Here is a 72089-nt window from a genome sequence, read left to right as displayed (position 1 = left end):
GCTGAGAGGTGGCGTTTCCATGACATTTTGTTCCTGTAAAGCCAAGAACTGTTCTATAACCTTTGAATGTCCCTTGAAATTGTTAATCTGGCACAAGAAGCAAATAAAGAGATTTAGAAAGGATGATATTACTTAGTCCATGTTATCACACATAAAACACTTATTAGTGAATGTCATTAATAAATTATTCCTCATGATGATTATGAGAAATGACTGATCATAACAAAAGAATTTACAGGTTAAGAGCAGGGTGACATAGAGACTCTGTGCAAGCTGGTTTGACTTGCATAGAAAGCAAGCAGGAACAAGAAATGTAAAATAAGTCATGTGCAAGAAGGTAACCATAGAAAGACTCAAAATATGATGAAATGTTCAACACAGGAGATTAAAATATTATTATAATAGCTCCAGCAGCTGATTTTTCTGGCAGAAGTCCAGTTTATCTCTTTTAAAAATGCACTAACAGATGCCTTCTGAAGCAGCTGCTTTCACCTTCTTTTTTGTTTCTTTGCACCCCTATTGGGATGCAGTAGACATATACATGTACATTCTTTAACAAGTATCACGAAATACCTCAATTCTATCTAGGTCTTCTCTCTGGGAAAAGTGCAAGACTGTTCCTATCCTACATTTATTTATATTTTGCCCAGTATAGTTTGGGAATGTGCCAAGTGGTTTCAAACAATAACAAGAGCTGTCATGGAGAATTCAGTGCATTGGGCAAATGGGTTAAACCCATAACAGCATGCTTCTGCTAAGGGAGAAGATCTGATATGGAGCAGGGAATAAAGGCCAAAAAACCCCTAACCACACCAAGCCCCCTCTTACCCCCAAAATCTTCCAAAAAAATAAGAACCCCACAAGACCAGAAAGAAAAAACAAACACAAACACCACACAACCGAAAGCAAAAACAAAACAACCAACCAAAGCCACCCAAACAAACAAAACCAACAAAAAATCTAACTCTGTTCACCATTGAGCCTAAGATGTTGTACCTGCAGCCTGTGGGAACTACAGGTTGGTTTAAAGTATGAATAGTTTTGTGATAGATGCAGATTTCATTTATCCTTTTATACATTATTTGTACACAACCCGTATTTCATTATAACAGGTATCTCATAATAATGAAAACACAGAATAGAAAGTCAGGATTGTTGGGGTGAATTTATACAGCTGTTTCTACTCTATACCCCTGTGCTTCCGTGCCTCTGCAGAGATGTGTAATTTATCACAGGTGGCAAACTACTTTTAATATTGCTATTAATGAAATACGAGACCTACATTGTGATTTCCCTGAATCTAAGTCCCCATAAAATGGGGAATTACATAAAATTGCCTTCATTCTGCAGAATGGGAGAAAGCAACAAGACAAATACAAGATTTTTAGATCACAACTTAATTGCAGATGCTGCCTGCTTCACACTGCAGCCCGGCCCACCTGCAGCTAGTGAACATCATGGTGTTTTAGAAGAGCTTGGAGGAGCCCATCAAATTCCAGTAAAAGTAAAAACAAAACAAAATAACAATCCCACAAAAAAAAAAAAAGCGCACATTCAAGTATTTTTCTTGAACATTTTCCAAACAAGACTGTACATTCATCCAAACTCGAGCATATAATTTTTAGCTGTTCTTACTAACATCTGACTTAACATCTATCATTTTGCTGCTATTATGTTTAAAAACTCTTCCCTCTGGGAATTCGCTGTGGTCAAAAGTCTTCATCACAATTCACTGTCCTACACAGGCTGTAAAAATAAGAAGTCAGAGCCTTCTTCACTTCCTTTTCAAGAACCATGGTTTATGATGTTTTAATTAATCTCATCTTAACCATTTAAGAAGTAATTTGAACATGCTTTCACAGTGCTTTATTACTACAACTCCAAAGCTGCTGGTCATTGGTAGAGTAGCGTGGGTGCTCAGTACATATCCCTAGGTGGGCTCATTTCTGGGTATATCACACAACTGCCTCCTCTTTTGCTTTCTTAACATATAGATATTTAAAATTTAATAAGCATGAAAAGACCAGAGATTGCACTATCCTTGTCACAGATCCTGGGAGCTACAATTAAAACAAAGGCAACTTGAGCTGTACCATGAAATAACAGCCAATTGCTTCAAAACCAAAGCTGAGAGAGCTTTGATATTTTCCAGGGATGACTTATAGCAAAACTTACAGGGGTAACAAGGATATAAGAACATCCAGCATAAGCAAAACTCAAGAACAGATGAAGAAGAGAATCCAGTATTTCAGATAAGAATGAGGAAAAAAACCCAATTAATCCAACTATACAATCTGGTAGCAGAATTACTGAAAGGTTAGATGAAGCCTATCACTTTTTAAGTCCCCTAAGAATCAGAAGTACTTGGCAGGCATTTGTGACATGAAACAAATAAGTTTTATTTGCAGCCTCAAACATTTGTAAAAATGTTAACTCAGTAATCTTCAGTTAAAACCTCATACTATCACAGCTGTAAAATATATATTTTAAGCCATGACTTTAGAGCATCATAGTTGCCTGAACCATCTATATCTCTGTCCCTTATATATATATGTATGTATATATATATATATATTTGTGTGTGTAGGCATACATGTATCTATAAAGTAATTCATTGGTCTTTAAAATATATTTCTCATAAGTCAAAACACCCTCCTGATTGCACTAAATTGTTTGGTTTAAACATTGATCTCTAGGGCACTGATAAACAGTATTTTTGTGGGTTTGGGAAAGCTGCAAATATTTGCACTTTAAAAAAAAAACGTATTGCAGAAAAGCAATGTTTCAGCAATCAAGAACATGGCCCGTTCTCTGAGCATGATTCACTGTAGCTAAGCCCAAAAAGAAACAGAGCTAGTGGACGATAGCCAGTAGTAGTGCGTTCTAGAAAGCTTAAAAACAAGGCCTGAAAACATAAATAGGTGCTGTTTAAAACAAATTATGCACAAGTATCATTCACAGATCAGCAGCCAGCATTACACTATAGTCCATTCACAGATTAATCTTCCTCTTCGTGAACGAGAGCACTCCTCTTAGATGTTCTCAACCAAAGCAACAAAAAAAGTTGAGGCTCATTACAAAAAGTGGTCTGCCCTTGGCTAAGTTCTGTCTCTTCTGGGACCACACCTGGGAGAGCCCTGCTGTGTTTGCTCCCACAAACTGCAGAGGGGACACTCATCTTGCTGCAGGACAAGGCTTCCCCATTAACATTTGCCACCTTTGTCAGTCACTGACAAGGAAGGGATTCTTGTCAGCAGTTTTGCAGACCATATGAGGGCTGGCTAGTCGAATGCTTCAGCATTTGAATGACTCCCAGCTACCTCCTTTGGCACAGATTCAGCACAACCTCAGCAATAGCATTTGATGTACAGCAGTGCAAGAACACGGCACCTGAAGCTTCTTACCGTAAGCCATATACCAAGAAACACACTACAGACATTTAGAAGCCATATAAGGAACAACCCTGGCACTGATCTGCTGTTCTCATTTAAGTCTCCCTCACCTCACACGGCTGCAGCACAGCTTCTGCCTCTACAGGATCCCCAAGGCTTTTGGATTGCACAACACTGTGTCTGTAAGCAGGAGTAGATGAACCCAGTAACTCAATGACCAATTCTACAAGAGCAAAACAAATCAAAATAACAAAACAGAACAAGCCCCCAAATCTGTGCTCAGTTCTCAGCCCTGGTGCCTTTTTGCCAGACACCCCTAAAGTCAAAGGGTTCATAGAAAGAGATATGTTCTCTGAAGCCCTCAAATGGAATAACTCCATTGCTTCCCAATCCTCAGCTAGAAGCACCTGTGGTATGATTACTCCTGCACCCCCAGGTCCCCCCATGATAGCAGAACTGCTCCTAATCTAGACCAGCTTGGGCTGAAGCTGCCTTTGTGCAACTCCTCCTGTTCCAACCTGCCCAGACAAACAGGTCCTGAATTGCTTGTTCCTCTGCTCAGTTTTTATACAAGAGAAGAGCTAGTTTTGCAAAACAGACTCGGGCAGAATGAATTCTACCTAGCCTGCACAGCGCCTGTAGGAAAGCATGGGTTATAGATATGACTGGTACTTCGAAGGTAATATTGATATTTTTAATTCCTTGAGGTCCAAACTACCATGGCAAAGGATAGCAGAAGTTCCTGCCATGTTTGTAGGGACTTTCACATCTGGCTTTTCTGAAAGGAGAGCACAAGCATTTTCCTGCACTCTAGAATAGCTGGAGACCAGAGAGGGCTGGGGCAAGAGGCAAATAGCCTTTTTCAGCACAGCCTTATTGGTCTTGGGAAGCTTTCTGGTCCTCAGTGGAATACAAATAAGATGTAACTGAAACTCACTTGCTGTCCCTTAATCTCTCTTTGACAAACCATCATTGCTTTTACAGGTCACTACCTAATAGAATATTAAAAAATAACAACAACAACAACAGAACAGCTAAAACAGACCTGACTCTGTGCATCTGGTACTAAAAATTTGGTCTGATTGAGGAAGAAATGGATACTTTACCTGTAACTAAAAGCAAGTAAGCAAGTGCACAATCAGCAGTAATCAATGTATACAGCACAACTGAGCCCATGAAGCCTTCTAGTTTTCCGTATCAGATAACCAGCATTAGGCCAGGCAGTAAAAATCTCTGTGAGCTCTGACATCTCGTGTTCAAACCCTCCTGGAAACAACCAAATCAGCAATGACAACATGTCTGTGAAGGGCAGTCCAGGAGTGTTGCTCAGTAGAGAAGAATAGCAGTAATTGTATCCGCTGGAAATAGAGGCTATTCAGGTTATTGGCATTGATGTTGTGTAACACCCAAGGAAAATGAAGCCCTGCTCAGGAACACTTCACAATGAGATGAACCTCTGTGCTATTCTCTGGGTGAATATTGCTTAGAAGGACAGAAGTGAATGAATATGGGCTACAAACAAAAGAACTTAAAGAAATGCTTCTGTCTATAGCAGAGGAAAGTCATATTTGCAAATTTATTTACATTTTCAAACAAGCAGCCAAAGGGTCTTTGCCTCCCATATGAGAGGCAGACAAGGAAGAACTTGTTTATTTAAACTACAAAATTTTATAGATAATCTGAAGTTGGGGGAAGCATTTTAACCAGATGAAGCCTGAGCTACTTCAGGGCTGGGAAAATACTTTCTCTTCCCTGTTTGATCTGGGCGGCTGTATAAAAGGACAAGAAGGTCTGATTTTTGCAATACATCCAGGCAACCTGTTTGTGAGTGTCCCAGCACCATTAAACAATTTTAAACCCTCAAGTTATCCTTCCCATTGACCAGTCTCCATATTAATCTATTTATAAATCTAGTTGCCCATTTTGTCTCCACAGTCAGATTTTGTCAGACTATAGTAAAACAGCCTTACAGTTTGCAGTGTGTAATATCATTAATAAAGTAAATCATCAAGTGAAAGAAAACCTCACCTGTATCATCCAATTGCAGCAGAAAACAAATCAGCATGTGGCTTTCTTTAACTACAATCAATGCCTGATAGTGCTAGATATCTTCAACAGCTCTAGGAAAAAGTACCTGGTCTTTCTTTGGATTTATCAGTAAACACTGGAGGGGTGGGGGGGGAAAAAAAAAAATTGAGCTAATTGTACACAGGTGAAGTGATTTCTTTAATCTCCATTCAGGTTTTCTTCATTGGCTCCTCTTATTTTCTCGGTCCTACAATCCAGAAAAAATACAAGGCTTCTCTGCCTCTGCCAGAACTTCAGACATATTTGATTAAGGCACATATTTAGAATAATTCAGATATCACTATCAGTTCCTTTAATTTTATCTGCTGGAATTAAATGTGACTGCCAGCTAGAAGTCTCCTCTGTGTGTTAGCTGTGGCAGATTTGATAAACCATATGCACTTGAGATGATGTAGCTTTACCAGGTGAAAAGAAAACCTGAGAGGTAAAAGCTCTTTACAGCCTTTAATTGCAGGTTCTTTTGTGCATTTGTGTTCCTTCAAAAAGTGCAAAATCATGGCAGTGAAGAAGGGAGAGGAGGCTTTTGGCAAAGCCTTCACTGTTCCACCTTTATGTCTCATCACTTTCAAAACAGCTAATCCTGAGATTATGTGGAGGGTTTTTCCCTGTGTTGCAGTCACTGGGATGTATTAAGTAGTTAAACTTCTGAGAAGGGCCTCCTGTTGAAGGAAACACATAGGTGGCTGGGTATGGGTTTGATGGAACTTAAAGAAGATGCCACAAAAGTTTGGGCCAGAAGATGATGCTCTGAATTCACACAGAGGAACACACAGACAACAAAAATATTTAGGATGCTGGTATACCTACTGATGAACTTTTTTTGATCCATTATTCTTTTCATTAGCTTTACTTCTGGCAGCACCTCTGGTCCCCACCCTCTGATACAAAACCTGTGTGTGGTGGGGGTGTTTAAAATCTCTCCATGAGTGATGCTTACGGCTTTCGGACTGGCCACTTCCTCTACCCAGCCCACACAACTTACAAAACAGACTGCGCCTTACCCTAAAACCTTCCCCAAAATCCCACACCCACTCATCCAGGAAAAAAACGAAAGCTACTGTTTTTTTTTTCAATTAGTGCTCCTCTGTTCATACCACGAAGATGGAATCTATGATCCAAGCTGTATTTCAGCACAAATATATTCTTTAATCCTCTTCAAAACAACTTTTAAGAAAATGTAGAGTGGATCTAAATGTTCCTGCTCCGGCAGGGGGATTGGACTAGATGATCTCTTGAGGTCCCTTCCAATCCCAAACATTCTGTGATTCTGTGATCAGAAATGTTGGATAGATTTATCTTGGACACAGCCTCTGCAGAATCAGAGGCACCACAGGGCTATCTACTACTGTGAAGCTTCCTCAGGAGGTAAAAGCAGGGAGCACTGAAACATGTTCTTGGAAGTTTTATAGGCTCAATAGTACAGAAAGGAATGTACAAGCTTTTCCCCAACTTTTCACAGTGCCCCAGTATACAAAAGAAACAGTCCACAGGGACTGAAGTAGAGGCTTTCTCTTTGCCCCTTCCTCCTCTTACTTCTTCCATACCCACATATTTACAAAAAGCATAGTTTTGACGTTTTAAAAATTATTGTTTACTGTCCCATGGTTCGATAGTGCCATTTCCAAAGCTGTAAGCTGACCTGGCTTATTACCAACATTCCTAATACTGCTGCTGCATTGGGAAAAAAGATTCCCCATAAACCACCTACACGCTCAGAAATTCCCTTTGGAAAAGAGGCAAAGCACCAAGTTGAGAAAGGATAAAGGTCAAATTCATAGCCCATAATTGCTCAGCAAAACAATTTGAGGTTTTGCGGTGTAAAAGTGACATGAATTTGTTATCGTACAATGATGCACTGATGCTGTCATAGCTTTAGAGATTATTCCACTTCTTGACTCAGCACTGACAAATAATCCAAAAACTGGCTTCTGAAGGAATAAGCAAGTTCAGTGATAACTTAGTCAGTAGTGGATGAAAACTATTTGAGCAATCTGAGACACACAGTGTCCCAACCACAAGACTGCCACCAAATGTCATTTCTTGTCACCCTGTGACTCACTTAAGAGGTAGCTATGAAAACCATTAAGCTCTCTTATTCCTCTTCTTCCTCTTGAGTCTCAGATCCATTTACTGGGAACTTGGATGACAGAGGAGCTAGTGTCAAGTAGTTTATAGCATGGAACTACTTAGGAAATATAAACTAATGCTAACTTCCTCTGTTCAAAGTCTTTATGGTAAAAGCTTTAACTTGAACCTCATTAAAGCTAGAGTTGGTCCATGAGTATAAGAGACTGCACACAGTAGCAGTTGCAAGCTTGCTGCATGTGGGACTTGCAATGTTAGTATCCAGTTTTCAAAATGTGCTGTATTTCATACCTTGTTCTTCTGCAAAGCAAAGAAGAACAGGTTTTGGTGTGGTTTTGTTTGTTTGTTTGTTTGTTTTCTGAAATGAAGCTGTCAGTATTTCAACAGAGGGAAGAGCCCCTGGAGTAATGTGGGGATGTATACAATATCAGGAAATAATACTCAGGCAATTGAATTGTCAGGGGTGGACCTGCTGCTAGATGCTAAGCCATCTCATCCTGAGGGACACTGCTCTTACCAAAAGTGTACATATGAAGAAATAACTTGCATTACTGTGACAGAACTTGTTCTGGGAGGTAAAAAAATCAGATAAAACTCTCTGCAAATATGAACAGCTGCAAACTCTGTCTATGGTGAGATGAGAAGGAAACTCGCCGGACTGGGGGCTTTACGTGCTCTTTTTCAGGTCCTGCAAATTGCACTGAAAGATGTATGAAAAGGGCAGGTAAACACCAAATGGAATAAATGTTCTTTGTGTCTGGTCCAGTCAAGAGCTGAGGCCAAAGTCAACACAAGGAGATGGGTTTAGTCATAAAACTCCTCAGTCTGTCTCAATGGCTTGTTTTTTTTCCCCTTCTTCCTTGGTAATGTTCTTATGTGCAACAAAGAAAGATTTCATGCAGTTTGCTTAAATATTAACCACTTATGATTTGAGGAGAAAACACTAACCACAGGCTTCACATAAATATTCTACTGTTAGATGCCAGTGAATGACACATATCCCTTCTTCTGATAGGACAGACATCATGGTTACTCCTTCTCAGGATGCAGAAAGTTGCAACTACTTGGTTGGTAGGAAGAATTGCTTTATATTCCTATTAAAGGGGAATCAGAAAATTATGGTAACATGATATGCTATAATAGAAGGGACAAAATGAATGAAAAAGAAAACACAGTACCTGGACCAAGAACACTAAAAGTTCTGTGGAGAAAAAAATGGTTGCAGACTGCACGTAGTGTACATTGAAAACAATGAAGCCTTCATAGAAAGGGAATGGATCTTATCTAAATCTCCTTGGGAAATAAAAATTAATACATTTCAAATCTTTTCCGAAAGTCAGGAGGAGACATTTGAAACAATGAGAAACATTTGTGCTACACTATTAACCTTTACTGTTTTGAAACTGCAGTGAGGACATTTTTGGGGAGTTTATCCATTCCTGCGCTTGCCAAACATGAAAGTGCATAATTAAAATGTCCTCTTTTTTATATTACTTGATTTGGAATTGCTTAAGTGGTTAAAGTACCAATTCAGAATCCTTTTCGCTTTGCCCAAATCCAGCTCTGGTGACGCAAAGGCTCCAATAAACACAGGGAACTTTCTCAGCCCAGGACCAGAGCAGCTGCTGCCCACCCCCCTCAGCCATTGCTCTCTCATCCCGGGTATGGGGGCAGGACCAAACCATGTGCAGCATTTGTGTTACCAACATTTAATGTTGATGGGCCATATGGAAATTAAAACAATCCACCCAGAGCTCCTGTAATTTACCCAAGAGTGTGTGGGTGAGCAGGTCCACAGGGATCCAAGGGTATAGGTAGCACAAAACAATTTTGTTGCTCTTTTCTTAGACTGCATCTTTTGCGGAGCATATAGCTGCTTGAACCTGAAGTAAAACAGCTTAAAGACTACCATATTATGGTGGCTAATCATAGCTATTTAAATGCAATTAATGAATGTTATTTAACAGCTGCGTTCATCATGAACATATTGTATAACCACATTATTGCATGCTTGGGTTTTCACTTACGTCCCTGTTGTTTCAATACTGTGACTCAGTGGAGAATAATTCTTTGCTTATTTTCCAACTTCTCTGTGGTCTGTCTCATTGATGCATGTAGTGTAAGACAGCAAAAAGACAGAAGTGAAACAGCTCAGACACTGCCACTGTACGTAGACCTGAAAGACAAATCTTAGGTCATTTTTGCATGCAGCATCATTCACTGATGGGAACCATTGCGCTATTTGGCCCTGCTCTCATTCCTTGCAGCTGTGCTACAATGTGCTACAATAGCTCTGTGAGCTATTGGGCCTGAAGTGACCTAAATCTTTCTCAGGCTTTGTAGAGATGCCAACAGTAGCATTTGTAAAAGTAAGAGCAATATGGGTGCGGGTATATGATGCACCCTTCCTTGCACAGGATTTGACTCAGACTCCCTTACCCAAGCAATCTCCTGAGCAAGTACTGCTTCTCCTGAGTCAAGTCCCTAATAATAGTTAACCCCCTTCCTGGACCATGATGCTCACCAGCTGATGTTGCCCTCCCCGCCATTCCCACCAGCTTTATGGCCAGTGTTCTCAATGTTCATAGGGCTGGAATGATGAGTGCATGCAGCTCAGCATGGACATGGGCATTACCATCTATAGAACATGGTCGCTTGGATGCCCCAGAAGCTGAGAGCAGCAGACGTGAATAATTCCTCCATCTCTGATTTTTATTTAAAGATTTAATCATGCCATTCGACATTTTCTATTTCAAGATTTCCCCAGCAGTGAGCTTCTTGAATCAGGTTAAGGCACCATATAATCCCATGTCTTCAGAAGTATCAGCTGGATTGCTGAGGTTCCTCCACAAACATGTGTTTACATGAAGATGTGTGTGTGAGGTGACTATGAAGATGTACAGTTCTGGAAGTTTATTGATGAGCGGAAACCGACATCAGCTCCCCAGATGTTTTGAGAAGAGATATCTGGGTTTTTTTTGTGTGATTTGAGCTAATTTAACAAAAAAGGTGATTAAAGACAAAATGGGCATGGTTACCTTCTGTTAGATTTCTTCAGCCTTTTCATAGTGCTAGACAGGTTCCTTGTCTTCAGTAAATTCAACACCCTTATCACACCCCCCCCCAATCCTTCAGGTTTTCAAGTCACTTAGAGACTCTCCCTCAGTTTCGGTGACTAAGAAAGAACTTCTTGCAGCAATGTTCTTGCTGGGTTTTAAAACCTACTTGGTTTTATGTCATTTACTTGGAGCATATTTCTGATATGTTGTTTCTTCTGACTGTGACAGCTAGACTAAACATTAGTTGTATACTAACCAAGAGCTACAAGTGGAGTCCAGGAAGAAGAGCAGCTGCAGTGTTGAGCCCCTGGTGTTGAGCAGCCATCCAGCTGCACTTGCTGGAGGCCTCTGTAGCCCTCAGCCTGGGGGCAGCAACCAGAAGCAACCTAAACTGATTGTGGGAAAACCTCACAGTAATAGTTTTGATGCTTCTCTTCTGCCAAGACAGTAAGAGACCACTGTAAATAGCCTTATTTAATTTTTTTTTAATGTCTGAAAATGGCAAATGTTCAAAACTGAAGCTTCAGGCGAGTGTCTTAGAATCATAGAAGTCTAACTCTATATCAAGATACCACCTACAGCTTGTCCAATCCATGAAAGAATAACTGGAACTAGATGTTCCCTGGTATACATCTCACTTGTTTTAAAAATCTCCAATATCAGAGTCTCTAAAATGTGCTATGTAGCTTATTCCTGAACTTAGAAAGCTTTTTCAATTTCTGCAGATGCGTGCTGATCTCTTCACTTTTATGTTCTGCCTGTAGTGGACATGGAGAGCGATTGATCACTGTCATCTTTGAAACAGTTTTACATACGTTTGAAATCTATTTTAAGACAACCTGACGTCTTTTATCTGGACTAAATACATTCCTTCAAACTTCCTTCACCTTCTGCATAGGTCTTATCATCCTTCTTGATCACTGAAATCTGTGATATCTGTCGTGAACCATGGTGCCTTTGTCAAAAGAATTTTGAAGGGATGCATTTTTACATTGTCTTCATTTTGTACAAATTTGAGACTTCAAAATTTTGAGAGGTTCTGTTTATAGACTGGGAAAACTATTTCCTCTCTAAGTGCTGGTTTGAGCTTCTTTATAATAATATACTTACTTGCATTACTTCAGGTTTAAATGATTTTTCTTCCTAACAAGATAGATATCTATTTGTGATGACAGCCTCATAAAGTATTTCTGTCCAGTAACATGTTAATTCATTGAACTTCCCTTCAATTCCATTTGCTCAACATGCCAAAAGTCAATGGAAATACATCACAGATTAATATTTCTATCATTAAGTTGTACATCAGTGGACTGAGTGTTTATGTGATGTCCATTTGTGGCTGTGTTATTAAATTGCTCTCCACAGCAGGGACAATTCCTTGATTTTGCATACCTCTATCTAACATGCAGTAAAATTGGATTAATAATACAGGTACGTTGCAAAGATTTACTAATGATTTTGAGTATTTTTTTAATCTTTGATCTTACACAGCATTTGGACATCTGTCAGTCGGGAATGTTGTGCAAGTGTTTGGCAACACTATGTTAATCGTCCTCTCATGCAGTTAGAGCTATTGGCATTCTCCGTTGTAGACTTTGTTTGTTTAACGTGCTGATCAAAAGGCACATTGTATTGCCACCAAACCCTGAGTCACCCTCCCCAAGGAACAATTACCCTTTCTTTCCATTTGGGTGGAGATAGTGTATTTCTTACTAAGGGAGTGGTGATCTCAGTCCGAAATTTCTTGATAATATTTAGTAAGCTGAAGCAGGCTATTTTATGTTGAGCAGACAGAGAAAAGGAGGCTTATTGCATATGTGCCAGTAAGCTTTTATCATTGCACTATTAAGATCACAGCAGCAGTTTAGTGCCTCTTTTTTTTCCTAGCGCAGAATTACAGAGGGGCAGGAGAGGAGCATCAGTGTAGGTGGTGCTGTGAACTGCGCAAAAACATCTGGCAGATCCTGGCTGTAGCGAAGCAACAGGAACATCTCTCAGTCTTTTCCAGCCACGCTGCCTGCTCACTGTCTCACTTTCTAATGGAGATACCCTTCTGCAGAACTTCTGGGTTTGACTTTTTCACAGTTAGGAAGACACAGCAACATCAGGATACAGCAACAGTCACCCTGATGGTGACTGTTCGCCTACTGTGGGCAGCAGCACATGGTAGCAGAGGGAAACAGCGGGAGGTGGAGGGCAATGAAGTTGCCTATCATGTGCTAGAGGATGGGATTTGAGCATGAGGAGGATTGGTTTGTTCTGCCCTAGAGGAGGTCAAGCAGAAGACTTGGCGATTGGATGCCCCTTCATTACACCCCAAGATGAGAAGCAGGAGGGAGGAAGGAGGGGGAGGAAGGGCAGGGTTCAGAGCAAGTCCCCCGCCTCCGTGAGCTCCTCATTTCTCTCCTGTTAGCTACTGGAACCCTCCCAGCAGTCTGGGCAGAGGGAGGAGAGAAGAGCAAGTAAAGGATAGGACAGGGGACATAGGGTGGCATATTAGAAATTTGCTGGAATTGGTCAGTTGGGCTGGAACGTGACAGAGCTCTAGAGAGTTACTCGTAATACAAAGTTTCAAAATATGTCCAACTCACGCTCAAAAAATGGGTTGTGTCTGAGGGTGGGGAATGTTTTGCACAGTCCCTTCTTGCAAGACAAATAGGAAAACAGGGCCCCCAGTTACTGTCACTACAGTAAACTTCTCAGTTAACTAAAGACAATTGTGGTGAAGTTTGCTGAGGTAACACTTATTCTTGCTGCCTGCTTCCTAGAGAGTGTCCAGGACAGGGACCTGATAGCACAGCTGGGTCCTAGTGGGGCACAGATGTGGAAAAGGAGCATGCCTGCACTTGGTAAGGCCTTGGGAGATTTTAAGTAGGCTTTGCTATGAATCAGGAGAAGTCATACTGAGTGCCTAGGTTTTTTTTAAAGACTGGCTGCAATCAGAAAGATTATTAATTTATTTTAGCTGCATGAAGACTCTAGCTGGTAGACGAGAGTTGCTTTTAGTATATTATTTTTTCTTATGTGAATTTTTGCTTGTTTCCCAAATGTATAAAAGTGTTACTCTCCCTATACACAGCCACACTTTCGTATTGTCTATGTCAAAAATGATTACTTAGATAAATGGCAGTAAATTCTTCTGATGTGTGGTATCAAATTTCTTTTAAAAAATTATTGGACCTCTTGGCTGGTCCAAATTTTTGCCTGTGCTAAACTGGTACCGGTGCCAGTGCTTTTCCATTGCTGACCAGGAGTGATCCTCTTAAAGGCATTTCTGAATAGATACCTCTTGAGTGCTGCAAATAATTAAACTGTGACAATCCTTGCATGATTGTGATGTGAGTGAAGGTAACTTTTAACTTGGATTTCTCATAGTCGCAGGAGATAAAGTGACAGAAACATGTTTGAACCTGATGGGAGAAAAGCTTCTTCCCAGCTTTTCTGACTTTAAAATCTTTGCTTGCCTTAGCCATGTATCAAGTCACTCTGACCTGCCACAGTTAGGTTTCCATAAATGCAATCTACAAAAGGAAATACTTGCTCTAGTTAATGCTGCGGGAAATTACAGGTCAATTCATTTATCATACTCCTCAGTATAATGTAACACTGGGTGCACACTCTATTCCTTTGATTATTCAGAGCATTGTTCTAAATCACTTAGTGCTCAGGACACGTTCCTGCAGATGGCAAGAACCAGCAAGTTCAGTCTAAACAGGGGACTCATAATTTACTGTCTGTATCAGTGAGACTGACAACCATGGGGCAGCCTCAGCTCTGGCACAACGGGCTGTGGTGCTCTCACCAATGCAAAATAAACCTCTGGGTAATGTGCAGATTAGATGTACACCAGCACCCAGTGAAGACTAATCTCATCTGAAGTGAGGATGCAAACTGATGGGATGGTTTTCCTCTGTTTGTCTGTGACTCTCCACCTTCTATTTCTTTCTGTCTTCATCTGAAACCACTGATAAGATATGTAGTACCTGCTTTGTCTTTTCTGGAGCTGCCACTCTGAGGGAATGGGGACAAGAAGCAACTAGCAATTAGCAATATGTACCACGAGTTTGCCAATATAGTAGAATGATAATATTGCTCTTTGCTTTGAAGCTGTTTTCATCCTGCAGATTTCAAAGCACCTCCAGCCAGGATGAAATTGGTGTGCTTTCCTCCTTTTTCAGCTGGGACACTGAGGCACAGAGATGTACCAGGATGTGTTCAAAATTACCTGGTGAGACACAAAGGACTTCTGAGGCAGGACTCCAAAGAGCACTTGCTTTTCCTGTTAATTAAAATAACATAGATTGTGTAACTCAGGCTTGGACATATGTTCAGGGAAGCAAACGTACACAGTCTTTGCAAGGGTCACATACACGGTAGGAAGGACTCTGTATGATTTGGCATGTCCTTTCAAGCTCCATTAGAGTCTCTCCCAATACTTCTGGCTGTTGCTTTCTCTTTCTCTAAATGTTTTGAAACCTATATTAAAAAATGACTGATGAGTGTCTTCATGATGAATGCTCAGCAGTTAGCTGAAGAAACTCAAAGCCGAATCCTTGCTCTGAAAGTCTGTTTCAGTTCTGAAGTTTTATGTAGGAATAAGGACTTGTCGCAATCAAAGATATTTGTCCCTGGGAGAAAAGATAGATATGCCAAGCAGATCCAGTGTGGGCTGATGTCATCATTCAGATGGCCTGTGTTGCAGGTAGTTCAATGAATCTACTCTTCCAGAAGCAGAAGAAGCCTCAAAGTGTCTCTTGAAAGCATTGGGAGTCATTGGAAGAACAGCAGGGTGCCTTAAGCAGCTCACTCTGTGATGCTGCTGTTCCTTCTCCCCAAAGCACTTCCAAGTATTTTCACTCATCTTACTTTTTAAGGGTAAAGAAACTCTGGAATGCTAAGGTAGCCAGATACACCTTTAAATGCCTTTTTTTTTTTGGTGTGTTTATGGAGATTAGATGGAGTGAACATTTTGGTGGGGAGCAGGAGTTTCTGGTGCTTTTTAAATTTTGCACTTCAGAGCCCTACATGTTTCCTTCAAGCCTCTCTTCAAGGTGTACACAACTCACCCATGCAGCACTTTATGACAGGAAAACGATGTTTTGTAACCAAATTCCTTCATTCACCACAAAGATCTTGGCAGTGCAAACACATTGGATATTTACTTAGATCAAGTATTCTTTAGCAAATTAGACCCACTTTTGACAGCACAGTGTTTAGATTTGGGAGAATATCAAATTGAAAGAGAGAAAATTCAGCTGCTGATCACTTAAATGTGTATTTATTTTCTGAACTGAGCATAGATTGGAGAAAGCTGGCAAAACAATAATTCTATGCATAAATGCAATTTGGTTTATAAGTCCTTCACACTTGCAAAATTCCAATGTGCTGCAAAACTAGCTTGAAAACATGACAGTATTGGAGAGTTATCAAAAGGAGATAGAGCTGGAATGAGGACAGCTGCTTATTTCAGCAGCTGTGAAGGAATGAGAGGCAGTGTGGGATGGTGATACTAAACAAATTAGTTGTTTTTTTCCTAAAAATCCACCAATATTTCATTTTCCTCACAAGCTCTAACACTCACATCATGCAAAGGTGAGAATAGTAGCCAGAGTACTACTTTTCAGGCAGTAAATACTGATGCATCAGCTTGTGTTCAGGTTTCCCGACAATGACAGCGGTTGGAAACTAACTTTTTAATAAATGAAGGCTAATTTCTGAGCAGATTTTAAATGAAGGGGGAATACTATTTTTCAGGGTCACAGAAGTCATGTAGCATGCATAAGTCTGACCTGTGAAGCCTGGATGATTCCTCTCCAGGCTTTTTGGGGATTACAGCCTTCACTCTCAGGAAAGGTGAGCTCAGTGTCTGGGAGGAGGGACTGGTGACCAGCAGATTTCTGCAGCAGTCCAGCCATCGGTGGCACGAAGCACTACAGGGAACGCAGTTTCTCCCTCTACTCCAGGGGCAGCATCCCTGTTCATAGGGTGCCTTTGGAACCTCTTAGGAGCAACATTTCAGATGTTCAGAGCCTTTCTGGATCTGCCTTCCGTGCTCAGTCTGTGTCCCCAGCTCCTGGTGTTGTCCCAAATACTGCTACTCTGGTTTAGGGCTTTTCTCTAGACTTGGAATGTTGTCAGCAACCTGCACGCACTAGAGAAGGCACAACACTGCAGTTCTGTGCTAATATAGTTCCAGTCAATCCCCCATGCAGTGTAAACTATGCTAGAGAAGGAGATGTTTCATTGCTATTACTCTGCATCAAGAGTTTTGCAGCTGTACTTACTGTAGTTTTCCCTCCCAGATTCCTAATTGAGACATGAAACAATTTTTTGGTAGAGGGAATCAAGTCTTGATTTCAATATTTCCTCTGCATCTTGTAAGGGTCATTCTCTGGAATACATGGGGTTTGGTTTTGTTTCACTAGAGAAGCTCAGGAAAGCTTAGGTAGATTCTGAGTTAATGCTGACCTAAAATCTGATGTCATCTATCATACATTGAAGTGTGCTAAAAATACAGTGTTAATCATTAAAAAGCAAGTGACTCTGGTTCCAGAATTATGGTTCCAGCTGGAGAAAAACAGCAGCCAATAAACTAATGTCTCAGAATGATACTACAGCCTTGTTGCATTTTCAGGGTACACTGAAAGGGGAGAAGAAGGAACTAAATGCATTAATTGATTATAGTATGAAGAGGAGATACAGTGTAATTTATTGCTATTGATAGAATAGCAATAGTATCAATAGCAATAGTACCAAGAGTTTATTGCTACAGTATAGTTTTCCTTATTGACTTCCATGGAGTGAAAAAAGAGCCTTTATTTGATGAACTTTAATCTGTAAAAATACCTGGCTACTCCTGCACATATAGGAACAGGACAGAGAAAGGTAAATATACTAGTTAAGGGAAGATAAAGGACATCAGCTTGTTTAGTCTAGCAAAATAAGGACAAATACGTAGAAAGGGGATACAATTACTGTAAGTAAATACACTAGGACATAACATGAGGAAAGGAAGAGAATACTTAAGCTAAAGGACAATGTTAGCTTACTAAAAATAGTTAAGAACCGGTCAAGCAGAAATCTGTGCTGGAAACCAGGTTTCCAAATGCCAGAGGAATGAGATTTTGGAACAGCCTTCTTCTGGGGTCAAATTCCCTCACTAGTTCTATAAGGAAGCTGGAGGTATTCATGAAAATGATACCTGTGATACCCATGGAATATGCCTGATCACACAGAAGACAATCTCTGCTGTGACATTTGTATTTTCAGCTCTTTGTTTTGGATGCAGCATGAAAAAAATCTCAGAAAGTACACAGGCCAGATACACACCTTGGGATGTCTTTGCCCTACAATTACAGGGCAGCATATGTGCACTTCTTGCACGTCTGTCAGTAGTAGTTTAAACACGGTCTTAATGAAGCTCAGAGTTGTTATCAGTCAAACTAAGCAAACCCAAATATTGAGCAAGAGAAAAAAGTTACTTCTTGTTCCCCATGCTGTATTTTAGTTACTTCTTTTTTTCTCCGCTCTCTATTTTGTCCCCAAAGAAAAGAAGCCAGGAATGTACTCCTATAGTGTGAAGAATAAAAGGGAGAAACTTTATCTCTTTGGAAATGGCCTTGCTGAGTTCCTCCAAGACAGTATTAGTTTAGATCTATCAGTTGCAAAGATTGTTATCAATACGTGTTTATAGGAGCGTAAGCAATCCTCCCTAGTGTGCCTAGGCAGCAACAAGAAAGAGGAAACAAAAGATCTCATTTAATGGGAGCTGGCGAATCTGAAGGGCAGCACAGTCAGTGGGGTACCAGGCTTGCCAAACCTTTGCTACATCAGGCTGTTGAGGTAAACCTCTCGTGCTTTTCTGCTGCCAACACCATTCCTCAGGCATCAGCTCCAGTGAGATCATTAGGCAGAACAAGGTAACCCTCTCAGCCGAATTAAGTCACAATCTCCAAACACACAGACATCATCATGACTCAGGTCTTCTAGAGGCACAAGATTTATCTTTAAAAGGCCTTAGATTTGTTAAGTATGTGTGTGTTTAATCTGATAAAATTTTAAATGCTGTCTTACCAGCCTTTTACATAAAAGATCAGGACAGATTAGGATATACCTAATCCTTAATGTGAAATTCTGACAATGCTGCAGGCAGTGGGAGTTCTGTTAGTGACTTCAATAAACCAGATGCCTCCTTCGCTTTCATCCTTGGAACTCTTGCTACTGGTGAATTAAAAGCCTTGTTTGTGAATTACGGAGGAAAAATAGTTCTCTTCATTTCCAGGTGAAGAAGTTGGTGACCGAAAAGTCAATCTGAAATAAATTGTTACCCTATACAAAATGAGGTGGAGGGGTGGGAATTTCAGTTTCTCAGCTGTTATTCAAATTAAATTAAATTCTATTACCTAAGACGTCATTTCTTAGATCCCATGGAAGCAGGGTACATTTGGATCTTATTACGCACAAGCGAAGAAGCAATCCAGGAGATGCTGCTTTGATAAATAAGATGATATTGTGACTCATTTTTTGTATGTCTATTGGATTACTGGCTGTCTAATTTGTCGGCCAGTGGACTGCCCTTCCCATGAAATGTCTGGCAATTAATGCAAGCTCACCAAAAAAGCCTTAGATCTTTTCTGCGGTGAAGCTCAATGTTAATGTGAATATTCACATCCCAAAGCAGAGAGATGCTCTGCTGCTTCTTTGATGCTGCAGAGAAGCCAGTAGGAAAGAAACATCTCAATGCAGCAGGATCTAAAGTTCTCTAGATTGAAAAGAGTGCTAGACCAGAAGATGCAGATAAGGATCAGGATGATATAAAAAGTTGAGCATCTTCATCTGTTCACTAGTGGTAACATGGGGCATTTCTGAAGGTCTGCATAAGTAAGAAGACGACGTGGCCTTTTGGGTAACTGAACGAAGAATCTCAGATGCTTATACTTGTATTTTCATTTCAGAGTAGCAATTGCTTCTACAGGGCACAAGGGTTGATTTTGTTATTAAATCAGTGCTACAAATAACAGAAAAGAAGCAGGTTTTAAAGGTTACGCCAAAATCAAAGCTTTTGAGACATACGGTCTCTCTGGGGCCCACCAGAGCATTAGAGATTCCAAGGGCAAAGCCACACGGGAACAATGTCTGGGATGCAAAGTTAAACATCCTGGCTCTGCCAAAACATGTTCCAAAGACCAGTATCTGTTGTTGTAAAGACAGGTGCAGTTTCAAAGGAAGGTGGAGAATGCAGAATATTTGCACTAGGTGCTGGTAGGACCTGGTGAAGTTCTGTTTACATCTGTCTCAGCTACAAATCTGGGTGGCAAGATGATGCAAAGGGTTGGAGAATCCAGTGCTACTGCAAGGGCAGGTGTTGATAGATCAGGTAGTTTCAACGTAAATGCTTGTACAGCAAAGTCACTGTGGACATAAGCAGGACAAACACATCTTCCCTGGCCAAGATGGGAATAAAACAACTTGATTTAGTGCTGGGTCAGGATTCAATGGCAGGTTTGAGCCTCTCTGGCTCAGAGTGGTGTACTACCACAATGGCAGCTTCTGCTGGGAAAAGCCAAAGCAGAAAGCTCTTCAGGAAGATCTTGCTACTTTTGAGGTGTTGAGAGATGTTCAGAGTCAGTTTTGAGCTTTTGAAATCAACTTGAGGTTGCAAAAAAGCAGAAGCAGAGGAAAAAGGTGGAGGTGAAGTCCATTTTAAGTGTGGAGGCTGAAGACAGATCAAAATGGGTTGCAGAAAAGCTCGCTAGGAACTGCCTGAGAGAATCTGAGGAATGGAGAGTTTGCACTGCCCTTCCTGTCATCAGCGCTAAGGAAGGCAGCACCAATGGCATTGCTATATTATGTTTTGGCAAGGCAAAGTGTCTGATCTTGGCACATGGTGTGCACATATATCTGCAGTAATGTGCACATTGACAATGTCTCAAAGAATAATCCAGGTTTTCTAATTGCTGTTTTAAGCCCTGATTAAAATAAGCTGTTTTGATAATGTTGTTTTAAACATACACAGCTAAAGAGTACAAATGGTATTACAAGTTCTGAGTTAGTTGCCATTTGAACATTTCTTCTCCAAGAAAAAAACTGCTGTTCTCTGTTTAAGCTCTTTGTGCCACTGCCCTGGCTAATTCTTATTGAGGGAAGAGAACAATTATACTTATTTTCTGAAAATTGTTACTGTTACGTAGTTTCATATTTTTATCTGATACATGGAATTTTACAAATAAGAAAGAATGATAGTGACTAACAGTGGCCTATTTAGCATTAGCTACCTAACTATTGCAAGCTGGTTTATATCATCCGGCTGTCATGTGAGTCTTTTTGTAGTGTATTTTATCAGGCACCTGAATCTATTGGTTTTCGCAGCTAGGGCTGATATGAAAGATCCCTCCACAACTTGCAAGACAGGAATTGGTCAGCCTGAATCCTGAAGCTGTGGTCTAGATTCCCAGAAGTGTTGGTGTGTTGACTCCATTTATCCAGTAATCTGCTGCCAAGCCTACATGTCCTCATATTTTCAAGTGAATAAAATGCTCTTTCCACTTTGGCCCAAATGTTTACACGCTGTTGAGCAGCCGCTGCCTCCCACCCCAAAGCTGGCTTTCTAGCAAGTTTCAGTGCAATGTTTCAAGTCTACACTATGTTCAGGTACTGTGTGATCCTGCAGCATTAAAAGTGCCATCTAAGATTATCAGCCTGCTCTCACATTCATGGCAGCCATTCAAGTCAACTTCTCAGACCACTCTTGCTCCTATTCCCTGAGCCTGCAAACCAGCTGGAGTGCATTATACCTAGAAATGAAGGAAAGAAACACTATGAACAGCAACTAGCAGAGCCACATCTCATCTTCTAGACTGGCTTGCTCATAAATAACCTGAAATCAGACACCACCTTAAAAAGGGACAGATTTTTCCCTTGCAAGCATCCAGACAGAATAAGGGGAAGGGGCTGCTGTGCCCCGGGATGTTACTGCTAGAGGAGCTGTAGGAAGCTGCTCACTGAGCCTTCACACAGGTTTGCTCCCCACTCCAGGAGCACGGTAGTTTTTGTGTACCCTCTTCTCCTGTCCGGTGATTTTAAATAGCTGAAGTGTTGGAGCTGTTACCTGATGTGCTCCTGTATTTCTACAGGATGCCAGTAGAGGGCAAAGATGACTTTAGGCTTGATGTGAGAAATCACGCAGGTTGCCCTGCAAAGCAGAAAAATTGCATGCGTTAGGGGCAAATACAAAAATGAGTGGGTATTTGGGAAGGTGTCCCAGGATTGCTTTCCTAGCTCTTTCTTCTGTCTGGTGAGCACAAGTTCCCTGTGACACAGCAAAGTGCCGTGAATCCTGTTGGTGAGCCCCGCGCTGCCATGCGAGTACTACAGGAGCCACAGGGCTGTCAGCCTTAGACCCGGAGGAGTCTGTCTATCCTCAGAGGACAGATGTGTCCCTTTCCAGCTGAGGTGCTGTTGGTCCTCACCATCCTAGGGAAGGGACAGGCCTAGCTGCTTCATCTAGTATAAACAGAGGCTGTGCTGGTCCAACCCTCACTTCTCCACCAGTTGTCTGTCTGTCTTGAACCAGCTGTTTAACCCATGCTACAGGGAAGGGTCTTCCATCAGCATCATGTGGGACCCTGTGGCAGATGAATATTTCCCATTTCTTTACCAATAAATCTTAAATACAAGAGTAAATAAGTTTTTTTGGCTCTAGTCTGGGGCAATGTAGTTAGCTGTAATATAAACAATCTTTAAATGGTTTGTAATCCAAATAACCCAAGATATTAAGTCTCAGAAATGCAGATGTTATTTAGATCCTTTCCCTGAGCTGAATAAAATATGATTTACATAAATATTTTAGATGGTCTTTCACATAACTTAGTAGAGCAAATTTTTCTCCTTACTGCAATTTTTAGCCACATGACCAGGTCATTTATCAGTTCATTATAATATGCTTCTGTTACATACAAGCAAATCCTAGGTATCTGAAAAGATTCTTCATTCCTCTGCTCTAGGAACAGAAATAGCTTAACATTTTATAATATTGTAGGAGTCTGCTTCAAGAGCTGATGTAAAAACTTTCATAAAAAGAAAAAAAAAACAAAACAAAACCCACAGGGATAAAATTGGAAGTGAATTGTGAATAAGCTTCTTGTTCTTTTTCCTGATAGAGCTGTTTTTATAGAACTTCCCAACAGTCAGAGGTTTTGCCAGTTCTCTCACCCACAAAGGGAATGACATTCTTCTGAGATACTGGTTGCTGCTTTTTAGCTGTGGCTGTGCAAAGCATCTGTGCTACTCAGGAAGGTAGAGACTTTTGCAGAATTTCTTACCTCTTTTTTCCATCCCTTCTATTCAATAGTGGGGTAAATGAGCAGGGACATGCTACACAGTAGTGAAACACAACCCAATTCATAATCCAGGGGACTGTAATCAAGAAGTGACTTCATATGCACGATAACTAATGTACACCAAAACCCTTTCGTTCAAGTCACAAAAAACTACATGGGGCTGAAAAGATGAACAAGGAATGGGAGCAAAATCTAGGCAAGGAGGACACACTGTTCAAGGATAAACTGCTTGAAAATAAAAAAAATGCTTGTTTCTTTTCAAGAAAACCTAATTGTACAATACAGGGATAATGTTAGGGAGCAAGAAAAGTATATTAGACCTCTTAGAAAGAGACACAAACCATAGAAATTTAAAGCTGAAAGGGACCTCAAGAGCTCACCAAATCCACCCTTCTGTACTGGGGTCCAGTCAAAATGCAGCAAGGCCACCCCTGACAGCTGTTTGCCCAAACTGCTCTCAAATCTTCCAATGGTTTGAAGTCTACATCCATCTAGGAGACCTTATCACTTGTACAGTTGGAAAGCATTTTGCAGCATCAGGCTCTGCCTTGTTTATTGCAATGTGGATAGATTTCTTTTTTTTTTTAATTTTCTCCAAGGTCAGCAAGAAACCATTTAGACCCCACTTAGCACTCTTAGCAGTCTTTTACCCGTCAGAAAATGTACATGTACCAGCTGTTTTGTTTTCTTTTCTAGCCTGAATAAACCCATTTTTTCAGCCTTTTCTAATGGTTTTCTCAAACATCATGCTTGCTTAAAGCATTGTCTTGTTGCTGTGATACAGACTACTCTCAGCTTATCTACAGCTTCTTTAAAATCTGGTGATCCGAGCCCATACGAAAGCCCATACTACACCCACTGTCCTAGAGAGTGGAACAATACCTCCCATCTCTCACACATGCTACTTTTGCTCATACATCCCAGGATAACCCTCATCCTTTTGGAAGCCGTCACGTGGGTTTGGTGGGAGAACTCTTATACCTCCCAGATCCTTTTATGCAGTAGAAATTCTGATGTTATTCTAGACCTTTGATTGGATTTTAATTATCTTTAAAGTGTTCCAGATTACTTTCTTAAGGTGGGGGGTGGTATTTTAAGAATTTCTTAATCTGTGTTCTATACTGTCCAATGCTGCTTTTTTTCCTAATAAATTTTATTCTTGATTTCTTCCTATTTTGCTGCCCAGAGGCTTTTGCACCTAGGGCAGCCAAAAATTAAAATTAAGATGAGAACAGGAACTAATTATTTCCACTTGTTAATAGGAACAGAAAATGATAATGAGATTAAATTTGAGACAGCTGCATATTACACATAAGAAAAATTACGCTACCTGAAAAAAAAATTGCTAAGGGATGTAGTGGAAACACCACCAGCAGATCTTGCCAGGGCTACAACCAGCTGGTTACTCATTGTCAGCACACAGTTGTACAGGTTTGCTTACTTTAAAGACTCACACTCTTTGGCCTAGCAAGGTTATAAAGGGTGTTAAACAGCCAAGGGAAAACTTGCATTAGGGACACTGTGAAGGTGACTAACTCAGATTCTGGTCTGATCCTGAGTGAAGCAGTGCCACTGCCCCCTCTGTGAGAAGAGGGGTGGATGAAGAAGCAGCAACAAGACATGAGATTCCTCATAGTTCAGAGCAACAGTGAATAAAGTTATCACCTCAGTGTCAGTCACTCTCCTGAAAAGAGAGTTCTCCACAAGAGGATGCACACTTCTCATGAAGCACAGGCACATCAGCTTTTGAGTAAATGTCACCTAGTGAAGATGAAGGTTTAGCTCCTTTTAACCCTTGAGGATCACTGTGCCTTTTCAGTGGAAGAGAGGAAACACTTATCTCTCCCGTTTGCTCCTTGTGAGTAGATGCTAATTTTCGCTTCCCCAAACTCTTTTCCCAGCACATGCTCTGCCCTCGTCTCTTGTGGACTTGCGCTTCAGGAACACGCCACATCCCAGAGCCACAGTGCACATGGATACTTGAAGAGGGGGCCTTCATCTCCAACAAGAAAAATAAGAGAAAGTGCCCTAAAGCTGTTGCATTCACCTAAACTTGTGTTCTTACCTTTCCCACTTCAAATATCAGCCAAGCCTAAACATAAGCCAAAGCAAAGGTCTATTTAGCAGGACATGGGTCCATAGTTAACAAGGCTTTTTATTTCTCCTTGTGCAGAGTACCTATGTGCAAATACTCTTCAGTGAGGGTCCCCCCCCTGTCCTCCTTCCCAAAATTCTAGATTATGACTGTCCCCAACCAGCCCTGTTCCTCCTTCCCAGGGTTACATTTTTGTGTACAAATACAAATGACTTTGATGGTGCTTGCTACTCCTCCTGCTTCAAGAAGACTCCCATACTTCAGTTCAGTGACTAGCCAGCCATGAAATATGCAAACTATGTGAATGTCACCGATAATTCTGCCCAGGGCCAGTGGCACCTGCTATTCATGATCTGTTCCTCTGTGCCTGTAATCAGTTGATTGCCCCTGTCTAAAACATTTCGTTTACACTCCCTGGCACCATGAGAGCTTGTGCTCTCACGCATTACCAGCGTTCTGTAGACTCCTGGCTAACATGGACGGCAGCTTTCTTGATGGGGGCTTCTACACAGATGTGGTGTGAGACCCCATTCCCACTCCTGTCCTCTCACTGGTGTTCTGGGGCCACCTGCATTCCAGTTTTATGATATACACAAATGGTTCCTGACATCGATATAAAATATTTTTAAAGTCACAGTTTTGGCATTTATTTGGAATGACTGTAATTGGAAAAGTAGCACATATGGATTTCTCTAGTGCTTAAAAAAATTATACTGTGGGAGTTTTCTGTACCCTAAAGACTCGATACATAGGCTGTCTAGGTTATATTGGTTGCCATCTGGCTCTCAGTCCCACTCTTTGTTTTCAGTCTCCAAGCTATTATGTCTTTAGTAAATAATCAAACATATTTTGTTCTATTCAATTTCTTTTCTTCTGTTGAACTGTTGATTAGGAGCCAAGGGTTTATTTAAACAGGTGATAACTTTGCTGCTTACTTGGTGCAACTGGAACATAGTTCTAGGTCACATCTACATGACAAATGTAGTCATGTCAAGCTGTCTGAACACACAGCAACAAGCTCATGTTTTTCTAAGGCTTTGGAAGCCTCTGGAGAATGCCAGAGAAAGGAGAGCTAAGCTTTATCCTCCCAGTTCAGGGGCTGGGGCGGTAGGAACAACTGTGGTCATAAAGAGTGACCGGGGAATTTAGGAGTGGTGGTAGAAGAGAACTGGGGTGAGAAGAAAGGGAGGAGGAATATGGATCTGGACAGGGTGCACCTGCAGCTACTCACATTAGGCACAGCCTCTTTCAAAAACTATTTTGAACCCAAACCTCATTCGCAAAACTCTGTGAGCATTTAGATAGCCTTGCCCCATAGTGAAGTTCTACCCCTGCTCTTACCACAGCTTTACTACTTGTGTCTTACTACCTCCCTGTAAGACTAAATCTACAGCAGATATAAATAGCATGGCTGAAAATGTGCAGAAGGAAGAACTTTCTCACTGGAGGAAGCCATGACCACTCAGCTGGGTGCCTTGGTTGTCCAACCTCTGCCTCCTTCAGCTGCAGCAGTTCAGGCTGGCGCTCTCCGAGCCAGGGAAGCCAAATCTCTCTTCTGGCTGCCAGCCTGAAATGCCAAGCTGCTGCTGTGTCCTGTCTGCAGGCAGCCCTGGTGCTCCTAGGGGGGCAGCAGCATGGATGCAACACAGCAGAGGAAAGGGAAAATTAAGACACATAAGCAAGGAGAAAAGCGGTGGGAGGCAGAAGAGACAGACAAAAGGAGTGGAAACGATATCCTTCCGTGAAAAATGAGTTGGGTCATTACTGTGTAGGTCTGAGCAGAATAGTGTTTTAAACCAGTCACCGCTCTCCTCATCCTGAATCTTGTTGTTGTTTTAAAGAATGATCATTTTACAGTAAACAAACTGTGATAACCCCAAAGCCTTTTCCTTTCTCTCTGTGCCAGAGGAAGTTAAGTTTATCCCAAGCATTTCCAAAACTACATGGCATTTGAAGGCACAATAATATATGAGGTCAGAAACTTTTAAATAAAAGCCAGTTAGAGCTTCAATCCATTTCCACCTTATTTTTTGTCTTAATAGTGTTCTCTGAAAGAAAAAAATCTGTCTCAATCCTACACATTTTAACAGGCTGCCAATTCTTTCCTGCAGATTTTGCAGCTTTCAGCTGTTCATTCCCCATAAGCTTATACTTTTTAGTTACTCATAAACGTTATAGAATTAGACACCCTCAAAAAAGTCAACATTACTTGGCCAGACAACATCGTCAGAAAACTGCTTCAAAGTATTTGCAGAAAACTTATTTCCAAGTGTTTTACAGAAAATCTCCCCACAAAGAACAGATTTGTCAGCTACTATATCTTTGGGTCTCTCATTCTTCCTGTACTTGATACAAATTGTGTCTCTTCCGTTAAAAAACTTGTTCTCAATTCAACACCCATCCCTTTAACTTGGCTTGAGTGGCATGCTGTGGTTATCAGAGTGGGGGCTATATGTCAGGCTCCCTCCTCAATCTAAGCAGCTGTAAAGGATGGAGGGCTTGCACCGCAGAACTACAGAGAACTTGGAGGTTCAAGTTTAAAACCAGGTATTTGCTATGCCTTCTTGCCTTCGTCTCATCCCTGTTGTCCATCTCAGAGTCTAGTCTGATAGGTTAATTTTAAAAGCTTTGCTTTCTGAAGAAACACAGGACAGATGAAAAATTTTAAAACCTGGGCTGTTATCCTTACATGAAAGTCCCCCCTTGCAAGCCTTCCTCATGGAGTTAAGCCACCATTTTTCTATCGTTTACTAAAAACTGACAGCCACAAAACGAGCCAAAGATGGCAGCAACCCCCTCACATGTCCAAGGCATACTGTTTACTCCTGCTTTTGTATTCATTTCCTAGTCTAATCAGCAATTAAAAAGCAGATCAATTAGCTTACTATTTTTCCTTCCTTTCCAGCCGTGCCAGAGATGGAGTTGGCGAAAGTCCCAGGCTGAGAGGAATAGAAAATATTCAGAGGGTGTCTGTGTCTCAAGTCTTGATTTGTTCCTTTACTTTTCAGTAACTGCCAACACACAGCAGATAAGCAGCAAATATGAAGGTTGCCAGAAAAGGACAACACAGCTTCATGAATAAACACTTATCTTCTAGCTTCAGAAGCCTGCAACTTCTATTTCAACATGAACATAGATTTATTTCAAATTCACAGGCACATATTTTGCAGCTCTGCCCAGCAACCAGGAGTATGTAGGAATGAGTGTTCCTCTGCACCACTTTGTTTGGATCAGTACCAGGGCTCAACCGACAAATAAGCACACAAGAGGATCTTTGTCTCTGATCTTAACGGCATTAGGAACTATGATACTTCCTTATACACCCAGAAACTTAACTAGATAAACAAAAATGTAATCAACAAGTGCCCAAAGCCATAAGGCCACAGAACAGTGCAAAGCTGTTGATGGGCCTTGAACAGGACTTTTGCCCTTGGTGTGGGACTATGGTCATTCATACAGAGTGTATTAAAAAGTGTATAATTGTGCCACACACTAGTTTTATACTCAAAGAAGATTAAGAGTATGTCAAAGCATTTGTGGTTGTTGCTGGTTTTTTCTTGAATAAATAATGCATAGGTCTAATTTGAGGAAAATTTAGGTTGAGAGAGGTTCTCTTACCCCTCTACTCTGCCCTGGTGAGATCGCACCTGGAATATTGTGTCCAGTTCTGGGCCCTCAGTTCAAGAAGGACAGCGAACTGCTGGAGAGAGTCCAGCACAGGGCAACGAAGATGATGAAGGGAGTGGAGCATCTCCCTTATGAGGAAAGGCTGAGGGAGCTGGGTCTCTTTAGCTTGGAGAAGAGGAGACTGAGGGGTGACCTTATTAATGTTTACAAATATATAAAAGGTGAGTGTCACAAGGATGGAGCCAGGCTCTTCTCGGTGACAACCAATGGTAGGACAAGGGGTATTGGGTGCAAACTGGAACACAAGAGGGTCCACTCAAATTTGAGAAGAAACTTCTTCTCAGTGAGGGTAACAGAGCACTGGAACAGGCTGCCCAGGGAGGTTGTGGAGTCTCCTTCTCTGGAGACATTCAAAACCCGCCTGGACACATTCCTATGTAACCTCATCTGGGTGTTCCTGCTCTGGCACGGGAATTGGACTAGATGATCTTTTGAGGTCCTTTCCAGTCTCTAACATTCTGTGATTCTGTGAAAATATATGTACTTTTGTTTGGCATATTTAAGAAAGTATCCAAAGGAGTTGTATTAAAGTTGGCAGAGGAAATTAAAAAAATGTCTATGGGAAAATGTTAACTTGTACTTCAGATATTTTTTGTTTTAACCTCCTCACCCCAATTTCAGAATTCATATTTTCAGGATTTTATTCTGCTTCCCCAGTAAGAAAAGAAGTGGGGCAGGATGTATTTTCCACAACTTCATCCATGTAGAAAACAACAACCATCAAAATATCAATAGTAAGTTGTCACCATCTGTCTTCTACACTTTCATATGAGCAGCAAGAAGCGATAATTAGGGAGATAACTTCTGGCACCCCATAAAAAATAGAAAACTAAACCCCTTTTATTCACAGTTGTTTCAGTTCAACTTAATAATCACTTTGGATTTCACAAAATATTTCTATCAGAATATTTCTCATATATATATAGTTTTGTTTTTCTTTAATCAAAAGTAGTTCTGGCTAAACAATGTCCTGGAAACTGAGCCATTAGAGGAAGCCCTCCCAGCTACAGCATGTTACTGGACTTTCAGAGCACCTCTGCTGCTTCCAGCATCCCAGTCCACCTGAGCTCTCCCCTTCCAGATAAGCCCTTCAGATGAGAAATAGCAAATCTCCTTGGTCAGCAAGCTGAGTCTTTGTGGGGATTTCGTTTTGGACCTCTGTGCTCCTATCAGTCACAGTACCACTCCCTGTGCTAGGGTAGCTGTGTAGTCCAAGATAACCACTGCCTGAATTTGTTTGCATCTCAAGACAAAAACTTCATCTGCTTGGACACCTGTCTGTGTTTCCACAAAGCATCACTAACCCCCAAATATCCCTTACGAATCTGGTTTTCTTCAAAGCCGAAATGGAAATCAAGGCAGTAAAGGTCACTAGTGCACCCCTTTTCCCTGAGCATTTGCCTGCGTGCTGTGAGTTAGCAAGAGTTGCATTTGCTGCATCATAGGAGAAGGCATCTACCAACAGGAAAGGGAAAAGCCCTTCCCGTATCCCAGGCTGCACAAGATGTGCAGGTGACAAACCTATTAGAGCAGAGAGCTAAGGAAGGGCCTGCCAGGGAAAAGCAACACCATGGATTCGCTCTCAGCGAGATGCCTGGCCCTGGCAGGGCTGGGTTTGCTCCCACCCACCCATTGCTCCCCCTCGCTCCTCAGACGTGGGGACACAATAAAGCCACAGCCTGCAATCATGCTGTGAAACCAGGTAGGGTACATGGGGGAATCCCAGTCTATGTGCAGGTCAGGGGAGTTCTGAAGGCTTTCTGGAACTAAAAGAAGCCAAAATATAATGGGCGCTGTGCTCAGCCCAACCTTTTATTCCTCGATATTACAGTATTAGTTATCGTACCACAGGGAAGTTGAGGCTAAAAAAAGTTGTGTTTTTGGTGGGTTTTTTTGTGTGTGTGTTTTTTTTAAAAAAAAACAAAACAAAACAAATCCCAAAAAACCCCAACAACAACAGTAAAACAAACAAAAACAACCCAGCTCTTGCTGAAAGGCACAAGGTACAAGTCATGAAATCAAAAAGAAAAGCCCTTCCTGCTCAAACTATAGGACAGACCTCCCTCACCTCCCAGCAGGTCCTTGCATAAAAGTTGAAAGAGAGATTTTATGGGTTCTTCAAGACGTAACCCCAGCTACAGGAAATTGCCCTGAATGGAATGAAGTAGCATTTTCCTGCATAAAACAGCCCTGAACAGCAGCTCTCTACCTCCTGCTATGTCACCGTCTTCATCTCCCAGGATTAAAGGATTGTATTCTCCATCTCCATGAACTGTAGGTTGCTGGTATCATGTTGCACCACACATTGTAAATACCTACGATAAGCATTCAGTTAAAAGATTTCAGGTTTTTTTAAGTGTCAGCTGGTCTGCGATTTGATCTGTTAAGCTATTGTGTTCAGAGGAACCCACAGCCAAGCACAGACCATAAGAACAGGAGCTTAACAGATACAGGTTTATCCTGTTTTCCTACTCCTTGCTACCCTACACCCTGTAAATTACTAACACTCTGCTAAATACCGAGGGCAGAAGGTGAACAATAGTCTGTGTGTTCCAACCTTCTGGGAGCTGATAGAAATGTTATCAGGTGCTCACCAGACTTGATGTTCTGCGCTGCCCTCAGCTTCACAAGGGGACCCCACCTCCCGCTTTGGCAGTTTTTGGCATCAGGCACCTCTTCCTCCTTCCACTATTTCTCTGTTGTGGGACTGAAAGAAAAAGTAGAGATCATCTGCCCTTACTCAAATCACGATAACATCCACCCTTCCCTCCTGTGCCTCTGCATTTCCCAGCTCACACCTCAGCAATTTCACTCAGTTGCCCAAAAGCTCAGGTTCAGTCTCTTCACTCCCAGGCTGAGCTTGTCCCCTTTCCTGCAGATGTCTCCACCTCTATCATGGATATCACCAAGTCACATTTTGCTACCCATTCAATGGGAGGTAGTTACCTATTTTCCAAGGTGTTCCAAGGAAACTGCTGAGCTGAAGGACTGCAAATACTTCTAGCCTGCAAAATGGTGAGCACTGCTGCTAGAAATATTGTCAAAATTCATAAACAGCTACTCAGTATTTTAATGTCTCTGACAAAGATTCAGATAGTAGTCCTAACCCATTTTATTGTAGTACTGGTAAATTCTAACACTTTCTGTCTCAGTGTGTCTTTAAAAACAGCCCCCTGAAAAAAACACATCCCCTCGAATAAACTGTGTTTATCTTTCAACAGCTGTCCAAAATCCTCACTGAATCCTACTTTTCTATGCTGTATCTAACTGATGAACAAATGCTGCTGAACTGAAGTCATCAATAGCCCCCACAAGTGCAGGCACCTGCTTGCATAAAACAACTTGCTTTATCAGCTCCTTACCTTCGAGCTCTTAGGACCAGGACCAGCCTCAGCTGAGAGGTGCACTACAAGTGTAGGGAGTTGTTAAAAGAAATCTATTTTCTTGATTGCCATTCTCCTCATGATAGAGAAGATAAATTGTAAAATTTTTATTGCAAAATATTAAAATAAATTACATTTTACAAAGACTTGGCAAATATTTACATACAGTGTGATTCCAGTGACAATTAGCAACAAAGAACAGACAGACAGGCATATTATGGAGTGGTAGGAGTCAGAACTGTACAAACTTCAAAAGCCATATGAAAGACAAGCTCATTTTTTAAAGGTAAATCCATCACAAATGGAATAAATCCCACGAGGCACAAAAGTTACAAGTCTACAACAGAGTTCTTGTGTTTTTTCTGTTTAAGTCAACAGACTTGTATATTGCTCTTTGCTCTCCTCATCAGCGACGCTTGTCTGGCTCTGTACATAATCTCCCAGATCAACTGGAGAGGAAAAAAAAATCTCAACATATACAACTGTTTTGCCATGGATCTGTTATCAGTCTATGGTTTTATTTCTGCACGTTTTGTGACATCCATTGCCAGCAACAGACTCACAAACCATTAATTCAGAAAAATTTAACACAACACTTTTTGTATTTCCTCAGTGATTTCGTACCAGTGTATCAGATGTGTTAGACTGCCTGCTGTAAGATATGTATCTGAAAATTATGCCCTTCTGGTAAAAATAGGCTTCAATAGCATATAAGACAAAACCAAGAAGTGTCACAATGATGGCGTGAAGGATGGGGGTCACATTGTTTATAGCACTTAAAAGGGTTTTTGTAGGAACAGACTTTTGTTGTCACATTTCAGGATTTTTTCATTAAAAAAAAATTAAAGTACTGGCTCTTCTTGGCAAAATTAGCAAATCTATATTGTGAAAATGGACCCATGCTTCACATGTGACTGGAAATACAATCTACTTGAAGGCAATAGCTATAAAGAAGAGTTTCTACCATTCCATCCCTTCCTTATATGTGCTTTTAAGCTCTTTTTTTTCTTCTTCTTATTTAAAAAAATCCCCTTTCCTCTCTTTCCAGGAAGAGATCTGTCTCACCTATAAAACCAATTCCATAGCATTAAGAGAGCTGTTAACATTATTGGTTAGCCAAGAAAATGTTTCCAGATTAACCAAATAATAGAAATAACTACAAACCCTACCAAGTAGCACTGGGGAATTCACTCAGAGGCACTTTGGGGGCTGATTAGCTTAAAATCCAGCCTGGACACCCCTCTAACTCACTACAGGTAAATCTGAAGACAGAAGAAAACACTGATTTAAATCCCTCAAGGCAGCTGCTTTTCTCAAGACATGGAAGACAGGCAAGCAAAAAGCTGTCTTGCTTAGCACTTCGGCAGTTCTGAGATGGCACCATAATTTTTCAAACCCTGGGAAATGGTACAGCTTTTTGGAGAGAGCCAGTATGAAAGCTCTGCGCCAACTAAACCCCTCCAAAACACTGAGAACAAGTAGGGCTTAGCGAGACAAATTGTGTCGGCCCCTGTGTAAGGAGGAATTTTTTCCCAGTGTTAGGATTACATTAAGGCACATGGTGGGATGTCTTAAGAAGAGTTTTGTGAGGTGTGATCATGCTTCCCTCAAAAAAAGTGGTAATATTGTACTTTGTTTTAATAAACTTAAACTATTACTTTAAATCCCATGATACTTATTATGCATACATAGAGTCCATGCTGACTACACTGGAAAAGGCCAGAGAGACACATCTAACTTGATAATATGAACCAGATCCCATCCATTCTCAGCTCTGGCGTACAAGTACACTTTGCTACAGAGAATGGAGAGTCTGGGTTCCAGTGTGCAACACCCCCTTCCAATCAAAGCAGCCCAGCCAAGTGTCTGGGTTGTATTATTTCTGTACTAAAGAGATTTTTTTTTTTTTAAATGAAGTTCGGACTATGCTTTTCTATTTCATGCACTTTCAGCAAACCTCTTCTCTCCTCACTGTCCTGTAGCTTTCTATCTGTCACTAAAACTGTGATCTTTGCATCAATAATGGAAGACAAGTTGAAGGACAACAAAAGCTATATGGAGTGCTTTCTCATTTTCTTTTAAGTTAATGTGCACTTTTCTAAAAAAAAGAGAAGGCTAGACTTGCTACACAAACATTCTGTGAATCATGCATGTAGTCTTACCTACCATTTCCTACAGTTAAAATGTATAGTTGTGAACCACAATGCCTCAGATATATTAAATACTTGAAGGGCTTGGAGTCATTTTAAAATGATGGGGGAGGGGGGGGGAGTATTTACTAGAAGTAAATTAGAATCTTATCAATAAGGCCTCTGCCTCTTTCCTGTCAGATATAAGTAAAATTTATCCAGACACCCCTGTTCCAAATAGCAGTAATAAAATTCTATTTCAAATTAGAATGTCTCTTCAGTGATATTATCATAAAATATGGGTTAAGTACCAAATCCAATTACGTAGATTACACGTTTTTGCCAGTATAAGAGTTGGCCCTAGACTTGTGTTCAGTTTGTTTGAAAAGATGTCATACATGTGGAAAATTCTGAAAAAAAGACTAGTAAAGACAGTTCCTTGTTTCATAGTAGATGACTTCAAAACTTCCCATCAACAGGCTACCCAGCCAGCGTGCCAGTTTCCTGTATGCTCTTCTTCTGTGGAAGAGGCCAGCAACCGAACCTGCAGCCGGTATTTGCAGTTATTAGAAACAGCTAGTAATTAACAATTAGCTTCGCAAGATTCCATAAGGTCTTCTTAAAGAGCTAGTGAGTCTGCCAGCACTATACTGAAAACAAGACTGAGACAACTTTTAACTGTTCACTGAACTTTGGAAACTTTTGGACATACTGGAATGACTTAAATTACTGTAAAACTAAACAGAACAGAGTTTGACATGTTAAGGTTCAAAAATCTTGGCTACTTTCTGTTCCAACTATACTGAATACAACCAAAGTCAGTACCTTTTGCCAACATGTAATCAAGAGCCTCGTTTGAAAGAGTTGTCAGGGTTAAAGCATAGATATGGAAAAGGAAAGAAAAAAAACACATGGTATAATTTTCTTTGTAGCCAAAACAATTTGGGCATGAATGTAACGAAGAGACATACTTCCTTTTCAATGACAAGCCCATCTCCAAGGCAAAAGATAATACTTGCAGGAGCTTAGAGCCAAAGTTCCTTTTTAACAGTGCCTTATGGCCTTGAGTGACCTAATCACATCTCATTTTGCCCAAGATTTGACATTGCCCAGGCTTCCTGAAAGTGGGATAGAATAACCATTATATATGCACATAGGTCAAACTTTAAAAAGCAAAGTGTAATCAACTGCTTCAAAAATCATCTCTCATTCAAGTCTAGTCTGAAGTACCAAAGCAGGGAGGAACATCACACAACAATACTGACTAACGCACCGCACAGATCAGCAGTGCGACAGGTCCCTTCTGACAGGCATCAGGGCATTTGGAGCATATCTGTGCCTCCCAAGGTGATTTTTTTTCCTCAAAAGAACTATGTCAATAAAACTTCACCTGTACATAGATACTATATAAGGTTCATTCAAGTATTTCCTCTAGGAAATGGGACAGTGGCAGGACACTTTCAACATTTAAAAAGTTCATTCCATCCTCACACATGCTTTGATCAATAGGTCTTCAGTCACTTTACTCTTTAACAGTTCTGGGGCTGGTGTGCAGTTTAGCAGCCCAATTGGCAAGCTTCATCCCAGATGATTCTTCCTTATTAGAAGGCTCCTTCTTGATCCATTCCTTTGGAATTTTTAATTTGAATATTTTATTTATGAAATTATAATTCACTATAATTTGACAAGCACTGACATATTCTAGACAGATGTTTCAGAAGCTTCCTCCTCAGTCTGCCAGCGCACCTCAGCTCAGATCTGCGTGTCCTGGTATTCCACCTAAAGTTTCTCATTAAGTACAACAAGTGGTTGCACCACTTTGGTTTTTTTTTGTGGTAAAAACTTAACAAGGGGCAACGCAAAAACAAAAAAAAAAGAAAACCCCTTGCTTTCATTTGTGATCAAAGCAGGATTCAAATCCAGGTTTTCAGAGGTGAAAGGCTACTGGAATAAAAGAACACATTTGATACCCGAAACAGTCTCTTTGCAACAGTATAGTTACACTCCCAAACTAATTCCTCAATGAAATGCATAAATGTAGAGCAGGTCCAGTGTATTAACTAGTCTTTTCCACTTTGTTCAAGAACCATAAATCCCAAGAAGGAGGACTCCAAATTCAACTGTTATTTTACAAGTTTTTCAGATAAGCAGAGCTAATGGGCTCAGAAACCCACTTAGGACGGGAAAAGGACACTGGAGTTTACTAGTTTGGGACTTGCTTTTGTTTTCAAAGAGACAGGAGAAGCTGCAAAGACATGCTTTTCTCCTTGCTCTGTTAATTTGTTCAATATGCAGTGAACACTTTCAGAAAACCATTGTCAAATGTGCTTCACGTTGCAACCTTCACATTGTTTACTGTATTATATTCATTCATCAGTTGTTCATAAGGCACAGAAAGTTCTAGCTCGTTATTGGTAAAGGTAGATTCATCAGAGGATGGGAATTTTACCAGTTTTTTTGCAGTTTCAGATTCCTCTGCAAGGTTATCATCCATGGAGGATTTTGACGTTTCCTCATCATCTGAAATGTCTTCCTCTTCATCATCATCTTCATTTACAAATGTTATATTGGCATTCTCAAATATTAAGGGTCGATAGTCTCTGGAATCCCACACTTCACCTTCTTCTTCACTAATCCTGTCTAGTTGGTTTACAAACAAGGTTCCCTCTAGAGGGCTGTCTCCAATACGTTTATCATGCAGAGGTCTCAGTACGTGACCATTTTGTATGTCCAGGGAAGCCTCATCATACTCAAATGACTCTGTCTTTGTGAAAGTCACCTGGACATCTATACTGGCATTCTGTATATTTTGTTTGCCATTTTCTACTTTAATAATTTTGTCATTGCTTGTCTTTAGGGCCTTCTTCCCAATTTGCTTAATAAGATCATTGTAGGTCTCTTCCTTCTTCGAAAGGAAGCTGAAAATGTTGACATCCTTTGAGGTACCCATTTGAAGGGGCTTTTTAGACCGAGGATGGTTGTCAAATGACTCTTTTCTTTTTTTCCTCCGTTTCTTGATTGCTTTGTGGACTTCCACGAACATACTGACTTTCCAGTTAACAAAGAGTGAAAGCCAAGCTAGTCCCAGATAGATCCATAACTCCACAAAATATCTGTAAAGGGCATGATAGTTTGCATCTGGATTCACACCTACAAAGAATTAAAAAGAAGAATATTACTCAAAGAGTTCTTACAGCTGATAAACCTTTGAAGTTATGACACTGAGAACTACTCCCTTCCACACTAACAGAGCCCAGTTGTTTGAACAGTGCTCTGAGAGGTGGTAAATGGGGACCTGAAACTCTTCTAAAAGAAAAAGTTGATCCCAGGTCTTCTACTTCTTGGCTGAGTGTATTCTGACCACTGGACTACAACATAAAATGACAGGATATTTACCTTCTCCTTATAAGCTATAAAAGTGAACATTTTCCTGTTTGAAAATTACAAGCCTTCTCCCTGCCACTGAGACATGAATATAGGCACCTTTCTTGAGAAACGGATTCATAATTCCACTTAAAAGGACCATCTCTAAAGCCCTGAACAAGGCACTGGATATTACAGAATAAGGCAGAGAACAAGAAGATTCAGGAGGGAGACACCAGCATGTTCAGCATTTCCTGTCGACTAGTTCTAGACAGCTGCACAGAGAGCCCTGCCCAGTATTTATGTGGCCTTCTAAGCATACTAGGTCCCACCCAAGGTGCTTAACTATCCTGGTGGATAGGATAGCACCTTGCCTAAAATAGGGACCTGATCTTGGCTCCAGACTTAGCCAAATAAAGGCTTTAGGTATCTAAACCAAGACTGAAGAGCCAGATCTAGTCCACTGGATCAGTACCAGCTTTAACTGAATCTTCTGTTTAGCAAAATGTTTTATAAAAGCTTAGAAAGCACCTTTTCAAATGAGAGTTTGAAAACAGAATCACCACACTATGCATGCAGAGAAATAATACACAAAACACAATTACTGACCAGCAACAAAATCTCCAAATCCTATGGTGGTGATAGTGATGAATGAGAAATAGAGGCCTTCAATGTAATCCCATCCTTCAGTCACCATAAAGACAAAGGGAGGAATAACCAGATGAACCAAGACACCCCAAACAATGAAAATAGCTGTGCATGTAATTTGTGCTTTCCTCTGTAAAGAAAGAAGAAGAAAAAAGAATCAGGAAAGAACTCCAAATTTTCTTTTTTCCATCCATGGCATCAAGCATTATCTGACAACAGCAGACATTTCAGAGTTTAGTGCTAAAAGTTTATCTACCATGACTAAAAGTCACTGACTAAAGTAAACACACAACCATTTTTTTTCCTTTGTGCAGAACTCACTATTCTTACAACTACTTGCTCAAATGGGTTTATTTCCCCATATTTTTCTTTCACACTCTTGAAAAGTTTAAGGAGCTCCTGATATTTTATAAACAGGCATGGGATACAGACATAGCACTCTAGTCTAAAAAGCAGTCAGTTCCTCTGATTTCCTTTTATTCATTTGAGTATAGAGGATCAGAAGTGTTTAAGATGCTTCTCCCCTATTTATGCCTCCTACCCTTTGCCACTCATGCAACCTCTGCACAAAGTTGCACACACATTTCACAATCATTTTCTGTACTTTCTTCTCAGGCGCTGAACTGAGAAAGTTCTTGCTCTGTTTCTGAAACCAAGACCTAAACCAGTCCCACTGTCCTGCAGGCAGCATGGCCCTGCATTGCCTCCCATCTCTGTAGAGAGTCAGAACTAAGATACAACTCATTCAGGTTGGGGGGAGAAGGGAACACCAAAAAAAGAACACAAATGACCATTTAAAAATAACAAAAAAAACCCACAAACAAACAAAAAAACCCACACACAAGCCAGTAACTCAGAACAAAACATTTTCCAGTTGGTTCACTGCACAGCAGGAACTACTTGTGCTAGCACAGAAGGTGGGAACAAAGCAGGACAGCTTACTTCTGTGCCAGAGGAGCCTGCACGGAATGTCTGTGAAATGGAGCCTCACCTACATTTGTCCTACAGGTTTCTCATGTAAGGAGATACATGTCTCTATAGAAGCTGCAAGATCTACATTTAATAGCAAAGGTTTCTACAAGATCTCATTTTGCTAAAACTTCTTGCAGAACTTGGTATCAGACTCAGTCCCTCTTTTCAGTTATTTCTATGCAACACCATTTCGGAAAATTCGTATTTGTGCAAGTATTCATTTACTACCACGATTAGCAGGTAAGTTAAGAATTGTAAGCTTAATTCATGCATCAAAAATACACAGCATGAGGATAAACAAGAGAGGGCCTTACCAGGCTTACTCCTCTTTTCGTCAGAAACTGGCCCAGCCTCTTGGCACGTCCTCCAAAGAACTTCCCCAGAGCACTGATCCATGTCAAGCAGAGAGGAACTCCAAAGAGCCCATAAAATATGCAGAAGAGACGCCCAGAGGGTGTCTTTGGAGAAACATTTCCATAACCTAAAAGAAGAGATAAGTACAGTGCACAGCCTGTTCTTGTTGCAGAGAATTCAAGGCAATACTACCTATGCACAAAACAACATTGCGTGGGCTTCTGCTGTATCAGATGCTGTTTACTTCATCAGTTATAAGGGCTTTACTCCAGCTGCTTATCTTCTGAATCTGGATGCCTTCCAATTCTGCTCTAGCAAATGTATGTTCCATTATTAGAGGCTGAGTGGATTACTGCATTTTAAGTGTTTCCTAGATTTACTGCATCTTGACAGGATGAGAGAAATATGAAATAAAGCTCATCTCAAAACTTCTAGTATGATTCCCCAACCTTAAGCAGCACTGCTAAAAACTTGATGGAACCACTTCTATAGAATAAAAGCTCAAAATTCACCCTGAAGCTAGCTTCCATGTAAAAGATCCACTATACACATTTAACTTGTGACACAGCAAGGTATTTCAACTCAGTTTAGTTTTTTGCTGGTCACAGAGCCCAACAGGGCATTACGAACTCAGGCTCTAAAATCAGTAGCCTATTTTCTGAACCTCTGCCAGAGCCTTCTTATTTAGGTGTGTTCCTGACTTCCTCCTTCAACTTTTTGTCATAATTTAAAAGCTGTGTATTGTGAGTTTCAAATAATAAAGAAAACCACAGTACTGCATATGGTTCAACAGTAAGACTTCCATTTCTGTATGCCTCCAGCCCTCTCTGGTTGTTTTGCACTCCTGTTTTTTTTGCATTGTAGGTGTAGCAAGGGTACAGCAACATTATGTAGCAACTATTTTTCTGTAAGAGCAGAAGGCAGATGATATTGAGCTCTGAAAATTTGTATATCAAACGAGGAAAAAGTCTTTCAATGCAGAGGGTTTTATAAGCCCAAATCAGTAGTGAGATTCAGAAGACATTTGTTATACTTTTTCTTCCTTAAGAGATAGATAAAAAGTCTAGATTATTCTGCCAGACAAGAACACTGATAATTCCGTAGCTTAAGAAGATGCACATGGGTAACAAGACAGCTATACAAAAACCTCACATGCTCCTGCTTTGAAGTATTAGTTTAATGGAATGTTTTATAGTGATTTTGTTTTGGGATTTTATGATTTGGAAACTTAAGTGCATGAATTAATGGAACTGGAATGACTCCAGTCATCCCCAACAGCACCTTGAATCTGTTACTTATTGGAAATGGCACTCTCTTCGTGGGTATACAGAAGAGAAATGTGTTCAGTTTTTTTTTTCCCCTCTGTGAACCTGCAGGTGAACACGCACTCTAGGCAAGTCCAGCCATGGCGACTTTATTCAGTGGCTAGTTTGACACATGAACGACATAAACAGAAGAGTATAAACACACTAGAGCATAAAGAAAACTGCAGTTAGTAAAGTTGACATAACAGATATCTACCGATTGTAGTGATCACAGTAGCAGCAAAGATCACAGCATTAGGCCAATTCCAGTTGTTGAAAGTATTGTTCCCAGTGATGGCAACCCCCTGTCCAGCGGCATTTGACACAACCTGCAAGAAAAGAGTTTAGAGTCATTCTTGGAAAATCCTGTCAGCCTGAAAATGTGTCTGTCCCTCTCAGGTTTTCCCCATTTGTTCATAATTTCAAAATAGTCACTCAAGTTTTTGTGAAGGCTAGCCTAGTATAGTCACTAACAATTTTATGCAATATTAAAAACTTACTTCACCTAGGAAAAAGTAATGCAGGTGCTCTAACATTTAAATAAGGGGTTTTAATTAGATAAGCTTTTACTTGATTTACCAGTTTAACCCAAATGGATCTCTTCCAGATACCAAATACACTCCTCCAGACTGAACTAACATTTAACCTTCAGTGCAGTTCTTGAATTTTGTTTAATACTAGGCACATCCTAAGAACTACTATCCATTTCAAAACATGGTTACATGCCTCATCTTGACTTGGGCTTGAGCACAACGTCATAGAACCCTTGGCAAAGCAAGTGTGATTAATATTAATTCACCTGCTGTCCCTAGCGAAGTCAAACCATCGACAAGACAATGTAAAACTGCACTTTTCAATGGCAAATTAACTCTTTTCCAAAGTATCTCATGCAGCAAGACTCTAATAATTGTCCTTGAACCAGGCCCCTTTCTTAACCCATCTTTGAATCTACTGTGCAAAGTAGATGAATGCAAATCACTTGTTTACAGTGTTTTAGGGAAGCAAGAGTAGTTATTGGCATTTCCACAGATTCAGTAAGTCAATTTTTTAACATCTGGTCAGGGCTTCAGGTGCTCAAGAATTATTGACCATCTACACCTTCTGTATGACAGGACTTGAAAGACCCCGTCTGCCCTGCCTTTCCAAAACTAGATGGTAGAAAATGCATTGATAAAAAAACTAATTACTATTTAGTGCAGAAAGTCACAGTTTCAGAGTACAAGAAAAAAGTGATTTATCATGTCCTTTCCTAGAAATCCCTAGTTATTTAAATCTTTGCTCTGTCACGTCATGCTACAGTTAAAGCCTTCTCAGATTACTCTGCTTTTTTTCCCTTCAGTGTAAGCCAAGGTTGGCTGCATCCATATACAGAAGAGGTGAAGTATCTCCAAAATTTGATTCATAACATTATCCCACTTTTTGTGTTTCTCCCTCAGTAACTGTTGAAGACAAAAACTATCTTGAGCTAAATACCTAAAATTGGAGGCATTTTTTTAAAATAATAAACATGACAGGTGAGGTTTATCTTAAAGCTGTAAGAACTTATAGAGGTAACTACAACCAACTTTTCCTTCCCTCCTCACCCCTTCCTTCCTTCCTACTTGATTAAGATCTGATCTTGGACCCAGCAGACTCAACACAAAGTTCAATCATTACTGAAAACATACACAAGTTCACACAAGTCTTAATTATTCTTAAGACTTATTACATATCACCACCCTCCTGTAATAAAAATGCCCTCAAAGTGAATGTATTGTGCATATACAAGATGCAAACAATTTAATTAAAAATGCACTTTCAACATACAAGCTATTACAGAAGATAAAAGGAGAAGCATTGAAAGTGAATAAAGGTACAGAACTAGATTCTTCTCCTGGTAAACTCAATGTGTGTGCAAAATTGCGTGCAGCGTCTTTCCATAGCCTACAGGCTCTGGATAGAAAAGGATAGAGAGTTCTCACCAAAGCAGTCTTTTGTCAGAAGAAAGTAGTCTTGAAATGAGAAGTAGCTCTAAAACAGGCAGGTCAAAAGCAGGCAAGTAAACAAAACACACAATGCCACCACCTTCCAGAAACAATATATGAAGCAGCTACCATGCATCGCAAGAGTTCTTCTGAGTAGAGAGGAATCAAAGCAACATCACCTATTTTTGCTATCGTCTGCAGATGATCTTCCTCAAAGTCCCAAAGGACAACCAAAGCACCCAGTAGACACACTCTATGATCTATTATCCCTGAAAAGATGCCTTGACTTCTTCCACTGCCCAGCAACACTGCACTACATGTTACATCAAATACCAGTTCTCTGGTCATTTTTCATGCTGTAAGTGAACTTCGATTTTTTTTTAATTGTTATTTCCTCAAGGGGCAACTGATCTCATAAGAGACACACTGAGGTATCTGTTTCCATCGTCGCTGGGCCATTATCTCATTGCATTACTCCACCTTCAGACTGAGCTAATGAGCTCAGTTTTTCCCAGTACATACAGTTACGTTCAGATTTGCCAGCACTTCAGGTCTGGAGGTGTGAAGGGAGCCCACAGCCACAGGGAAGGAGCTGCTGGACTGAGGAGCACACAGCTGCCCTTCACACCCAGGCAGTTCACATTTTGGGGGAGAGATGGCCAGCTCTCCCAGTTACATAGAGAATCAGAGATACTCTCCAGCCAAAGCTGCCACCCTCTTCCTGTCCCTATTTGCACGCAGCTGTTATTAGCACATAATGACCTACTATCTACAGTCTAGTCTTTTAAGTTACTTTATGTCTGCAATAAGCCTGAATGCACGCTATGCATCCCAGCTGCACGAACAAAGATGGTCACAAAACATGTTTAGATAGCTTTGGTGCAGTGGGAAATAGGTAGCTGCTTTCCAAGGAGCATAACTTTTGCCCATATTGAAATAATCAAATATTTTGGCTTCAACAAAACAATGTGAGTGGACACTATACAACCGAACAGCAATTTTTTTCTTGGTAAATCTGTAAGGCAATGTCAGAGATGCCTTTACTTTCATATGCTAGGATACAGAATGCCCCACATTGCCTGTGCTGAATTTCTTAATCTACAGAAAATTTGCTCCAAAAAGTCTTTGGATGGGAAAATAGGAGGCAAGGAGGGAAAGGAATAAGAGGGTAAACGGTGCAAATGTTACTAATATCTTGAAAGATGTCATTTAGAAAATACCTTTTCGAGTATGACCAAGGTCAAAGGCTGAAAATGGTTAGCTAACTATGAATTTACACATTGCCTTAGACCCAATCTCATGACAGTTTCTACTGATAAAGGCAGCACTTTCTTTTCAGTTAAATGACTTCTGCTTGATAGGAATCAAACCCCTTCTTCTCCCCCACTCCTCATCACTCCAATTCTGCACTTCAGCAAAGAAAAAAGGAAAAGAAGATCTAAAGTCCCTGGAGCTATTGCTGAAAGTAAACAGATTTGCAATTGCAGAAGGATATTTAAGACACAGGTAAAACTAATACATCTTCTGATTACATTAACACAGGTAGAAAGGGGATGCCATTTGAACATAATCAAAGAGACAATTAGCTCCATTTGCAGGTGCTTCCCTACAGACAAATCCCAGCACAGCTGTAGTACAGCCTTGTGTTTCCTGGGCTTGGTGACATTTTTATTAACCCTATGACAACCAGGTTCACTCAAGATTTACCAGATATCCAAGAGCTAGTTGTTAAATCTCCTCTATCTTGGGCAAAAGAGACAAGAGTTTCTCTCAGATGCTTTGGGCACATGCCACTTGTGTCTCCCTACATCAGTAGGGCTGGAAACTTCTCAAAGCCAATTTGGAAATAGCAAGAAGCAGCCTTGACACACATAGGTATTACGGATATGCTCCTACCTCTATTTATTCTACTTCTCCATTTTCTGCTGGGAGTAAGACCAGAACAACAAGGTTTTCCCAAACTGGCCTGTCAAGGTTTGCTAGGGTGAGCCTCTATGGTGGCTTAAAAGCTTGCAGTAGTCAGCAGACCCATCTTAGTCACCCTTGACTTTTTATTAGCAGGAGGGATGGCTACATTTGAAATTTGATCAATACTACTGCCAGGTAAAACAGTTCACAACAGACTTACATTTATTCCCTGTAGAAGTAATGCAAGGGTCCAAAGCAAAGAAAACAAGGCACATTGGACAGCACCTCCAAGTGAGCTTTATCATAACTAGGTATGTGGTATATGCGATTTTACTTTGGTTTCTTGGTTTCCCTTCAGAAGAGGGAAAAATGGGACAAAACTACCACCTTCTGCCTCTGCAAGCATGGACAAGTACACAAGGCTTTGTTTTATTTCAACAAAAAATAAGAAAATATTATTTTACACCCTCCCTTCAGGTATTTATATACATTGATAAGATCCCCCTGAGCCTTTTCTTCTTCAGGCTGAACAGTCCCAGCTCTCTCAGCCTTTCCACACAGGAGGACTGGAGCAACTTCCAGTCCCTTGATCACCTTAGGGACTCTATGCTGGACCTCTCCAGCACACCCTATGTCTCTTCTGTTTATACCACAGGTGTGGTCTCACCAGTACAGAGTAGAGGGGAAGGATCACCTCCCTCAACCTGCTGGCAATGCTTTGCCTAATGCAGTCCAGGATATCTTTAGCCACCCTTGCTGCAAGGGCACGTTGTTGGGTCGTGTTCAACTTGATGTCCACCAGAACCACAGGTTCTTTTCTGCAAAGTTGCTTTCCAGTTGGGTGCGCACCAGTATGTACTGGTATGGGGAACCACACACAGTGATTTTATTCTAAGAGCTAAGGACTCAAAGACAGCTGCAATACAGGTTGTGCATATCAGGTAGGAATAATTTTGTATTTGGAATGAAATCCTAGACACTTTAATAAGGATTAGCTTGGTCTGATAACAATGAGCAACAGGAAAGAAAAAGGACTTCTGAGCTACTTACGGCCAGATAGGCCAAACTAAAGACATGAGACAAAAAAACAGGTCATATAAATTACAACAACAGATCCTGCCCCATAGGCACCCTGTTACTTACAAGAATAGCAGCCAGATACTGGTCAGCACAAGGTCTCTTTTGAATAACATGGGAGGGTTCATCCTCCTCAAAGCACTCCCTGGAGATGTGACACGTAAGTCTGACGGTAGTTTTAAGCTTCTCCCAGTGGTATGAACAATTCTCTTTCACAAAAGCTAAACGTTGCTCCATAAGAGAGAGATGTAATTGAACTATTATGCCTGAAATCAGAACCAGTGGCTTTCATTCTACTCTCAAGAGTATTACCATGTACATAAAGGACAATCACAGCTGGCTGCTGAATCCAAAAGCAGAGTCCATTAAAGCAATAACTGATGCATCCTTTCAGGGCTTTGTCCCCACCTCTGACTCTGAAGGAAAATGGCGTAATTTTGCTTCTTTTGCAAGTCCTTTTATCGAGGACATAAAGATTTAATGCATAGAAAAAACACTGAGAATTACAAATCTATCAAAAACTTTAGAGACTTTCCTACAAGGAATAAAGCTTCAACACCAATCTCTGCTCATATTGACATCCAAATCTTTTATACAATTTGAAGAAACTAGAAAGCTGTGCAGTAGTTATCTAGTCATGGGTACATGCAATACTGACAATTTAGCCAATCATAATCAAATTGTTCAGAGTAATAAAGTTTAAATGTATAATATCAGATGAAACTCTAAACTGCTGTTCATCTTTAAGCAGATTTTCGTTTTAACCAAATCCAGCAGCAGCAAAGCAAAACAAATAAATGAAGTGGTACAAGAAGCTGTATGGACATTTTTCATGGCTTTTGAAATAAAGAAAAGGCTTGAAAGTAACTCCTAAGTTACTTTAAAAATAAATTTTAAAAACCCCATGCCATATAAACTGCACACTCTTCTATTTGTCCCTCATGGTTTTTACAGTTACCTAGGTTTTCTGGCTCAAGCTATAAAGTTACAGTAGCAGTCAGCTGTTTATAATAATCACATTTTTAAATACAATCAAAACATATTTAATTGTTAATGTTTATCTTGCCAATAAAAAAAAAAATTGAGTCACACATTAAGACTTCCAGGTCAGATATACATTACAAGGTTCTGCTGACCTAGACAACATTGTCTCAGGATATGTAAATAAAGAGAAAAGAAGCCCTCTCAGTCAGTACCCCTTTTGAAGGAAAAAAAGTCTGTGGGTGGTTGCAGCTAGATGGACAGAATAACATCCTCACACTTACCATGCAGACAGGCAACACAGTGGCCATGGCCAGAAATTTCCTGCCCTGTTGGCATACTGCACTTTGACATCTGAAAAGCATATGAAAAGCAGCAGAAGCTACTTCACAGACAGCCTGAATCTGTAAGTACTTTATGGCTAGATCAAAAGTAGCAGATTCATGGTCAAACTGGGAATATATTAATCCTGACTGACAGCTGTTATCACTCATCTATTGAGTAAGTTTGTGTGTCTAGTTGTTAAACAGCAAATACATAATTAATATAATAATAAATGCTATAATCTATTGTTTTGAGTTATAGTAGGAAATTAAAAAAAAAAAAAAAAGAAAAAAAGATTTAAAGCCAACTGCCTTCTCCACACCCCTACAATGTGTCCTGACTGAATGAAGGATACTGCCCACCAGAGGAAATATTTTCATTACTAGAGTGTCTTGGCAGCTTGGGGCTTGGGTAACAAAAGGCAAGGAGAAGCCAACTATGCAACTGATGGTTCTACCAATGAGTAAGAAACCTTCCCCCACAATTACTTTTTATGTCTAGATATGAGCTGTATACATGTAGTGATTTATTTAGGTTTTCTGTTTCAGTTCTCCCAAACCTCCATATTAGCCTATATATTCTTGAAACTAAAATATTTCACCTCTCTTCCCAGCCTTTACTTCTGAAGAGAGCTGCACTAACGTTAAGAAAATGTTGCTGTGCCACGATGCTCACTTTGGTAACCAGAGACACAACGTGGCAGAGCTGCAGAGAGATGAGAGAATACACATAAGGTTAAACGATTTCATGAAGGTAGCGGAAAAAAGCAGCTATTCCAATGTCATCTTTATGCGGGCTGCTATCCACGTGTCTGTCCACAGAGAAATTAAAGCTCACTACTTCTTGGAAAGAAAAAAAATCACTTTGAGAACTCAAATGCAAAAAACCCACAGCCAGGAATACAAAACAGCAGCACCTTATTAGGACACGCATATGTCTGGCAGCCACTTGGCACCTGACACCTTTAGTACGTAACTGGCTCAAGGCAAAAGTTCTCAGAGAGGGATGGTAGGAAGTATCCACCCCTCCAGAGCAGCTCCAATTCACCAGAAATGCACACACTTGTGGTTCCTGACATCCTTTTTTTCCTCTCCCATCCCCAGTGTAATGAAAGGCTTACTCTGATTGCTCATTCTGAGTTCCCAGCTGACCGAGACGCACTGGCATATGACCAGGGCCTGTGCACGGGGGCAGGCGAACGAGCCTTTCGGGCTGCCCCAGCCACTTGACAGTCTCTGCAGGACTATGCCGAGCAGCAGGACTTCGGCTAGCTGACCTCTCATTTCCCCCTCAGCATTATCTGCGTTCGCAATACGAATTTCATGTTTGTCAGGACAAGAACCATGCCAGATGTAGAAAGAAGTCTTTCAGCTGAGTCCTGGATTTCCTACTTCACCGCTGCGGGAATGGTTTGCGACCTTTTTTGTAGAAAGAAAAATAAGACAAGTGAACCACATTGTCTCGGTCTAACAGGCAACACCCCTGTGTCTTGCTAACCTGTGAAAGTTTTACTGTCCTTTACTGACCTATGCAGAAAGTTGAGTTGGAAGGTGGTTGGGGCAAGAGGTGCAGGATATGAGTCAGCAGCACCTGCATGAGAAGGACGGTGGGATTTAGTAAATTCCACATTAATTAAAGAGGACATCAGTTGGCTACACAAGTCTGATTCCGGATCAACAAAGCATGTAGGAGTGAATCCACAGTTAATTCAACTGCTGTGCATGGCATTTCTTCCAAGTTGGCTTATACTAAAAGTTGTTAGACTCTCCAAGACTCTCAATAACCCTAAAACTTGTATAGTCTATTTTAACAAAAGTGAAATTTGAGGGGAAAATAGCTTGTTTCTAATAGCACAATGGGGTTATGGCCAGTACCTACCTACCACAAAGCCAAAGTTGAAACTGAGGCAAAAAATTGGAAATAGTCATTGAGGGAACAATGTTAACTTTTACTTCTAAAATAATAAAAATTCCACAACCCTCATGCGTGGTGTTGACAGATAAATAATAAACCTAACCAAAAGCATATAGGAACATTACCCAAAGCGCTAGAGAGATTGTTACAGGTATGCAGGATTCCTTCCCCCTTATCTATGAATCGAACTAGAACAAAAATAAAAATCAGACCCTGGAAAGCAAGTGTTAGTCCCAGCGTTTACATTCCTACAGAGATCAACTACAAATAGTGGGGGTGAATTTTTCCCCTTGCTGTCATACACTGCATTTACAAAATGGTTGATTAAGTGTTATTGCAAGTAAAAACATATTTTGCATTTTTTGATCAACAGTTTAATCTTAAAATACAGTTCCTATCAAAGGGCAAACTTTTGAAAATTCCCACTTGGGAAAAAAATATTCTGGCAAAATATTGGTTTACATACTTCAGAGGAGGGTTTTCTTTCCAGCAATAGCAAGATTTAATCCAGAATGAGATGGTATTTTCACACTCCTACTAAAACAGCAGATAAAATGTTATCTTGTCAGTTTGCCACAGTCCTCAGAAATAGGAGAACTTTAAGTTCTCAACTCTTCTAAACCACTTCAAGATATCAGTGTCAGTGTTGGGTGTTGGTTTTTTTTTTTCCCCCCTTTTTTTTTTTTCCTTTCAATTATAAGTTACTTAAATTTGCTAAAAGTGACTTTAAACAGCCCACCGGTATCTTAGCATTCAAAATACAAAGGTACATACATAGGTCAAGTCCAGTGTAGATACCACGTTTTATCCAAAAGATTATTAACTAGATTGACCTTCCTCTGCAGAGAAAGTTTAGCTAGTCTTACTGATTCTTCATTTACTCAGGCAACTTTTCAGTGTTCCATTCTATTCATGCAACAGTGCTTCTATAAAGGAATTACAGAATCAAGGCACTCTATTGCTTTCCCTTCACTGCACTTAACTTTGGTCTGTCAGCAACTTGGACTTCCATCTAAGCATACCTTTTCTTACCTAACAGAGCCTCCAGCACATGCCACTTCATACCGAGCTGTCCCTACATCTAAGCCTGATATTTAGAGAATGCACGTAAATACATGCCTGGTTTTCACTTTGCATAGTTGTGTTATGTAACAGGACAGCAAAACAGACATCGTTTGTGTCTGTTAATTTAGAATACAGCACACCCAGAGGGCTTTTGACAGGAGTCCTGGTCTTGATTTCTTAATTAGGCTATTTTGTCACAAATGTTTATTGTTGGGCTTTTTTTTTTATTATTGGGGAAACTCCTGTTCCTAGACTTAAATGTGCCTATCACTATTTTTTTTTCTTTTAAAGCAGCCTTGCTAGTTTTATTAGATGGAGAAAGCACAGAGTAGAATACATTGTCTTGTACTGGACTTTGAAACCAGATTCCAATGAAAGTAATTAAGTATACGCTACAAAGAAAGCCATGGATAAGAGCTGCAGATTCCTTTAAATTTACTGATTAGCCAGGAAAGCACAACAGGCTGCCTAGTAAGAGCACCTGAAGATCGTAGCACTAAGCACAGTTAGGCATACAAGATAATACAAAATGCAGAGAAACACAGAAACGGTCTTCAGCAGAAGAAAGATACGCAACTAAATATCTGCAGCATTCTGCTGTAAAGAAAGCCTGTATATGTCCTTTGAAGAACATGACTGAGCTTGAAGAGGAACCAGAAAGCATTCACATCTTAACCCTACATACATACTTTCACACTGGAAAATATTCGCTATTTAGGGTAGTTCTGAGGAAGCTTGAGGTTTATACAGTTGCTTTTAGAACTGAGGAAGAACTCAGAAATATCCTGAAGCGAACTGGAATGGCTCAACAGTGAGCTCAGAGATATCCGTGCGAAAGAGATAGTTTGTTAGATAAACCAATTAATTCCTATTCACACCTAAAGTTATATCACATTAGCTTTTTAAAAAAAAAGTCATACTACCCAGTCCCTGAATAACCTGTATATACAGAGAGGATTTAAATAAGAGCATCCTTGCTATGGGTTAGTGTACTACTGCATATAGACTCCAGGACTTTCCAAAAATATCGTGAGCAAAGTTTTTCAAAAACATTTGGTTTGGCTGCAATGCCATCATAAAATAAAACTGAAGAGATAATACCATCACAGATCCCTACCTTTTTTAGGCTAATGGCCAAAAAATTCATCCAGACCTTACAGAAAAGACCTTCCTAACTGTTCTAAGTGGAAAGGAGTTCTTCCCCACCTTTTCCAAGCAGTGATGACAGCACTTCCCCCCCTCCGGCATCAATATTTTAACACACCACTGACGATGCATGTTAAACAATGCAGGAAGTTCTTCAGTGACTGAGTCTCAAAAGGAACAGAGTGAAAACTTGAAGAAGTCCGGGCACTTCAGGTTTTTTTTCTCCTGGGTTTCATTTACCTTTTTGCAAGGGCAACGTGTGTGGGAACAATATTAGAAAGCTAAAATTTGTCACAGCGACCAAGCATCAAGCTTTCTTAACCCACAACTTCTGATGCTGACAACCCCGTGAAGAGCAAAGATAATTTAACGTGTGGAGGGTGTTCTCACTGAAGACAGTACTACAGGCACAAGCATCTCTTCTTGCCACTGGATTCTTTTACTCTGTAATTCCCAGCTGGCAAAAAGAACCAGAGTAGAGAATGCACATTTGTCACAGACAGGAACACTTGTTATTTCATTCTTTTAAGTGCTTATTTGTTTTCTTGTTTTTCAATTAAAATTTAACCAGACTAAATGATCCTTTAGAAAGGCAATCTGCTAATTAACCTGTATCAGGCAGAACAAATCATGCTCTTCAGGCACAATCTCTCAATTTATTAACCAGAAATAGCTCTAATCAGCCAGAGACAAGAACAGGGGAAAGGTTTTTACATGCAAAATAGGAAGATGCATGCTCTGTCCTGGTTTTAGCTTGTTATCTGAAGGCCACACAATAAATCATGAATTAAGAGGAGATATAAAGAGCAATCTTTTTATGAGTCTCTCAGGTTGAAGCAAGTACAAAGTTAATTGTGGCTAATATTTATGAGTCTGGAGGCCTGAAGACACAGTCCAGTTGAAACAATTTGTGAGTCTACAGCCAAATTAATTCCATATTATTGTTTCGGGATGGAGAAGGTAAATAATTGTGCCAGCTATTCCCTGCTTGAAAGATGTTCAAAATGAGAAAAAGCGTGAGCAGGATGAAACGGGATACAGAAGCAGCAAGGATAAATATCTTGGGCACTTCTATAGTGTCACCATTAGATATATCAAATATTTTTCCCTCTTCCCTCCCCTTGCCTCCTTCCCTCAATTAAACCCAGGTATTCACATGCTGACCATTTTAGTAGCTCATGCAAATGTAAATGCTGATCACTGCAATGACTTCTACTCTAGCTACAACAAGGCTTTGGTTTGCTTCTGCTTGGAGAAACAATCTTAGCATTGCTGTAATGTACTGCAAGATTACCTATCAATTGGTATTGGTAACTAGCACCATCACCTCTTCATTCCCACCAGGGTGAACACAAGCTTCACAAAACGTATTGGTATTTTTGAGTTTTGCATGGAAAGTTACAGCTGAGTAATAAATCTAATAGAGAGAGCTTGCCTGAGGACATGATGCTTCCCCAGATGCAAGTGCACTTGTTTTTTTTCTTCTATTTGTCCCTTGGCATGGAGAACAAGGGCTGAAAGTTTTAAAGTTAATGGAAAATATCCTGGGAAATAATCACTATTTGGAGGGAATTATCTCCTCTGGGACAAACAAGTGGGCGGGGAACAAATGTACCACTTAACCCTCCTGGCTTCCCAACTTCTGCAGTATCTGAAAATTAATAGAAAACAGTAGTTCTAGGAAAGGGTGTTGATTAAACAACAAAAGATGCCTGTCTGTACAAGAGAACCACTGGAAAAACATCTGACTGACTTGAATTATGTCCTTCTACAAGAGAGCAGACCAGCAAAATACAGCTCAAAATTTTCCTACTTTCCCTAACTTCCTCCTTCAGTCTACACTGTGAACTGAATCACCCCTTCAACTAGCCTGAAGTAGGAGGAGAGTTCCAGAAATTCTGTATCTCAAGACTGGATCTTATTGCCCTTGAAAGCAATATAGGTTTTGTCATCAATTTTATTTAGAGAAGATAAGGTCTTATACAGGTAGCACGTGGGTTGTGATAAGCCCCGGCAGTGCCGTAAGCTTAAGAAAAGTAATGACAGAGCAGTCAGCTGCCACACTGGCTGTATCTTTTAAAGTCATTTACTGGCATAATTTCAGCCATTAGCAAAGATAGCACCAGACCTTTCATTCATATTACCCATGCTCTTGGGCACCCTATAAATCTGGTGGCATTGTAGACTTTGACATGCCTTCAACATGCAAACACCTTTTTCAAACATTTATTGCTCAGCTATTTGAGAGACCTGTGAACACTCCTGGCCAATTGTACACTAAATCATTACTGCTTTTGTTTCAAGGATAACATATCTTAATGAAGAACCATGTTTCAAAAATTGCATATTTTTAAAGTCAGCTTTAATATCTCCTAGTCAACCACTGCAATTTATTCTACCTCTCCTTTCCCATTCTCTGACATAAAAGTGCTGTCATAACCTACATTATGTCATTACATCTCATCAGTCCAGTCATCTCAACAACAAAAGCACATCCATAAAAACAAAAGGGGAAGAACTTCAAGGAACAGCTAGATGCCTGAAATCCCTTTCCTGTCATTCTGCAAAGCATTGGTGAAATTCAACTCAGCTGGTGCAATTTCTGCAATTCTGGTTATCGGCCTTCAAGAAATGGGAACAGATGCAGCAAGAGCTAGAAAAATGAGGAGACTACTACGGGTCAGCCAAAGCAACTTGTACCGCAAAAATAAAGGCCGAGAGGGAATAGCATCACTTTCCTTTGTACTACATCAGAAACTACAACACAAGACCACAAACAAAAGACATTTAATCCAAAACCCAGAACAAAACACTGAGCATGACTGAAATTCATGCTGTAAATTAAAACAGGTTCTCAACGTGTGCAATAGTTTTTAATTATGGCATTCATCATGGTAATGTAGATGAACCTCCCTGTCTAAACCAATATCCAGCTTAACAGTGACTGGTTTAGTTTAATGCAAGTATTTCTACAATGTGGTGTTACAGGTAAGATTTTTGGACCCGAAATCCTTGTTACAATTATAATGCGTCAGGGAGCATATTACCATAGAAAAATCCTCTTAGTAAGAGAGAAGGAGTTCTTCAGACAGAAGTTGTGAGAAAAAGTACAGAATTTCACTATTTTCTGTGGCACCATGAAAAGGCATTCAGGACTTCTTCCTCAAGGACTGACAAGATGCAGAGTAAGCTAGAGATAAATGCTAAGAGTAAAACAAATGACTTGGATAGAAACAACTGTACTGATAAACAGAACACTAAAACTTTTGCAGCACCAGCTTGATTTATATTTTTTCCTGGCAGACTTTTAGCAGGAGTTTAAAAGGGTCTTTCAGTAAGGCTCAAACACCATAAAATACACGTCATTTCCTTTACTGAGTACAGAAGTGGTTCTACAAAGTGGACACGTTGCCCTACTGATTTTGTGAAGCCTCATCTTAAGGCCATATTTAAGAGAAATACAAGTCAAGATTAGTGATTTTATAACGATAATTTGCATTTGTTACTTGTACAAAGTGCTATTCTACTGAAGGTTTGCAGATGGCTGTTATGTCTACGGCTAAAGACATAACACAAGAGCTATCCTCTTCAGATTAAACAAATTTTGCATGAAAATATTCCAGCTGATAATGGAAACAGAACACTAATCAAGGATTGCAGCAGAAACACTACATAACTGGGCAGGGGAGGAGTGAGGTAAGGTAGGTCTTTGTTCTTTTGTTTTGTAAAAAGCAAGAGTTGCATTTATCCTTGCAGCTTTCCATCATAAACCTCTATTTTACAAAACAGTATTTTAAAAATCAGCAGTATTGGAAATTTTCTAATTTTCTAATAAGTCCTCACATTGTGTACATGTGTGTTTGTGGAAACCTGTTGTACTCTGCCCAGCTGAGATTTGGATAATGCTTATTGATTTTATGGTCTGCAACAAGTCCTGTGTTTTGCCTTTTTCTCCATTCTCATGGAAACTCCCCATTGCTTTCCCAAACCACCTCCACTGAAAGGAATGCTTCAAGTCTGAGGCTTCAGTTTTCCACAGTAAATTCAAGAATAGTGCCACAGAGGGATATTCAGCCCAGACAAGGTTGGACCTAAGCACGTGCTCCTTCTTCCTTACCAAGGCAAGTTAAGGCCACTTGATTTGACACAAAAGCTCTGAGTAGTCAAGCCTTTGGAAATATTTATTGCTGTTTCTGTACCTTGAGTGTGTGATAATGAGCTCTCTCATGGCTACATCGGCAGTTTTCTTTCTTAGAAATTAAATTAAGCATGCAATCAAGCGGCTAAGAAAAAACACAGAAGAACTTAAAGCCACTAATCAGAAATCAAGCAGTCATAAGCTGCTACCATGGTGAATTTTGAGGTTTTTCGGCAAACTGAACCATTACAGTTCAATCATTAAGTTTCACCTCACTACCAACCCTTGCTGTCCTGCTGCTAACCTTCCTTTTGCCATAACAACTAGCAAACAGCATTCTTTATTAGTGACCTCCCAGTCCAGATGTGTGAAAAAGGCAACCAAAGGTAAACTATTGTAATGACACAATGAATTAATTTTGCAGTAAACCCACAAGTTTTGAAATAGTTTATTTTTTAGGATGAAACAGGAATTCAATTGAGACTTAGGTGGTAAGAGCCCATTAAAAATATATATATATATATAAAAATGCAATCATTTGAACAAATGGAGCTCTACTTCTATTCTCCAGTACAAATACATGTTACTGTTTCCTCTGGAAAAAAAGTTCTAATCTGTAGGGATATTAACCTCTTGGAGGCATGTCAATATTTTTACAGCATACGCTGTTTAAGACTTGCCTGTGTATGATGTATAGCATGGACAGTTAATTTTCCTATAAGTCATAATTCACAGGACAAACAATGTGAGGGATATTAATGGAAAGAGATCAAGAAGGTTATTTCCCTTTTGTGGCTTTCTGCAGAGTTAAATAATAAGTGAAACTCATAATTCAGCAAATAAGTTAACTGGAACAATTTTGTCATTGCAGAATTGAACACTGCAGCTTACCTACTTGTGATACTTGCAGATGCTTGAATGAACTAATGCTGCTTAACTTTATTTCTCCTTTCCACTTGTGTGCAATGGTCGCAAACACCAACAGTTTTGAAAAGGCAGCTGGCTTCTTTGACAGATCATGACTACAGAATTTAACAGTTGATATGGATTTTTTTTCCCCTACTAATTTCAGGACTAGATTCCAGTTTAATGAACTAGTTAATAAACTATTTTGATGAGAAGCACGTTCAGTGCTTTACCAGCATTCCCTTGTTCTTGTGATTAATGCAATTATAGAACTGTTTCCTTTTCACTTTCCCAAGTTCCACATAGACATGTTTTGAAGACAAATTAACTAAAGGTTACTGCTGCATGAGAACTGCAGCTGTTCTGCAGATGCTGAGTGCCCCAACTTTTCTTTGGCCTCTGATTACTTTCAGTCAGATATAAAACGTATCAGATGATTTCATAGCTTTTGTTAATACAGCTTAATTATTTTTGAGGGCTTCTACGTCAATTTGCTTATAACACAATTCACCTTGGTTTAAAAAAAAAAAAAAAAAAGTATTTCAACAACTTTTACATTGCATCAGCTGAAATGAAGAAGTTGGAAGGAATAATCTATAATAGCAGATTAGGCTTCCTTCCTATCGGAATACATACATGGTGACTAATGTGGCCAACTCCCCTTTAAAAGGGCTTTGGAAAATGCTGTTGTCCCCTTTTTAGAGATAAGAGAGTGGAAGCAGAAGAGTCAAGAGTTTAATCAAGCCCTCACACCAGTTGGTGACCTATATTAGGCAGGGTTAGAACCAAGTACTGTTTATATGAGACTATTGCAACAGAGTTGGTACCAATTGCATAAGCAGATGCTAACCCATGCAGCAGCCTGAGTTTCCAAAATATTTCAGTTTAGCTGCAATTGACTTAAGTAGATTTAAATTAAATCAAAACAATCCTACTGTCAATAAAAACCGTTTCCTGAGATCAATTTACTAGATGAGAAGGGATTGGACCATATCCTCACAGTGTTGCATTTTTTTCCCCCTTATTCAAACAAGTCCTCAAGACCTGGAGCAGCAACCTAGTTAATCTTTACAGATTTCCACTGAACCATAAAATGGTACAAAATGGAATATTTGGACAGAAAAGCCTTGATACTATACAGAAGTAAAAGGGGAAGCTGAGTTCAAAATGAAGCTTCCTCTCTGCCCCCATGCTTTCAGTGTATAAGTGTGGTTCATTAAGACAAGTCAAAACACAGGTGATCCAAGCCTGACATCTTCGCTTACAGAGGCCTAAATAAGCTTTTCAACTCAGTGAATAAATTGCAGCATGAAGTAGCATTGCATTAAGAAGCATATTATGCTCTGTCCCATTTATAGCTATGCATAAAAACATGCTTCAGATTACCAAATTTACTGAAAGTCACTCGGTTAGAACACCCTAAAGACTGTTTGGAATTTGTTTCTTAGTAGCTACGACCAAAATGTTAATAGGCTTTTGGTTTCACAAACATTTTTATATTTCATCCCCAAATTTCAGTAAAACATTAGGGGTCTTGCTTCTCTGCAGGCAAACTAGAAGCTGCTGCGAAAGCATGCTAGTAGCATCACACATCTCACTTTCTAATTTACAACATGTCTTAAAGAGAAACAAATTAAAAAACAAATAAACAAAAACCAAACCAACAAACCCCAAACAAACAACCTACCCCCAAAGAAACAGGTCCTGGTAAAACAACTGTAACTTGTTTGACAGTTCAGTGAGCTTACAAATGCTAGAATAAAAATCTTTTCTGTTCAAAGACCATCAAATCAATGAACCAAAACTAAAAGTAATCAGACTTGGGTGGAGCAGAATACTAAGTGTAACTACATTTTTAATCAAATAGACTTTTGAATGGCACAAAAGGAGTAAGAAAAGTCATACTGTTGGCTATTAACTCTTTGGGGTTGAACCTTTACTAACTCACCTTGTTGAGCCAAACAAACAAGGTGTCCATGGTCAACCAAAATTTTACATAATCTCAACCATGCTAGTCTCTCTCCCTGTGTCAGTCCATCAGAAAGCAGATGAAGGAAGCAAAGCAAGGCAGGCTTCCAGTGCCAATATGTCCAGGATGCTTTGCATGAATAACAAGGTGACAGTCTTATGTTAAGAGGAGTAACAAAGGGGAAAAGCCTGCCACAGAAACGCTATTAGCTTTGAGATTTCTATTAATACATACTTGCTTTATCCAGGGCTTAACCTGAACTAAAATGTTGTTATATTACTCACTAGAGATCCCTTCAACACTATATTAGCTCAAGACTGATCTTTGAGGAGGATTAGGGAAAGAGAGGAGGCTGCTCTGGACAAATGTTTTTGAATATAGACAGAGATTTGTTGGCACAGTTATGGCAGGATAGAAAGAAGTGCAATCAGTAAGTAGAAAAAGTGTGCTGGGAGCAGTCTGTTCTAGATGCTGTCAGACCTGTAATAGCATAACTGAGAATCATAGAATAATTTTGGTTGGAAAAGACCCACAAGATCATCAAGTCCAACCATTGACCTAACTCTGGCACTAAACCATGCCCCTAAGAACCTCATCTACGCATCTTTAAACACCTTCAGGGATGGTGACTCCATCACTTCCCTGGGCCAATGCCTGACAATCCTTTCCGTGAAGAAACTTTGCCTAATATCCAATCTAAACCTCCCCTGGCACAACTTGAGGCCATCTCCTCTTGTTCTATCACTTGCTACTCAGAAGAAGAGACCAACACCCTCCATGCTACAACCTCATTTCAGGTAGTTGTAGACAGTGAGAAGGTCTCCCCTCAGCCTTCTTTTCTCAGGGCTAAACAGCTCCAGTTCCCTCAGCTGCTCCTCATCGGACTTGGGCTCCAGACACCTCACCAGCTTTGTTGTCCTCCAAACTCACTCCAGCACCTCAATGTCTTTCTTGTAGTGAGAGGCCCAAAAGTAAACACAGGATTTGAGGTGCGGCCTCACCAGCACTGAATACAGGGGAACAATCACTTCTCTAGTCCTGCTGGTCACACTATTCCTGAAACAAGCCAGGACGCTACTGGACTCCTTGGCCACCTGGACACACTACTGGCTCATGTTCAGCCAGCTGTTGATCAACACCCCCAGAACCCTCTCTGCCAGGCAGCTTTCCAGCCACTCTTCTCTGAGCCTGTAGCACTGCCTGGGGTTGTTGTGATCCAAGTGCAGGACTTGGCCTTGTTGAACCTCAAACAACTGGCCTCAGTCCATCAATCCAGCTGGTCCAGATCCCTCTGTAGAGCCTTCCTACCCTCCAGCAAATCAACACTCCCACCCAACTTCGTGTCATCTGCAGACTTACTAAGGGTGCACTCAATCCCCTTGGCCAGATCATTGATCAAGAGATTAAACAGAACTGGCCCCAATAATGAGCCCTGGGGAACACCACTGGATTTGTCTCCATTTCCAACAACTCTTTAGGCCCTGCCATCTGCCCAGTTCTTTACCCAGCAAACAGTATGCCTATCCAGGCTGTGAGCTCCCAGCTTCTCCAGGAGAATGCTGTGGGAAACAGTTTCAAAGGCTTTACTTAAGTCTAAGTACACAACATCCACAACCTTTCCCTCATCCACTAAGCAGGTCACTGTGTCATAGAAGAAGATCAGGTTGGTCAGGCAGGACCTGCCTTTCATAAACCCATGCAGACTGGGCCTGATCGCTTGGTTGTCCTGTATGTGCTGTGTGATGGCACTCCAGATGATCTGTTCCATAATCATCCTTGCATTAAGGTCAGACTGACAGGCCTGTAATTTTCCGGATCTTCTTTCTGAGCCTTCTCGTAGATAGGCATCACATTTGACAAATTCTGGTCAACTGGGACCTCCATGGTTAGCCAAGACTGCTAAGAAATAATGGAAAGTGGCTTGGTGATCACCTCTGCCTGCTCCCTCAGTGCCCTTGGATGGATCCCATCTGGTCCCATAGACTTCTGTGTGCCTAAGTGTAGCAGGTCACCAACCTTGGATTATTGAGGCTTCATTCTGCTCCCCATCCCTGTCTTTTGGCTCAGGGGGCTGGGTACCTGGAGCACAACTGGTCTTACAATTAAAGACTGAGACAAAGAAGGCATTTAGTACTTCAGCCTTTCCCTCATCCTCCATCACTATGTTCCCCCCTGCATCCACCAGAGGGTGGAGATTCTCCTTAGCCCTCCTTTCGTTGCTGATGTATTTCTAGGAGCATTTTTGGTTCCCTTTGACAGCAGTAGCCTGGCTCAGCTCTAGTTGAGCTTTGGCCCTTCCAATTTTCTCTTGCATAACTTCACAACATTCTTGTAGTCCTCCTGAGTTGCCTGGCCCTCCTTGCAAAGGTTATAAATTCTCCTTTTACTCCTGAATTCCAGCCACAGCTCTCTATTCAGCCAGGCTGGCCTTCTTCCCCGCTGGCTCATCTTCCAGCACACAGGGACAGCCTCCTCCTGCACCCCTAAGATTACCTCCTTGAAGAGCGACTAGCCTTCCAGGACTCCTTTGCCCTTCAGGACTGTCTCCCAAGAGACTCTGCCAAACAGCCTCCTAAACAGATCAAAGTCTGCCCTTCTGAAGTCCAAGATAGCAGTTCTGCTGACCCCTCTCCTTGCTTCTCCAAGAACAGAAAACTAAATCATTTCACAATTGCAGTGCCCAAGGTAGCATAGTCTATCTGGCCTAGTCTACCTTGTTTCTTCTACTGGATGAGTGAATTAGACTGGTAATAGCATCACTTTGCTGGTAAGAGCTGCGTATACATTAGAATCTCTCTTAAACACACTTGTGTCAGCATACACACAAACCTCATTTTTGCAGTAATAGTAGAATGTTAAAAACCACACACACAACATGTACACTGGAACACAATCTTCTGCTGTTTTATTATGTTCAGTACTATATTACACAGTACATAGGAGGGGCTTTCTTCCCAAGATAGCTTCCAATCAGTAACTTTGACAAAAAACATCGCGTCCCTGAGGATGTATGAAAGCCAAACCACTTTGCTATCTCCTTGCTACTGCATTAAAATTATGAGGGATCTGCTGGCAGGAGCACTACAGTTGCTGTCTTCTATTCCTTAAACTCTTCTACTTCCCAGCCTGAATTTCCTGCAACTGCCATGTCTCCCTGTTCTACAGGCACCTCTTACCTTCTTAGAAACTGAGACAAAGGAAGCACTTGCACACTGCCAAGCAGAGAACACTCACCCTTAAAAGCCGCTCAGCATACAAGATGCTCAGATAGTCATCAAAACCATAGAAAAGCTGCAGTTACTTCAAATAAGTGAGACTGTTTTCCTAAGAAGTACAGAATTCAGCTGAAAGCACCTAGTCAATGCCTAGTGTGAAACTACTTTATTGCAGGGTTTCTTTGCTAGGAAATAACAACAAGAAGCAGCCAGCTGTGGGGACATCTGTCAAATAACTGACTGTCTAATTGTAGCAGAGCTGAGCAAGCATTCTTAAAGCACATGCAAATAAAGCCAAGGCACTCTCAGGGTGTGAGCTATATTTTATTTCTCTTAAATGTAAGACAAAGAGATCTACACTCACTTTGTTAGTCAAGTTGACAGCTTTAGGACCTTGCAGAGACTAAGTAACAACTTCATGAAAAAACACGGTTATCCTACAGTCACAATCCAGCTAAGATACTACCTTGAAAATCTAGTATTACTATAATGGATGACAGAGAGACACAAAGTTAGCTATTGGTTTCGCTCCTACAACAGACGCAACTTTAAAGCTTTTTGTTTTTCTTCTCCCTTCTCTTGCCTTCCACCCCAAAAGCTGTAAAAACAGTAAGTCGGAAACATGCCAGTATTATTTTTAAAGGGCAAATTGATAGTGATACAGGTGAAAATCTGTCAGAGTGCACTAATACCAATAAGAAAGAGTGATTTTTCTAAGCATAAAGCAGTGCCCTTCAAACGCCCTTGCACAAACAAGGCAAGTGTTGATTACAAAACTGCCCGCTGTCATTCTGCAGTCACGTACACACCACTTACACAGGCCTGAAGGTTGAAATTCTAACTTAACTGGCAAGTTATCATAGGTCAATGATTTAACTTGATTTTAAAATATTTGCATTACAGTCTGTGAAGCTGGTTAGCAGCAACTATAACAGCTAAGCATGGAGAGTTCCAGCCAGACTGATGCAAGAGAAGCCAAGGGAGAAGTTGGTACCACCAGTGAGTCTGACTAGATACCTTCTCCTTGTACCACTACTTGGCTCCATACACATCTCATGTGTCTTTGCTGCCTGGAGGAGACTCATCAGCTTTACCTCCCTCATAGGCCAGAACAAACGCAGTTCCAGCTGCCGTGTCTCTAGCAAAGGACCACACATGTTTCTTGAGCAACTTTTCTCCAAAGTTTTTTTATTCCCTTGGAGTGGGTTGGGAATAGAAAAGAGGAGCAGCAATATGAGCACTTGGAGGTCACACGCAGAAGTCATCATTGATGAATTTGACATCTTAGCCCAGCCATCAAAAATACTGTATCGTATCTCACTATGCTTTCTACCTCAGGATGTTCAGAACCCTTTGTACAACTATTTCCAAGTTCCATTAGCTATCACTCATTAGCTGCCATTATCTGACAATCTAATGACTGACTTGAGTCCAAATTAATGTTAAATAACTGACATCTTTGTTTCTTAAGAAGGACCAGAGTTCAGAGATCTGTGAGAGCTCCAACTGAGAAGCTTTTTGCATTTGTTGCAACCCCAAAGAGACACACAGGTCTGGGTTTTGTTTCTCAGCAGCTGGAACCTGCTTACACAATATTTGTAAGATGCTGGCACAGAACAGAGTCAATTTAGTATTTGCCAGTTTGCACAATCATGATATGCATCTTGCTTTTCATTAAGGCAGAACTATAGTCCTAGAGATGGGCTGATATGTGGTAACTGATCCCACAACAAGGATTAAAAAAACAGGTCCATCACAAGAAATACTACAGATACACATATTGTTAGAAAAGGAACTTGATTTCAGATTCAGAGGCTAAGATATACAACCTATTATTAGTTTCCTACTCACTTTTCATCACTCATCTTTCTTTCTCTTAAGAAAACAGTGTACAAGGTTTGAGTTGAAAACATTTCAGAAGCTACTTTGTACCTAACAGTGCCTTTGATCCACTAGAGTTCACACAACACAATGCCAAAGAAATTATAACTTCCTTACTGATTTGACTGTAAATAGAGCTGCTAGGGCAAGGCATGCCCAGGAGGGATCTCTCCTGCCTACAATTAAAATGTTCATAAGTATATAACTAAACAGTAATATCTAAGAACACTAATACAAAGACATAATAAGATGGGTGGACACAGAAAACAAACTGCAAATCTTTTGTTCCCTGCTGAAGAACCTAGTGTTTCAGAGAAAAGGTCTAGTAATACTAGAACCAGCAGCGATGTTGAGGAACCTAAATCAGAATGAAGACAGGAAATAAAGGAAGATAGAGTTATGCCTTTGAGCCTAAGCCATCCCTTCAATAAATAGAGCTAATAAAAATAGAGAGTATGTACTGCATGCCATATTTTAGGACTTCAGTATGCCTCTAAGTGCGGCTCTCCTGATGAAGTCACCACAAAGAGCTTCAGGTGTGACCACAGCAGTGTTTTAATTCAGATGAACAGTGCAACTCTCCCAGTTGTCCCGTTGCCAGATTTTGTTTCATACTACAGAGCACACTTAGAGCTTATGAGCTGAACACATTTTAGACTAAACAAAACCTAAAGGCATAATCCATTAAGAAATGTAAGTACTTGCTCATAGGCTTTCAATCTATAGGATCATACAGAGTCAACACAAAGTAAAATCCCTGCAGATACAGGTACTGTGATCAGCAGGTCCACTGCAACAAAGTGCAAAACCATTCTCACTTGCTCCATGGGTAATCAGACTATTGACTGTCACTTGTCATCCAGTTTGGGTTTGGTTGTATGTTATTCTGTTGACATCTACTTGCAGTACCAGCATGAAATGTGATTGTTCTGAAGGTCAACAGTCTCCCAAGAAAAGCAAAACAATTTGTTTTATTTAATCAGTCTGAAGAGCAAAAACAACTATTTGTTTTTAAAAAAAAGGAAATCTGTACAAAGTCATCACTACACTTTAGCTTCACTGGGTACAGAAGGTGTCTTGCAATAACCTTAGGTACAGTATGAACCAAAGGAGAGGTGCTAAGATACTTTGGGACAACAAGCTATTGATAACCTGCGAAATCTTCTTGCGTTCCATAGTCTCCAGAGCAGAGCTTGCCAGAAAACACACCCAGTAGCAGAAGGTAACATGGCAAGTAATACAAACATTCAGTCCTAAAGTAACAGAAGGACAACATACTACAAGCACTCAAGGATTAAGCAGGAAAAAGGAAACACCCATAGCAGGAAAACTATAACTTCTGATCGATTGCTATTGCTCCATCAGCAGAGAGAGTTGCAGTGTATGCACTGTCAGCTTTGTTTAACTATGTTCCAAGAAAGTTTAAACAATGTAATGGTTAAACAAGAAAAAAAAAAAAAAAAAAAAACAAGGAAAAAAAATAAACAAAAAAAAACCCCAACACACAACAGAAAACCATATCTGCCTACATTTCATTTTGCATGTAGAAACACACAGAGAACAGCTGTGGAGTAACATAGTACTGCTTGTCCTCAATTTTCTTCTCCTAATTCTGCAGTGGCAATATCCATAACTCATAGTCTGAGATACTACAGAAAACTGTGGACAGTGGTCCTACATTTTAATCTCTGTTCATCCCTGCTGAACTTAGAAGGTGCATAATTAAAAATATCTCTCTGAAAAATCTAGCAATATCTATTTCTCAGGCATAAGACTTAATTTGCACAGTCAAGTTTTCACATGAGAGGTATTAGATGGAGTAGTTAACAACTTTGCAGTTAAAGATTTTCCACTTGTCCTTTTCTGACAGCTGCTCAGCTTTAATTTGTTCGGCCCATGCAAAAGTCTTAGTCTTGAAAAGGACAGCTCATCTGGAATTCCAGCTAACGAATTCAGTCTCCTCTTTGTCTCTCCTATCTTCAATACCTTAGAGAAAAGGGATCAAGAAGATAAAGGCCAATCCAACAAACCCTAGTAGTCTAGACTGTTATTTCTGAACCTCCCGAAGAACACAGGGAAAGGGAAAGATTATGAAAAATAGGCTTCTATTAACTTTACACTGCAAAACAAATCACCCTACAAAGTGTAAGCAAAAAACATAATCTCTTTATTACATGTTGAACTAACAGAAAGCATTTAAAACCTAGCTTAAAAACAAAAACCAACCAAAAACCAAAAACACACCAAAAACACCCCCCAAAAAACCCCCACAAAACAAAAGCCCCAAAAAACTAGTTTTTAAGGAAACTCTATTTGGAAACTCTCTCGGGAGTATTGCACATAGATTTAAACCTTGATGTAGCAGCTTGGAAGTAAAATGGAAAACAATGCTCAGAATTGGAGCATATTTTAAAAGTTTCATAATTAAACTGACAAACTCCAAGAATAAACAAATCTAGAAGCAAACTTCAGCATCCTCACACACAAATCTAGATCTTATGAATGCACCTGTTGGTATTTGTGTGGAGGAAACATCCTGGCTTTAAAAAGAGAGGAGAAACCACTATTAAGCCACCTGTTATTTCCTTTAGCATAAACCTCCTGTGTGCCAAGTATACTCCAGCAGAAGCTCTCTTTAAGTCTTCTAAATGTTTGTTCACAGCACTGGGCTTTAAGTCTAAACATCTAGGTTTCTAAAGTTATCTCTCAGGCCTATTTGGAGTTTTGTATGCTTTTCAAATAAAGACCTTAGTTATTTGTTCTCATACTCAGTATGTTTGTCTGCTTCTCCTAAACAGAGCTAGCAGTTTCTCTTTCCCTTTTATTGCTGTTTTGAAAGTAACCATTTTCACTCATCTTCAGATTCTTCCTTCCTTTTCACTAGTCTTAATGCTTATCAATGGGAAGCATTTAGTTTTTTTATGACTGTGGTGGGCCAGTACAAGAGATTTCCCAGTAAATAAGATGTGGCCCAGTGTTGGCAAACCTTTGCTTGTGTGAATAGTGAGATGAGGGTCAAGAGGGCTCCTCCTTGTGTGAATAGCTCCTTTATCATTAAGCTGATGTTTCACAATAAGGATGGAGCAATAAAGAGTAAAAGTAAGGAACTAGAGAAGAGGGGAATGGCTGAATTGCCTGACACTTGCTTCAGTCTGCAAAACTCATTCCTACAGCAAAGTCAGCTAAGGTGTCATCACTGTGGATCACTGTCTTCTCCCCCTTTCTAAAGAGTCCCAGCACTTCAGGTCACAGGAGCAAGTTGCAAGGACAAGCCATAGACTTTTATGAACAGACAGAGGTGTTACACTACTTTTGAGATTCTATAATGATTACAAATATAGCATAGTTACATTGCTATTAAAAATGGTTATTTTTGCAGACATTCCACAGTGCTATGAGACATTTCTATTCCAAGGTAACTGTACATTATGAGGAGAGATTACAAAGTTCCTTGTGTCAATACATGGTTATAGTTGAGTGTCTTTGGGGGTTGACCAACATAAACTGTCATGTGAAGAATCTGAGCCACATTTTCATTTGAGCAATCAGCTTTCCCCAGAAGAGCATGGGCAGGCAGCAACCAGCCCATGAACTGTCCACAGTGAGTCACCTTTAAAATCAGGGTCTACATAGCATTAGTCCAATAAGAGTTTAAGTACTTTCTTTAACTCTTATGGTAAGTAATATAGTACTTAATCAAAAGCAAATGGATTCTTCACACAATAGACTTCTAAAAGCTGCTTTTAAACAAGTTTATTTTTAGGCATTTCTCAGTTAGGACTGGGGGAAAATGCTTTATTTTTGGTATGTCCTACAATATTCAGCTTGTGAGTTTTTGAAAGTGTGTTAAACACATTTCAATAAACATTTATTGCAGCGTATCTCTACTGTAATGCATTGTGAAATCTTTATTACAGAATATAAACTTTAGACACTATTTAGACCCAATACAGTTCACTTAACAATCACTTAAAGCATTGGTACAGAGATACTAGTCTGTATGTGAATTGAGAATCTGTGCTGATAACCTACTTGTCTTTAAGATCACACTACAGACCTAGCTTTGTAGCCATCCCACACAGTTTCCATCGCCCTTGCAGCTAACATGAAGCTCAGAGGAACACACGAGCTAACCTGGGTGAGGAACAGGGGCAGCAGAGATCAGTCCCTGAATTAGTCAGTCCTTGTCACATTTCAGGCTGCTTCTGGAAACAAAATCGGTATTGTTAGTTCAACTTGAACATTTCCTGGCAGCCTTGCCCTTTACTAACAATCACTGTTGGTGATATTTGTTGAAGAGCTTTATCCAGTATGTTTTAAATGGGCATATTAGAAAGAATGTCATTGAAGTAACAGCAAAGCTTAATGTGATTCTGCAGAGTGACATGAGTGTCAGTGGGAACTGTGAGCAGAGCAAGAGAAAAGGTTCCAAGATGAAGACTTAAGGCCACTTTAAAAAAAAAGAGACAAGAGCAGAGAAATGAGTCAAACTGGGTAAAACCCCAAGAACAAGCGCAGGGTGTCCATGGAAGAGGCTAGAGGAAGAGACTCAGAGGAACTAAACAGAGCTGGGGATTGGAGGGAGAGGAAATGCATGTTTTCAAATCGACAACATTCTAGATATATTGTAAGAATAAATTAGGAGGTTTAATATAGGATGACCAGGATTTGCCAAAAGAAAACAGATGTTAGTAATGTTTTAAAGATTCAGCAGAACCCACTAGAAGCAGTGCGGAAAGTGGTTGAGAAAGGACAGCTATGAAGACTATTTCTGATATACTTTACAGCTTACTCAGGATGAAATATTAAAGTCCTCATGTGACTCCCTCCACTACAGACAGCTTCAGCTAGACTAGATTTCACCCTGCTATCCTCCTCTGTAAAAAATGCCACTCCTCTTCTTCTCATCACTTCTCACTTAAAAACTGAATAACAACAGGAAACAAAACTACAAGTCTTCAAGAAAGAAGTAGTCAAGTTTCCAGTTACCAGTAAGAGTGAAATAAGCACAAAGTATGACTTACGTTTTAGCTAACCTAAGCTCAAGACGACAACATAATATCTATGAGGGATCATCAGACCAGCAAGACTGGACATGGAAAGCAAGGTAAGATTGGAAGTAGTACAGAGGCAAAACTGAAACCACATAACTATGAGCATATCACTAGGAGCCAACAGACACACCGAAGAGGGAAGGCCCTCCACATTGTGCTGGGGAGAGATACTCAAACCAAGTATTTTGATCTGGCCATAGTTCGCCTCACTGCTGCTGCGCCCATGCCCATTCCACACGGTGATCTATCATACAGTCCATTCTAATGAACTGCCCAATAATTTTTTCATTGTAATTTTGTATTTAAGGAGAAAAAAAAAATAATCTGCTGCTTTAGGATTATTTGTGACAAGAAACATGGGGGGGTACAAGGGGGGACAAACAACACAACAACAAAGCAAGTTAACCATGACAGGATTAATGCGCATGTCAATCTAAATAAGGGTTTTTTCTTGAGGATGTTAAAACGGGTTTGGCATATAATCTAGAGTAATATTTCAGTAAGTTTCCTGAACATCAAAAGTATGCTTGAAGAACATAGTATGTCTTTCATTTTCCAACATCCCTTCATAGTTTCAAGACTTTATCCACCCATTCGTTCCACTGTATACCACAAAAACACATTTAATAGGGTACTAAGATGGTAACAAGGACACTAATACCAGAGAGCTCTGCTATCTGATGCAGACAGAAAACAGCCACCAACTGAAGAGAGAGAATTTAGACCACAAACTTCTAGTATCAACAACCATACCCTCTTCTAAGCTTGCACAGTATTGATTACAGCAATAGAGCTAATGAGCCATTTTCCCAGTCTTCTGTATTTCAGCATCTCAGTAGACTTTTAGTGAATTTAAAAATAAAATAATAATAACAAAAAAATTCAAAACACAATGACCAGAAGATCGAGACAATATAAACATTTCTAAAATGAAGTCCCAAACAACTCCTTATCACCACTGGAGCCCCACATACCTGGGCAGCCTATTTTTCATGGTTCACCATTGCTTGCTGCCACGTTTTAATGGATAGCACATCCATAAAAGGGCACTAACCAAGTTTACACCGTTCTATGATTTAATACATGCTGTTGATTAAGAATTAGTTCTGAAGAGATGTTCTGCCAGATGAGCGAGATGGGGCAGTTATCAGCTCTTCATGGCTTGGAAAGAAGTCATTCTCTTAAAGCAAGAATAACAGCACAAGAGTTGCGAGCATCCCTCGGTGTGAGCCATTCAGCCTTTCCCTCAGTTACCCCCACTGACTTCCGGGACCCGGACCCCCAGACACGTTTTCCTCACAACGAGAGTGTTCGGTACGAAAAATTACAAAACAAACAAACAAACAAGGATGGGGGGGTAGGAAATCAGACCAGCCAGAAGAGGATCAAGAGGCTTGGCTTCACCTTTCCCTCCTTGTAACACAACATCCATTGAGGCAGAAGAAACCACCCCGGGTGCTAAAACAAGAGCCGCATTCACGGCTCCTGGGCTCAGCAGCAGGCGGGCTTGCGGGAGCGCACTCCGAGTCCTCCAGCCCCTAGGACCAGCCGGCTAAAACCGACATCAACCCCGAGCTCCTTTACCACGGCGGGGGAAAGGGAAGGAAACGCGGACCCACTTAATCACTCTATCATTAAGTAGTTAGGAATTATTAAGAGCTTTTCCCGCGCTCCCGCTCGAGGGACAGTTTTTACGCACTGGGCTTTGTGAGGACGCAGCTCCGGCCAGGTTTTCCCGGGGAGCCGATGGCTTTCCAGCCCGGCAGCGCTCACCCCACCCGCAGGCGCGGTTTTTTCCGCTCCGAGGCGCCCGGCAGCACCTGCTGCTGCCGCCGCCCGGCACCCCCCGGTCCCCGGCCCGGCGGCGCCCGCCGTACCTGCAGGATCTTGTCCAGCCCCTCTTGGCCCAGGCAAGGGAACTGCTTGAGCAGCTCCGTCTTCTGCCGCTTGTAGTCGTCGGTAGCCGAGCGCCAGTGCGGCTCCTCCAGCACCTCGAAGATCGCCGCCCCGATGGACAGGTAGAAGATGATGGCCGAAGTCAGTAAGGGGCCCCTGTCCACCATGGTGCTGGCGGGCGGGCGGAGCGCGGCGGGCGGAGCGCGGCAGGCGGGCTGGGGCGGCTGCCCCGCGCTGCAGCCGTGGGTGCCAGAAGCCGCCCTGTCCTTCTCCTGACACCTCTGCCTTTCCCCGCCGTCCGCCGTGCCTCCTCTCCCAGCCGCTGCCGCGTTCCCTTAGTCTTCCACACTCCCCTCCCACTCCCTCCTCTTTCCTCCCTCCTCCGCTCCGCTCCCCCCGGCTGCCTCCTTCCCCCGGTTTTCTCCCCTCCCTCCTCAGCAGCGATTTGAATTTGGTGCCCTCCCGCTTCCTCCCCCAGCCCGCCCGCGCATGCGGGGCTGCCGCGGGGGGAAAGGCCAGCGGGGCGCCCCGGGGTGCTCCCGGCTCCGCTGCGGGCTGGGCTGACCCCGCGGCCCCGGTGACGGGGCGGACAGCCCCAGAAGGGCGGGAGAGCGGCGGTTGGGTCTGGCCATCGCCCACCCGTGAGGGGCCACCGGGGGGAAGGGGAGCGGGGCCGCGACCTCCCCGCTTCCCGCTCTGCCCTCGCGGCCGTTGCGGGCGGGTGTGGGGCCGCGGAGGTGAGCGGGGCCCCGGGCTCTTTCCTCCCGAGCAGGGGTGGTCCCTGCGCCCAGAGCCGCGTTCTCCCCTCCGTATTTTTCCGTGAGTCAAGGGCAGAAGGGGCCACGTCCCTCGAATTTATTTTCCTTTTTCTTTCATGCTGCCCGGTTCAGCGGATTTTCTCGTTTGGGGCACGGGAAGGCTGTAAAACAAGAGCTGCCTTCCTCGGCTCCAGCGACGTGCAGCGGGAAAGCCAGCGGGAGCTCTGGGGAGAAGATGGGGCTGGCAGCAGGTTTCACCTCTTCCTCGAGATATTGTCCACACGTGTGTGTTACAAATCCTTCACAGCAGGAACTGTTATCTCCCTTATTTATTGAACACACAAACTACACGAAAGAAATGTTCCAATGCACACCTCGTACGCCTGCAAGTTTAGGAGCAAGGGAGAGACCCCAGCTGGTGATTTTCCACAAGATGCTCAAAACCCCATCTGGGCAGAAGCTCTCTTGGAGCTCGCAGTGTTCATGAGGTCCTTCCTATGAGCGGCTTATGGCCGTACACAAGTACATGTTCCCCCATGTTCACACTTCAAGGCAGAAGTAAGGCAACCCAGCTGATCTGAATGAATGGGGCTGGAAATGAGGTTAAATGGGTCAGGGAAGGAACAAGTCAGTGACAGGTTAAGGTGATGTGTTATGCACCCCAGCAAAGGGCTCATGGTGTGGACATAGTTCTTCTTAGATACTGGTTTTGTGGGGATAACTTATTTTCTGCTTTCTCCAGCTCCCCACCCCCACCAGGAAGAAAACACTAAAAAATACAGGGTTGTCCATATCAGCTGCATCAAAACTAAGGATTTTGGGATGTATAGGTATGTCAGCTGGAGTCCACACACCAAAAAGGCTGAGATGAACCAGCTGAAATTTCTCATGCAGATATAGTTAAAACAGTAGGAGGGAGAATGGGAGAGAGGACAGAAACAAGTAGAAAGTACACAACAGAGTACAAGAAGACAAAAGGGAGAGCATGTGGAAGGC

The 72089-nt window shown here is 40.9% G+C and overlaps 1 protein-coding gene across 1 annotated transcript; it reads right to left on the bottom strand.

Moving 5' to 3' along the window:
* Positions 1-32183: 32183 nt before the first annotated feature.
* KCNK5 (potassium two pore domain channel subfamily K member 5) lies at positions 32184-70784 on the bottom strand. Its single transcript, XM_082049428.1, has 5 exons — positions 70317-70784; positions 41115-41226; positions 39554-39720; positions 38229-38397; positions 32184-37406 (listed from the first exon to the last, which is right to left on the bottom strand). The coding sequence occupies exons 1-5, from the start codon at positions 70500-70502 to the stop codon at positions 36586-36588; spliced, it is 1455 nt and encodes a 484-aa protein (XP_081905554.1). The 5' UTR covers positions 70503-70784; the 3' UTR covers positions 32184-36585.
* Between the last annotated feature and the right edge of the window lie 1305 nt (positions 70785-72089).

The sequence above is a fragment of the Streptopelia decaocto genome, assembly GCF_964273445.1.
Source record: "Streptopelia decaocto genome assembly, chromosome: 3".
NCBI classification, from domain to species: Eukaryota; Metazoa; Chordata; class Aves; order Columbiformes; family Columbidae; genus Streptopelia; species Streptopelia decaocto.
This window is presented reverse-complemented; position numbering and strand designations above follow the sequence as displayed.

Bases quoted from the DNA above. Each gene is read 5' to 3' on its own strand.
- KCNK5 (XM_082049428.1), bottom strand. From the start codon at position 70,502: ATGGTGGACAGGGGCCCCTTACTGACTTCGGCCATCATCTTCTACCTG. The intron at 39,721-41,114 runs GTAGATATCTGT...CTCTTCTTTTAG, and splicing joins TACTGTGATCACTACAATCG to GTTATGGAAATGTTTCTCCA. The intron at 37,407-38,228 runs GTCAGTAATTGT...AATTCTTTGTAG, and splicing joins ATTTGGAGATTTTGTTGCTG to GTGTGAATCCAGATGCAAAC.